Below are 71,082 nucleotides of genomic sequence, written 5' to 3'. Positions count from 1 at the left end.
CCGCACATCTTACTGAAGGCTGATACAGAGAAGGGTCAATTGATTCGAACAGAGCTGGTTTCGCTGAGGCAGTTGGTGCATGAAATTTATCAACCAAGTATCTGGCATAATCTTCACTTGGTTGCGTAATTACTTTGTGCGGTAATTTAGATCCGCTTTTTTTGCCATCCTGCACTACATCAGCGCTTTCTCCGAGGTGTCTATGGTCGTCTTGCATTAGTGGACCAGATCAGTAAATGAAATAACAAGATGCGAGAAAAATATTCCCTCACGAAGTTATTTTTTGGCCTCCATCTCGAAGAAAGTGTTAACCATGTACCCAAGTACATGCTGTATACCTTTTATGTGAAATAATGTCCTCACGGGTGAGGATAAGGCCACTTTCTTTTTTGACTGTTACGTAACCTGCTGTAATGAGACCATTGGAAACTGGAAGCAATAACCCAACCCATGTTTGGTTAGAGAAGGTTTCAGTTGGAGATTTATAGTCTTGCTGGCTAAAGCAAGCTGGCTTCTTGTGATACTTCTAATATCAGGGCTCTAAATAACTTTTTTGGATAACTAACCCTCGGGTTAGTGGGCATAAATTTTACTAACCAAATTATAAGGTTTATCCAAGAATCTGTTCTTGAAATAACAATATTTTAACTATTGAAGGTAGTGCTAATAAATGGGGCAAACTAATATATGGATGGATTGGTTCAAATTACATGATGATCTGCAAAACGAAATATATAGAAGATTGGTGGGAAATTCACCATAAACACTGCAAAACGTTGTTTGTTTAGGCTCATCGAACTGCTGCCAGGTGAATACCTTTTCCGATTCTTGGTGGAAAGTTTTTTCTTCTTGATATGCCCTTCGTGCGGGAGCCTTCTGTAGTGTTTGAAACTGTACTTCTTTTTTGTCATTATTCTCGATCTTCTATTTCCTCTTCACAAATTTGGGCGTCAAACGTTTTCTGAAAAATCTATCCAAGCATCTCTGTACATGATCTGTATAATAAATAGGTTGCAGGATCAAGCAAGACACTTGCGAAAGATATATTAAGGCTGTGTCGAGATCTCCCAACCCAACAAAAGGCTGGTTACCTTGAGTGTATTCAAAATGTTTTGTCGTATTCCTTGCTTATTGGATTCAGCAGGTTCATAAGTGCATGATGCAGCTAATTCTTCAACCAATTCCTCAAGCTTTTTAAAGCTGTTACATTTTTCCGGAAAATTGGAATGTTGTTCCCTAGCCATTTCTGCACAGGTTTTTCGTGAACAGGTCTTCTTCTGTGCATTATAAATATGCAATATTAAGGTTAAAACTATAGGAAATGGACACAAAGGTACAGAATACAAAAACTTAGCTTAAAAAATTATACATATTGGCTTAAAACTTAGCTTACATTCACCTTTTTATTACATGTATACCTAATGCTATAAATGAGAAAATGACCTTTCCACGACAAAGAAAAAGAACTTGGTTCATTCCAATATAAGCTTTTAATTACAAAGAAGGAATAAATTTGCATTTTTATTTAACTTAAGTGAGGCGATCTCTCACAGCCAGAAGAGTCGTCTTTTAAATGCAAGTACACTCTTTGAATAAACTCACAAAAGCTTGAGTGAAAACAACTTGACATCATTAAATTATGTATACAAGTTGCTTACTTTGCTTTGTAGATCTTCTGGCCAAGGACAGTTCTACATACTTTTCAACGCATTTCGAGCTGGTTTCACTGTCTCACTCTGGCACTGTCGATGCTCCCACCACTGCGTGAAGAGTTGGTTAAGATTTCCGTGGCTGTGTCATTTCCTTTGGTGTTTTGAAGTGTCATTTCTTTTGTTAAACGTTGAAATTCCAGTTGCAAACTAATGTCGCTTAAACCACAGGCCACTCGGTGTTCCACCGATACATTACGGTGGCTTGACCCACTGTTTTTGTAAGTACCCCTTCCATCTTTGAATCTCTTCGACAAATTTACATTTATTGTGAAACCATTCTAACACATGTGTTACACATAAACTAAACTTTATTATGATACTATTTTTTGGGCGATTGGAATAAATATCACGTGACAATGACGTCACAATAGGTTTAGCTCTAAGTCGAATTGCAGTCCTCATTGGCATTTTCTTTAGAAATGCTTGACACTACCTACACCTTGGGTGCTTGCCTTCTGTTGTGCGAAGTTTCACAAAAATCTATTAGGAATTTGGAGATATCTTGGAATTTCTACCAAAAAAGCATAAATTATGCATGAACTGAAGACTGGACTGAATGCAGACAAATTTGCTACTTTTTCGATGTTCCTAAAGATTTTCAAAAACACGAAAACATGTAAACCTAATAATTAATTAATTTCAAAGGCTACTTTTGGGAAAACAGTGATTAAACCAAAATTTGTCGATAGATTTTCTTTGAAAGATTTCATTGCTGCAATTGATCAGTGTACTATAAAATCCTCGTATTGTGGTGCTGTTTACAGCAGCCACAAATTTTCTAATATGGCCCTTGCCCATTGGGGCCTCCAGGCTTTGGTTTTATATCAGCCTGTGTTTGACCAGGTACTTTGGATGTAGACTTTAGGATTGAAGTGGCCTCCTTGGCAGTCTTTGCTTTAAACTGGTCTCCTTAAAATGGAGCATCGGGCACTGCAGGTCAGGGGAATTTGGCAAGTCCTATCTTGCCCAAACTTTATCCATTGGTGTGGCATATTCTTAAGGCTTCTGTTGGGCCTGCGTGTTTCTGTCTTTTGTAAAATATTCATGGGCTGTTTGGGTGTTAGTTCAAAGGCATAGAGTCTCTGGTAAAGCAGTGATGTAATCTGCTTTCTCATTGTTTCCCTTCTACACAAATATTTATGTCAATTTGATAGGTAACATCTGAGCGCTGTGCTCAGCGGCCATGTAGCCAAAAGAACCCTGCATACTAATAAAGAAAGAAAGAGGAGGTATACACATATAAATTATGTGCTATAAAATGAAATGTGATTACAAACCTGCTTTCTACATGTTGATGCATTAACAGCATGAAGTAAAACTATCCTGGCCCAGCATATTGCTTAGTGCTGTAATAAGTTTTCACAATACGGTACATATCTTGATACAATGATGCAATAATATGTAGAATACAAAGTATGACACTTTTTAACTGAAACATTTATTTTTTTGTTTTGGGAATTCGTTAAGGCTGACAAAGGAAAGTGGCATTGATGGTTTTGAAGTAGTTCAATTGGTGTCACAATTTTTTTCCTTTTACTGATGATGAAACATATATACTACATAAGTAAGTTAAAGATGCAATTAATTATTTTGTCCAATGTTGACCTCCAGAAGAACTTTTTTAGTTTGGTCCAGGTCAGGTTTGCTCGGCTTGTTTGATTGGCTTGTACAGGGTGTGTCTCACAAGTTCTACCAGACTTTTGCATTGACCACCCCACCGAGGGACCCTGCCAAGTCTTACCTACCATCAGATGCAGTGATGGAATAGGTTATGTGCATGCTCTCATCCTTGAAATTACTGCCTCAAAACCATCTTGCAACAGCAAAAAATTTCCTTCCATTCTCAGAGCATGCCTTTTGAGGCCTGCCCCTTCTGGCTGTGACTTATTTTGGAAAAGCTCTTGACAATTTCTTGAGTGGTTTGGTCATTCAGACATCATAAAACAGACCTGAGAAGACAGCCACTCTAACATACATAAAAACATTCCTGCACAACTTGATGTTACAAGTGAGGAATTCTTAGTATGGGCAATATAGAAAAGTGAAACCTAAAAAGAAACATTGGAAGATACATGTCAGAAAAAAATATGGAAAAAACGTAAATACTCCCTGATTAGGGCTTTCCAAATTTCCTGAAGTCTTTTTAGTCAAGAGCTGGCTGGTATTGCTACTTCACTTGCCCAGAGCATGAGAGGTGTAGCCCAGTATACATTTGTTATGAGCCACTCTCATGTTAAACTACACCTAAAAAATGTTAAAAGCTTACAAATATCAATGTATTTCAATAATCCATCACTGAATTTCGAGTACTGGTAGGTAATTCTGTCACCAATGAAAACTGAATTAATTGATTGTTAGCGACTGTTTTGAACCAGAGGTCTTCCAGGTTGAGGGATCTCTAATGACGGGCGGTTGTTTTGGTAGACATTGCATGAATTTTGGAGACCGAGTAGATTTTTCTTGTGTGAGCAAAATCCTATACTTGCCTCTTTGCAAAAAGAGGAACAAAGTGATTCTGGACATAAAGTGAATGTGGGCTGGTGTCTAATCCACCATCCTTTGACAACAAAAATGTAGAAACAATCTTAATCAGCAACCTTGTTTGACATGCCAGTAGGTGGTTTTACCTTACCTTGTAACAGGTATTTAGAATAAATGGTAAAAATGGCCCTCCTTGTCATCGTTGCAAAGGCCATGATGTACAACAAGGATGACCATTTGCCTAACTGGCATCCTCCTATCGCTTCACTCTTGATGGCTGACAAGCAGCTGCTATTGTGTCCCGACTCCTTCATACCATGTTCTTTGGGGGCAAGGGTAAGAACAGTAACGTTTCCAAAAGGGCAAGCAGATTGAATAGCTTCAAAAAACGAATATGGTGTGCGTAATAGGTGGCATTTTCGAACTCAATGGCTGTTAAAATACGAAGAATGGTTCAGTATTCCGTATTTCCAACGAGTGACACAGAAACGGAACTCCTTTAGTAGCAACCTTTCATCTACAATGTCTTGCAGCTTGTGTTTAGCGTGAATAATTGCATGGGATTTGTGACTGAAGCTTACACATCCCCTGAGCTGAGAGAGGGCAGGAAAAATGTGCTTAAGAATATACACACATCCAGTGGATTTGGTACAGTGCATTTTCTTCAGTAGTCTACAAGCTGTTGCATCACTTTCAACAAGTCATAATGTGCACATTAATAGGGACCTGAAGCTTTGACGATGAAAGAGACAACGACGACGAACTGCGCCTTGAAATGACTGGATCAGGAACGTCATTCACGGCAAATTTAAGAGTGAAGCGCACGCTACTGTTGACGACGAGTTTCCCATGTAAACAAAGGAAATACGAATGACGTGTTCAATCATCTTTGCCTCGGAACTTTTTTCGTCGACCAACCTCTTGTCAATTATCTCTTCTAGAGCCTGGTCTAGTTTGGTCTGTTCGCGAGTGATTCCAGAGGCTTTTTCCTCTTGTCGCATTTTCGCTTTATACGTGGTAATCAGCATGGTCAGTCTGTCTCTCGTGGACCTTTTATTGACTTTGAATTTCGTATAATCTAGGCCACTCAGGTTTACAGCTATCTGGTACCATACATCTCCCTTTCCTTGCTTCTATAGGTGTGTTGGTCGGGTTCTATAACTGACCCTTCTAGGCATAGCGTCAAATCAAGTTTGTCTGACCACTCCCCCACTGGGGGGTAAAAATACAATTAAACTCATTGACAAGATGAGCTTGGGAGCAGGTGCCTTAAAGGTGGAAGGGCCTATAGAGCAAAAGGGGAGTATTGCCTTGGAAGTAAACATGGCAACCAACACCGTGTGAAATAGCTTGTGCCATGGTCCCGATATTACTCGAAACGAACCCGTATTCTTTTGAAAAACGGAAATATGAAGGGATATCGGATTCGGGACACGCAGCGTGTACATTGAGTATCAGGACTCGTATTCTTTCTGAATCGAACTTTTTCCGCGGCATGGAATATCCGATGTCTGGACACGTCATTGAAACGCCGCGTGTCAAGACCTGTAAACGTCCTTATTTTTCTAGACATGCCGAGTATTATGGAGTATCATCGATGAAAACGTTTTACAGCAACCCCTTGTCAAAAAAAGTTTGCTTTCCACTTTCAATTAATTTCCACCATACGGATGGCGTTATTCTGAGTTATCTTCAAAACGTTAATGAAATGTGAAGATTCGATGCCGTAAAATGCCATGAAATTCCATGGTTCGTGAAGATTCCAGTGTTTTCACTTGACTGAAATTCCACGGTACATGAAATACCGGCGTTTTGACAGCACTGAAATTCCACGATTCACGAAATTTCCAATGCTTAGTTTTTCAATGAAACTCTATGGTACTCAAATATTCCAAGGCGTTTAAATTGTACTAAATTCAGCGTTACTTTAAATTTCGATGCACGATATAGAAAAAGGGATCCCGTGTTCTTCCTCCACTGATATCTCACTATATGTTTTTCAGACTTGCGTTGCTCGTTTAAGGGACTATATTTGCGGGATTAGTATTTTACTGGAGATGATTACTAAACTGTTCGAACCATTCACTCGTTCTTTAAACTACCCTGTCTTACCCAATGGATATTCAACATTATTTGCCCTATTCATCAGCAAAAAAAAAGGTTTTGAATCGCAAGAGATATTTATTTACATGTCTTTATAGAACAACTCTTAGGCAAACATTAACATTTGTGTAAACTAACAGTATAAAAGTAATGTTCTGAATTCATGACTGAAAGAAATCTTGCTGGCTCGCTTTTTTACAACATGTTTTCTAAACAGTATGATAATTCTTATACCTCTCTCAATAAAAGTTAAACGAAAACGATAATACAGTCCAAAGATAATTGTAAAAGAATATATAACACTGCAAAAACCTGAATCTTTTATCCAAAACACTCATTTTTTTCTCAAACAGATTCAGGAAACAAAAAATTGAAATCATTCCTTCTCCTTGGGGAAAAATATAGGGAGGGGGGCTGTGGTGAGGGAGGATCTTCGGGTGCTTCTGGTGATGCTTTTAGCTACCTAATAATTGAAATAGCCCATGTAGGCGAACTTGCGAGTGGTTGGCGGGCAGAAGGCTCTCCCTGGACCCTGGGGTTGCTTGGATGAGAAGATGTCGACTTTGCTTCGACTCTCTGTTCGAGAGAGTTGATTAAGGACGTCAGCCTTCTACTACGCCAAGCTGGAGAACATCATAGCCCTGACTGGTCATCCTCTCCATCTCCCTCATCGCTCATGAAGTTGGCGTCCAGCTTGTGGAGGACCTCTTTTTCTGCATTAATTGCCACCTTCAGCCTTTTAACAAAAAGCTGCAAAACACAATCATTGCAAAAAAGTGAGCAATAATTATAAGTGATATACCTAAAATAGTGGCTAACGTGGTGCACCTGTGTAAGAACTGTTTTAGTACCCTTGTTTTAAATAATAATGATGATAATAATAAGAGAAGCATAATAATGATACCTCAAATCATACATTATTCTTGTGAAAGGTTAATACAGGAGTTCGTCTGTTGTGTCAAACCATTTGCCTGAAGCTTACCAGCTTGGACACAGAACTTGTAACATTTTCTCTGAGCTGACGCATAGGATTTGTAGGTAGAGGTGGCTAGCCCATGAAGGAGGAAGCTGACACATCGTTCCTGTAAAGTGGAGAGGTTAACTGATCCTGGAGCAGCTGCGGGAGTGGCGTGGGCTGAGGGTTTGCTTGAGGTGCTAGGCGCCAGAACTCCTGCCAAAGAAAACAAGACAGAGCATCAGCAATTTCATTGTGAAGTCCAGGCACATGTTTGGCAGAGAAGGAGAAGGAGAAACGAGCTGCAGGCAATACCAAATCTCGAAGCAAATGCATCAAAGCAGGGACCTTGGAAGTCCTAGAATTTAGGATGTGCACCTCCGCCTCATTGTCGCAACGAAACAAGATGTGCTGTCGAGGCCATTGAGCTCCCCACACTTGAGCTGCAAGAACAACTAGGAATATTCCTTATAAGCGATTGACTTAGGTCGGCCCAGGAACTGCTGAACCATGCGCCATTGAAGTATGCTGAGAACCCTAAAGACCTAGATGCATCTGAAACGACTTCGATGTCAGGAGGAGGAGACATGCCAGGAAAAAGCCAAGAACTGACACCATTCCATGAAGACAAGAAGGTGTGCCACCACTCAAGGTCGAGGCAAAACTGTAAGTTCAAGCGGATGGGGTGGTCTTTCTTACGAAAGCAGCACAACAAATATATCATCCGACATAAGAAGGTTTGGCCAGATCAGACAACCTTAGCAGCATGCTGAAGGTGACTGGTCAATGATTCAGGTTGTCTAGGATTGCACCATTTCCTGGGACGCCACTGCTGAACTAGCAGACCAGCTGCTTCCAGTGTATCGGTGAGGAGCCTAGCAATTTGAGCCAACAAATCTAATTCAATGCTCAGGACCACCATCACTGAAGAGGGCCCCACAGAGTGTGACAGACTTGTTTAACGATGCCAAGGTACTGAGCACACAGGGGAGAATTATGGGGACCCACTGTGATAAAGTCATCAAAGTAGTGCAGTAAATCCTGGATCTGAGAGGTATGGTGCAGATCGAAGACCAAATAGGAGGACCCTACCACTGTCCCAAGAGAGACTTCGTTTGCCAAATAAGCATCAACGATATCTGGATGTGCATAAGCGAAGGGCTTGTTCCTAGAAGCAGATTTTAGGTTACGCAGATAGTTATAGCCCACTCAAAACTCCTTGCTTAGACCCTCAAGGATGAAGGACAACTGTGGTTGCCTAGGTTGGTTCTCAAGTTCCAATGCAAATTGGTTCACATGAATTGGAGTAAACACATAGACCGGAGGCAGAATGCCCGGAAACGAGGACAAGAGCTCGACCACGGTTGGGGAAAAACTGCCCACAAAGGAAAACCAGACATCGAACAGGAAAATAATAAAAATTAGTAATAGCAGTAGTAATAATAATCAGTAAAACAGACCATGTACAACAAATGACCGTCAATGATTCAATAAGAAGTGAGCATGATCGCAAAAAGGGAGAAACTCTCCAGCCAAGTGACAATGTCATCAATTTTCTTGCGAGATCGCTTGGGATTGCTGGTCAGGATCATAAGACCATCAAAGACCATTGGTTCTGATTCCGACTGAGCGATGTTGCCTTGTATCAAGTCGCTTAACTCGACGAACTTCCCAGGGACGATCTAGCCCACGCATTTTGCGGGAACCGTGGCAAAACCGGGGCCCATGACAAAAAGGTCGATGCAAAACTGGAAGAGGGTAAGGGATAAAGCTCGTACCCAGCTGTTCCAAAGGCATGATGACGGTGGAATTTGCGCCGAACGGTGATGTAGAAATCGAGGGGCCCACAGCAGTAGTAGCGCTAGAGGAGGGCAAAATCGCAGTAACAGGGGCAGAAAAAGTGTTCACAAACAAAGGAACCACAAAATAGTGCGTACCTGTACTTGGAGCACCTGATAGAATCGGAGATATTGGTGAAGGCGCCCCACCAGAAGCCAAAAGCTTCGCAGAGCGAGAACTTAGATCTTCGGAACACCCCCAACAGCCTACACAGTAGGGGATGCGGTTATAGGCTGTAATTCACCCGAAATGCTGGGCACAGGAGGTTGATCCGCCACTTTTTCTGCCGCTAATGACGCCTTCACCGCATCCACGATCTGCTGAACCAGCGACGGAGGAAAGGACATTGTTGTCGGGGCAGCAGTCGATGTAGAGGATCCAGCAGAAGAAGCCAAACTTGTCGAGGGCGACGGCAACATGGCATCCCGACAGTTACGCGTAGAACCAGACAAGCTTAATAAACCCAGCGAATACTGTCAACCAAAAACATCTCCCTCGCAGCACAAGGTGATTTTTGATTAAAGTATTTCATCTCTTCCGTCATCGTCAAACACGAAGTGTCCCAAGGGGAGTTGGCTAGAGTTTAACTTAATGCTGTGTTATCAATACCTTTTATGTTTGGGTACTTAATTGTACTGTACCCTTGCTTATTTTTCGTTGATAGTTTATAATATTTGCGCACCGCAAAAGGTTTGCAGGTGGTTTGAGAGAGCATAATTTTGCACTAGCACGTTCACAGTGTTCTTGCTCCTATTTGCATAAACATGATCCAAACAAGATCCACTAACCAGTCTTGTTACATCAGTTACCTGCTGGTCAAAATGCATGCACTTAAGGCCTTTCGTTAAGAGATGTTCCCTTGAACTTTCTTCAATCGGCATATTTATATTAAAATAACCAGTTAGGATTATTTCTTTGCCACTCACGTACAAAAACTCTCTTTGGGAAGAAAAACATGAAAGTGAGTGTATCTTTTTTGACACAAAAATAGCATGATGCATCTGGGTGTGATATTGATGGGAACACTTAAGTTGAAAAGGCTTAGTGCTAGATACCTCTTCTACTTTACCTGCAGATGTATGACCTAAACCCACAAACTGAAAAGCTCTATTTAATATATCTTTCAAAATGTTGGCAGAGAAACTTTTATCTGTTACAAGAAATGAGTCTGCCTTAGCAACATATTTTTTCATAGTTTTATTTTGGTGTTTCCAAGGACATTTGGCTTCATACAGACTATCTACATGACACTTGCAAGAAACCTTTCCATCTGGACTTGCTGCAATAGAAGGGTATAAGGAAGAAGCCCTGGCTCTTTGCAAGTAAAACTCTAATTTGTGATTTCCTTTGAATTCTTTTCTGTATTTATTCCCTTTGGTTCATTTTGTCTGCCCCGCTGCATAGGCTTGACATCCGCTTTCTTTTTATAGCCACATATGTGGCTATAAAACTGCATAGCATTCATCTGATGACAGCATCATTTTCTCTTTCAGTATTATGCACTTTTCTTTTAAATTAGCAAATGGGTAGTCGTCATTTATCTCGTCAACAAGCTTTGGTATAGTATCAGGCAGCTGGTCTTGTTTTCCAAATTTGCATTCATTCTGTTGGTGTAAAGCCAAGTTTCTTCTTTGAGCGGTGTTATCGATTAGCTCGTTTTAGTTCGGAAGAACTTCCAGACCCAGCAGTGATTCGTAAAAAAACTTTATCAACTAGCTGAACCTTTCTTCCTCCGTCTGCACCAACAACAACCCGTCGCCGGATCTCTGAGATATCTTCTAAGTTGTGGAACAGTCCAAGTTTTAAGTCGCTCACTTGTATGTCTGGTCTCTGCCATCTTTGTTTTTGTTTTGCTCCCTGGACGGCCCATAATGCTTTGTGCTTCAAGATGACCGCCGCATTGACGAAGTCCACAATCTCGTTCCCAGGGTCCTCTCTCTTGCTTCGAAGCAATGGTCAAGTTTCTTCCAACAATACGGTTGTGTGTGGGATGCCGATATTTTTTTCTCATCATCAAGACTTGGCTACTTTAGCAAGTATGTTTAATCAAGAGCTTTCTTATGTCTCCTCCCGCTTTAATGCAAACAAGCTTACTGTTCACCATGATAGGTCTAAACTCATCATCTCCCATACACGACGTAAAAAGATTAATCCTTTAGAATTAAACATCTTTATAAATCACACCCTTATAGCACAGGTACAGAAACATAAATTTCTTGGAATTATGATTCATGAAAACCTTTCATGGAAACCCCACATCGCTACCGTCTGTGATAAAGTCGTTGGGGATATAGGAATTTTCTCTAAATCGAGACGATACTTACCCCCTGTCACTTTAAAAACCTTATGTAACTATTGTAATCTCATCTGGGCATCTCTATATGCCTCCTACCTTAAACCTCTTATCTACTCCAAAAGATAGCCATTCGTATTATCACCTTTTCTCCTCCACGAACACGTTCTAAGCCTCTTTTCTCTAAGCTTAATATTCTTTCTCTTCATTCACTCTATAAATTCCATGTTTCGTGTTGTGTATTCTCACATTTCAATCGCTAGTTTTGTATCTTTTATAGGACTACATGCATGTAAGCTTACCTAATCTTAGATTTGTATCTTGTTTAGTATTTGTATTTTAGCGTACACTGTACAGTCTTTTCTGTCATTCTGACTACAGGCTGTATAAGCTCCTGGCTTTGGCTTTACTGATTTTTTTTGTTCCTACATGAACGATGGAATAAAGTTAATGCTAGGAAAATACAACCGCAAGTAAATCTGAACATTTAAATATACTGGGGTTTAATGTCTGTGACTATTTATTTTATACAGGGCTCTCAACGTTGGCCTCAATATTTAGCGGTCGAAGGCTACAAACATTGCGGTTTATAGGCGCCATTCATGGATGGGACGAGAGTGTCACACAGGCAACATAACGGTTACCTTCAAGCGGCAACAGTTTTAACTGTTGGATGTTAAAGCATCTGAGAGATTCTTTTTCTTTTAATCGTCTTAAGATATGACGTGCTCAAGCTGCTTCATAGCCAACGATATTAAACCGATGAAATATGCAATGTGGAATCATGAAAGCAAGCAGATTTAAAACGTTTGAGCATCCGCTTTCATTGCAGTCCCGAAGTCACAAAAGAAAAGAATGCTTCCTGAAGATGAGAGAAGAACCATGAGCAAAAATCATTATCTGTGGAGATAAATACAGTGAATCTCAAGAACTTTCACGTGAGAATATCTTTTGTCAAGTATATGCCTTACTGAATTCTCAAGTCGTCAAAAAACTCTCGTCTCTTTACTAATATCTCGTTGTAGTAAATGTATGATTTACTGCGGTTAGAGTATTCTTTGATCAATGAACTGGTGGTATATATTACAAACACAGAACTCTCATAACTAAGAATATCTCTGTTAAGTACACGTACATCCAGACTGCTTTGGCAACATTACGCGAGGGCTCAGGACGCGGTATTTTGACCGTGATTCAGGACCTGACTACTGGGGCTGATTAGGTGTAGCGGGAGTAGGTGATTTAGCAAGCGCGGGGAAATCAAGACTCCATCATGGCGAATGGAACCAACAGCATTTTGCAATCGAGCATTTGCTGCTACTGCTGCTTGTCACCTATATAACATTTCAAAACATCAACTGCTGCTGCTGTTGTTGCTGCTGCGTCATAGCCATCAGTTGATGCTGAATCATGTTCTTTTGTTGTTGTTGCTGATGCTCTTGACTTTCTATCTGCATTTGGAGCTGTTGTGGTAGAAGTCCCATTATAAATAGTTAGAGGTATTACAAAGCAACAGAGGTGGTCCTTTATTTATTGTTTGCAAAAATTTGCAGACTTTAAGATCGCAATCTAAACAAAATAAGAAGAGATAAATGGACAAATTTGGTCATGATCACAATCAGGTTAAAACAAATATATGTGAAAATAAATGAAAACATTATTTGCTTGTTAAATCCGCAATTCAGGGCTTTGGAATCCGGGAATTCAGCTCAAGGAATCCAGAATCCTGCTAACGATTGAAATCCGAAATCCAGTATTTGGAATCCGGAATCCACAGCGTGTAATCCAGATTTCAAGTCGACTGTCTTGGATTACCTAACACTGGGCGATTAATAAATTTTTATTGAGCAACCCCCCCCCCCCCCAAATGTCACATCATTTTGGTGCTGAGTTATATTTAAATTGACCTCCAAAGTGACAGATAAGTATGGAGCACGCGACAAGAAAACCAGTTTTCAAGAAACCATAATTGCAATGCGTTTCAATCTTCTTCAAGTTCAGTCACCAACCGCGCCTTCTGTTGTATTTTGTTGTGTGATTTATATTTTCTTTTAATGTCTTGAGCAGTTATTTTTATGTTTCCGTCAGTTTTGTGGCATTTCTCACTGTTTGAAGTTTCAAAATTTTGTGACACAGCGCCTCAGTTTTAGTGTTAACTTCTTAAGCCCTAACATCAAAATTCAAATTCCCATTTGTTATCCCCATGCGTTTTCAATAGAAGAAGTGGGGAGAATTTGTTGAAGTATCAATTAGATTCCTCTTGTGTGATCATGTGCTTAATTCTCATGACGACCCTGTTTTAAAAAGCAGTGATATTACAAGGAGAAATTTGACGCTGATCACTCTCAGGGCTTTGAGGGTTAAAGAAAGTGGGCCCCTTAGAAAACCTAATAATGCCGCGCCTTAATATTCGGACTATGGTGCCTGTTTTTCTCATTTTGACTCCTGTCTTGCGCCTGTTTTATCTGTTCTCTCGACAAAAATAGATTGGCCAAAACCCAAATATTTTACAAGACTGTGCTACGGACACGTCTTTCTGAGGAAGTCTGGGAAAGTGGTGTGCATAATTACGGTGTCAAAATCGTAAACTCGTAGATTGTTTTGTTAGAGGCTAAGCATTCGTTGTTGTCTAGGGCAGAAAAACAACTATGGCTGCAATTTCATAATTAGCTTTCTCGTCAGGGTGGACGTCATTAATTGGAGACCGAAATCTCTCTCTTTAGATTACTGACACACAGCCCGATCACTATTAGAAAAGATATATAAGAAGATAAGCCTTTTTACGTCAATGAATGTAAACAGCATGATATTACTTTATTTGAATTTAATTAAATAAGGCTATTTGTAAGTTTACAGCAAAATTTTTGCAAAATATATAACGCGATTGGAGAGATGCAAGCTGTCAGACGAAATATTATTTTATAAAGATGCCTATATAGTATTTCTTTCAGATTGCGTGTTTATTATTGATAAGCGCTCTCAAGGGCGTGTTAATCAAGTTGACGTCCTCAGTGGATCAGTCAACAGAGATTTAAAAGCTGGAGATCGAAATCAGGAATCTCATGCAACACATTGAAATACTTCGCAAAATACGCGCCTTTGGGTTAAAAGGGACAGATAACCGAATGGTTTTAATTAAAAAGTTAAACATTGAATTTGTATCACCCTCTGAGAGGCAAATTACACTTGATTGAAGTAGTTGTTGGTTTTACACGTTATCGTACAAACCTCGATAATTTAACATTTTAAACTTCTGTTAATATTATTTCACAGATGACTGATTGCTAGAATTTGCTGCAGTTATTTATGGTTTTTCATTCTATTTACAGATCGTCTTGCCAGTTATTTTCACCGTAAAACATACACGAAAAACGAAGGGCTGCCTGAAAAAACAGAGTTCCAGTGCAAGTGAAAATTACAAATCCGATTAACAAATAACACTTGTAGACGATTTAAATGGTCAACATTTCTCACTTTTGAACCATTCGTGTCGTTATCTTGATTATTCACGGACATTTCCGGCTCTTAAGTCAGCATTAACGCAATTGTACTGGAACATAACATGCTATTGTAATTCGCAAACTACTCAGAGGGCAATGTAATTCCATTTGAATCTTGTTAAGTTTGATTTATGAGATACGCAAACAATTCTTGACCAAAGACATGCACTGCTCAATAGATTTACTTGTTAACACCGATATTATCTAACAAATGTCCCCTCACACGAAGCAAGTCAATTCTCAGCGTTTCCCTGCCCTTGCAATGTTCACCAAAATTAAAAGTCTTCTTTTTCATCAGTGCTTTTGAAATTCTCGCGTGTATAGCTCAAAACGTTTATACCCTTCCAATTTTTTGTCACCATATACTTGTCATTCCTCTGTTCCTTCTTCCTACTCTAACCAGGTCCTTGTCTGTAAAACCATCACGAATATGATTTATATTTGCTCCTTTCTCTATAAGAAATCGCGCACAGTCAAATTCACCTTCACTCACCGCAGCATCTAGTGGTGACGAGCCATCTTTGTCGCGCACTTCAAGCTGAGCGCCTTTCGTTACAAGGTACTGAAGGCACTCCAAACTACCCGTACTCGCCGCTCGATGCAATGGGTAAAAGCCATCTACACCTGGCTCATTTACGTCCACATTCGTTGTTTCCAACAAATTTTTCAACGTTTCCACGTCATTGTGCGTCGCTGCCCACTGAAGTAAAATCTGCGGATCGAGTGAAAAACTTCGCTTTCTCCTCCTCTCCATCTTTTCGGCAGGCTTTAGTTTGCTTCCATCAGGGGCACTCTCTTCGCTTATTCTTCTTGTTACAACACTGCTGTTAGAAATCTTAATCGCTGTCTTTGTAGCTAGAGTGGAACACATATCGACTGGTTGGACATCAAATGTGTTAGGCTTTTTGTACCCGGTCGCCCACCAGTGTTGAACGCGTATCTCAGGTATCATTTTGTCAGTACCGTCTCTTGATGACGAAGGAGATTTTTCGGCTTCTAAAGTTTCATACTCTGCGGAAGGATTTGTTTTGATTGAAATTTCTTCCCTGTTATCATCTACTCCGGTTGCGTATCCAGACTTGTCCGCCATCTGGCGCGTTCCTGTATCCAGAGCATCCGGTGACTATTTTCTGTGGTGCTAAGTCATTTCGTAAATGTTAAGTGTTTATCTCATTAATTGCTTGTTTTGGTTATCATTGATGAAACTTAAACGGGTTTGGCCCAACCAATTTAAAAATTCCTTCAGGCTCTGAAGGTCAGATCAACATCTCGCCCACCAGTATCTGATGTTAAACTTCATCAATACTATTTTAATTTTCAAGGGAAGCGAAACAGTACATTAAATTCAGTGACAAAGACTTCGAAATAAAACAATTCATTGTTTTACTTTCTTTTGTGGATATGTTCAATCGGTTGTTGTCCAACATTAAATTTTCTTTGATTTATTCTTTCCAATGATTGCCTCAGGGAAGGGTCACTTACGTGCTGTGCGCTTTTTGTTATTCTCACTTTCTGAATATTTCTATTGTATATTAAATAAAATAAGGTTTGCCCCGCAAAACTTCTAATTATGAAAAAGTTACTGGTAAAATAATTTTTTTTCGATGAATCTACTCGAATATTGCCGTTTCTTAATCTCACATCAAGAAAATATTGGGTAAAACCAGGAGAGAAGGAAATGGAATTTAAAAGCTTTTTATAATTTTAGCCGATGTATTTCCAATTACCCTCTCGAAAAATCGCACATTTTTTTCTTTTTCTACAACTTTTAACTTCACCCATCATGTAAGACGTAGTAAGGCGTAATGAGAACTTCTGGCTGTTATTTCTGATTTTTAGATCAAATCTACCCAAGACAATGAAAGATAGTTCAAAACACTCTCTTGTTCAAAACAGTTTCCTTTTTCCTGGAGGTTCGTTAATCGGGTTTCCACTGAAGTATACTAGCTTATCATTAGCTTATGTTTAATACATTTAAATGGTCACATTTAGGGCATAATAAAAGCTCAGAACAATAGGAAAGTGTGGAGCTTGGCAGGCAGAAACCGGTAAAACAATAAACCGGAAAGTACTTACAATCGTCTTACGTTTTTTAGTAAAAATTCCCAATCTGGAATTTCATCAATTACACGACTAACAAAAAAATTTGGGAAGAAAAAGGTATGACACATAAACCCTCTGTAGTTTACAGCCCGCTAACAAGCTCATGGTCATCTTGTTGAGTTGGTGGACTATCTGTGGTATTTCATTGCCTGATAATTATTCTTTTCATATAATGTCATTTTCAACAACCCCCAAATCCAATTATTTCCAATTTTTCATAATTTTAACCGCCTAAATTTTTTAGCTTTTTCTTATTGATTAAAATCATTTGAAAAATCATCTTAACATTCCCAAATATTAATTGATCCAATGAATCCAAACTAATTGCGCCAGTTTTTTGCTTGGAGGAAATCTTGGCTAGATTGGGAAGACCGATGGCGGAAATAAACGAAAACCAAGGATTTTAACCTTCTTTTAAAAGCAACCGTGATGGCTATCTTTAACTTCTACCTTTACTAACACCCTCAATACGGACACCAATTAATGGGACAGACAATAGTGTTTGCGTCACATAGCGAATCAACTTCTGTTTTGTGGCGAATCGACTTAATGATGAAATTTGAAATGGCTGCATGTTTTATAGCGAATTGACATCTGTTTGTAGGGAAACGACCCGATGTACGGATTGTATGACTTGGTACCTTGTGACTACGTATATTCTCCTACGGCAGGTTATTCTGAAAAATCATCTACCTTTTTAAAATCTGTAATGAAATTCTATGGTGTTACCATTTAAACGAAACTCGTTTGGAAAGATTTTTCCGTAGTACTGTTCATTTCTTAGGATTTTATACATAGAAAATTGAATTGTTTTGTTAAGTTTTTCTTTGACCACTATTAGAATTAAAGGGGTAGGAACGTTATGTATGGGGAATTATAATGTACCGAATATTATATATCATCAGGTACCTTACACTATTACACAGCTATATCGCACTATACACAGCTATACTGACCTCTGACCGCATTAGGGAGGTGTCCGCGGTCTAGGTGTCTTTTAGTAAATGTTCGATTGTAAGTACGCTTTGGCCGACATTTGAGTTCATAAATGCGCATGGACACAACAATATCAGTTGCAATATCAAACACTATTTCTTAATTATCGTCTTGTTAGCTAAAAGAGACGTTTTCAGGCACTAAAGCTTATAATACCGTCTATTTATATACCCTATTAAGTTGCTGATGTATCATGAAGCGGTCTACTGAACTCCCCAAAGTCAGCCATACTTACATTCCTGAAACACGATCATTGGACACAGCCTCACGCTAACTTAATTTACCAACAATAAGGAAAAGGCGAGAATTTCCAGCTCTCCCCTGCGTCTGTCAAGATTTCAATGAATCTGTCACCGGATCTGAAAGAGAGTACTAGACTTTCAACATGTTACGGTCTCTGACAACTTTTATTGTAAACAAATTTCAGCTGAACACGACTAACAGTGCAGAATAATATGACAGATATGCTGAAAGAGTATTTGAAACATACGGCGAGTATAGTGATGGTGTTGTATCAAGTGCACTTTAATGGAAAACCTCCAGGCGTTTAAAAGTCCTAAAGGAAGGCTTACAGGAGTTGTACCCTTTGGCTGGCGTTAAGATTATTTTGGGTAGATTCATCTGCAACATAAGAGTATAACCTTCGTATTTGCTCACCGAAAATCATTTTATTGCCTTCAGTAAGCTAAAAACAATGAAATTCTAGCAGGCAAATTCCACGGCTATACCCTCATGTTGAAAACAAGTTTACCCTTAGTATAAACATTAATTGTGTTAAAGACCTTGGCATCACCTTTGATCAGGTGCGGGGCTATTTATCTGTTTTCCATAAACATTTAATAGCGAGGTTTTCTTAAACTCTATATAGAAGACCCTTTTTGCTTAAAAAAAAAAAAAAAAACGAAATAAGTTACCGAGTGAAGCTCTTAAATAGTCAAGGAAAACATGATTGCGAAATACACATGTACAATAAGTGGTATACAGATTTTAAATTTTCTTATAAAGAACCCTTGGAAGGCTAAAATGTTTCACACATGTTTTGGTCAGTGGTGGGCTAATTTGTTCAATAGCATTCGGCCGGGTGTGCAGGCTCTTTCATATCATGGCAGGAAAAAAAAAAGAATTGTTAAGAAAAGAATAGATTTGAGTTCTTAGACTTGCTAGAGGGATGGATATAGCCAGCAGACTGAATGGCAAGATTTTCCTCATTCCACTCAGAACTAAACTAGAACCAGCTAGTTACAGTAGATGATCATCAGATAAATAGCAGGTGATCAGGTAACTGTTAAATGTGTCTCTTGCAGACTAAATTTCTAGCGATTATCGTAAAAATATATTTAATGTTCCAGCAACCTCACTGAATATATGTATGCCCCTGCCTCCTAATACGTTTTATGTATAGAATAAACTGACATTCGCGCAATGGTTTTGGCAACTGAAATTCAATATAAGTACGATCCTTCAAGCTTAGATGGCGACTTCCTTTCATTTATCTTAACAAGATTTACACGGATATTTTGAGGGACGCCGACAGCTAACTTCCATGCTGGTACCACAAATACTAAAGCTATAGAGAGAGGAAACGGGAGTAGTCTGAGTGTTAGGCCAAAGTGGGGCAAGACAGTGATTTGCAAAAATAATTTTTCATGCATCGAATATCATGTCTTTACCAAAATTGGGTTTTAATTATGAATACTAAAAAAACTGACAGCATACCAGCTCAGAATAGATCAGTTCAGGGACTAGAAGATCTTAGGAGGTCTTGTAGGCAAGGAAGAAATTTAAATTGCGTTCGCGACAAATATATGAGACAGATTTGTTGAAACTGATTATCTTTAAAAACAAAAACATGGTTGCGATCCAGCTGGCCTGGGGCCTAAGTATTAGTATTAGGCTGCGTGCAAACGGACGCAACAACTCCCAACATTGTTGGGCCAACAATGTTGGGAGTTGTTGAGTGCGTGTTGGTAGTGGTGTGCAAACGGATGCAACAACTCCCAACAATTTTGGGACCTGCAGTGCATCGTGGGAAGGATACAACCCATCAGTCTTTGTAAACCATGCGCAATGAGCGTGCGTGGCCCCAACAATGTTGTAAGAGCTGTGCAAACGGATCCATGAACATTGTTGCGCTAAGCTTCGGCGATCACGGAACAAAAGAAATGTTGGGAGTTATTGGCTGAAAAGTTTGACCGGTTTCAAACTTTGCGCAACAACACGCAACAACATCCAACAACATGCAACAGGGCGTGCAAACGGACGCAACATGTAACATCCAACAATGTTGAGCGTGTTGGCCAACAACGTTGCGTCCGTTTGCACGGGGCTTTAGGCAGCGGTGATAAAATGCGAAAGTTCAGAATGTCTATCACCGCTGTTTGCGTTTTGTTCTTGTTTAAAAAAATGTAAATTTAGCCCCTTGAAAGTAACTCTTGATAATTTTATACTTCAAGGATCACCTAACGTGCAGATTTCGGTATCTTTCTTGCGCTGTATCTTACTGTACAGCGGATTAAGGACTGATCTGGGACTAATCCTTTTCTCCCAGTATCCGCCGTATTTGCTTAATGCACCGTGGTGATGAGAAATTTTGGGCAGAATACTGAAAATGGTACAGTAAAGCCCCATCCCCCCGAAATCAAACATAATGATTTGGGGTGAGGAGGTGTATAAATTTTCCATCAATTTGTCCAAGATTGAGGGTTAAGATAGGGTTTCACCTATAGCTGGGAATCAGCCAAAACATTTCAGTGTAAACTGAGAATGTGTTTGCAAAATGCGAGATCAGTTCTTAGACAAGAAAGTCACGTCTAACATTCCACAAAAAATAAATTGTAAGGGGCAGCATGCCGAAGAAAAAGGAAGGGAAAGCATTCATTTTTCAGTTCAACCTTTATGTTTTACTGTCCACCTTAAGTAGAATTGAAAATGGACCAAACGTTTTTAACTGTACACCTCAAGTAGAATTGAAAGTGGAAAATATTTGTTGAAATTATTTTCATGCCAAAAAACAACGTGTAACCGCTTTAAATAAATGAATAACTCGACGTGCTTATCAGTTGGCCCATTTATTGCTGATGAACAAAGAAAAGGGAAACCAGAGTTTATTCGAGGTATCATGTCGAAGTCACCAACTAATTAGATAGTAATGAAAGACTGGTTTCAGGTTCGGGGCGAGGGAAATTTCCCAAAAGCTTTGATTTTGCGTCGTTTCCCTGTGAGTGGCTAAAAAATCACACGCGTTACTTTCTCAGTCAACCAGGCGTGAAAACCCAAACCCGATCGCGTGACTTGCTCAGATGCGTTTTCCCGCGCATGATTACAGGTACTCGCTTTGAACTATGGTCGATTCGTTTTCCCTTCTACGACTGTTTTTATTGGCCAGTGTAATAACTTTGATTTAGGTTTCGCGGCAATCGTTCAAAACAGCTCAAATATAGCTACCCACATCCCTTTGCTTATCTGTTACTTTCCCTTATCGATGAAGAAAACTAAGGACTTCTCTCCAAAATCTGTCAAAAGTGATTCGAAAACACTCGCCCTGGATAAAATGAGCTGATAAGAAAAATTGTAATTTTAAGTAGTTTCGAGAATTTCGGTAACCTCTAATTTGAAACTGCGGTTTTCTTCATAGTAGTCTATTTTGATCAGAGATAAGGAAAAAAAAACATTTAAAGTCTAACCGCTGAAAGATCCTTTGTTGCTGTAAGATGAAGTGAATAATAAAACTGTTTGAATTTGAGTATTTTTTTGTGGGGATGCACAATGCAAGGGACTGAACCTGTCAGAAGGAACATTGACCTAAACTGAATAGTCCACACAAAAATAACAGAAGAAATTTTAATCATTACAACATTGTCCGCAGGAAATGTAACCTTAGAAGGCAGAGTCTAAAGCAATTATCTGCCGCAGCCAGAGGCGGTAACTAGATGATAGAAAAGAGAAGACTTTACGTGTATAACAACTAGTACACAACGATCGGTCAAGGCAAACTCGCACTTTGGATCATCATGTCTACAGGAATGAGGAAAACAGTTTTAAAACTCTCCGCTTTTCAGAAAATCAAAAGGAAAGTAAGTGAAGACAGAGGTAGCCGTAGAAAGGAGGAAGAAAAGCCGGCACCTGAAGAAAGACTAGCGCGGAGAAAGAAGCAAAGCCTATCGCTCGATCCGCAGATCCTGCTTCAGTGGGCTTCGACGCATAACGACGTGGAAACGCTAAAACGCGTGGTGGAGTCAACTGGCGTAGATCTTAACGAACCAGGCGTGGATGGCTTTTTTCCATTACATCGCGCTGCGAGTACAGGGAGCTATGAATGCCTTCAGTACCTCGTAACCAAAGGCGCGCAGCTTGATGTGTGTGACAAAGAAGGTACTACTCCGTTAGACGTTGCAGTAAACGAAGGAGAATTTGACTGCGCGCGCTTTCTGATCGAAAGGGGAGCGAATATAAATCACATTCGTGATGGTTTTGTAGACAAGGATTTGATCAGAAAAGAGCGGTCCATGTCGCTTCCACGGGATTTTTAGCGGTTTACTGATGGAAAACCAGGCAATCTACGTTGTTTTCAATTATGCCAGCTCGGTCACTCAACCCTAATTGAAGGATCCTAATTGAAGAAAACATCTTTATCTTCAGTTGAGGAGAAAGATCAAGATAACGACATTGCTTGTAATAATATTTTCAAAAACATATCTGTAACAAGAGTTGCTGGAAGCTAATGGACTCCTGTAAACATTGACGTCATTATGGAGCGTAAAACTCAGTAAACATCAATTTTGCTAAAATTGGCAAATTAACTATGTGTTTTCCTAGTTTAGTAACGTGTCTTGAAAGTTTAAACCAACCATTCGGTTTCAGTGATCAAGAGGTTTTGAGGTATTGTCATTTAAAAGAATCCAGTGTTTATACGGTCACGTTCGACTTTGATAACTGACTACATTTGTCAACTGATGAGGTCATCGTGTGTGTTTGTTTCAGAGTTGTGCACCTATGTTAAGTTATAGATTGCAGATGGCAGACTTGAAAATTAACCCGAGAGGGTGTCAAACATGTTAAAATGGGTAATGGGTGTGTTCCTTATTACTGTTTCCCTTGACGATTACGAAAAATACACTTTGAGTAATTTAATCGATATAAGAGAGGTCAGTATTGAGGAAAACCCAGGTGCTTTTGCCAAGGGCGTCCAAATCTCCACTCTCAGACGCCGCACGCATGTTTTCTTGTAAACTTCATTGAAGGCAAATTTGAATACCCGTAGCAACATGCGTTATGGAAAAGAGGCGATGCTTTTCATGTTTCTGTTACTAAGATAAATGTTGCACTCAGTGATGCGACCATTCTGCGGCAACAATTTCCGAACTTTATAGCGCTTAGGCCTACTCTGGGACCTTAAGTCGCCATATTTTTGGGCGACTTAAAGCGATTTAAGGCGACTTAAGGCGACTTTAGGCGACTTAAGGCGACTTTAGGCGACTTAAGGCGACTTTAGGTCCCAGAGTAGGCCTGCGCTTGGTCTAATAGTGAAAAATAAAAATCTATGACCTGATGGCTTAAGGGCTTCCAGACCCCCCTGAGCCCTTACTCAGCCTCTGCCCCTGTGTTTCTGTTAAGGAAGCTTTGTCAATATATTTTAGGTCATCATGTTTACACAGCGCACAACATATTTTGTTAGTAACACCAAACTTTGTAGGGCATCTCATGATACTACCTCAAGTTTCACCGAGTGCCCACTGCTCTTCGCATGAAAATGATCTGCAAGAAATTTCAGTATATGATCTTAAAGCTTTGAAAATTACGTCAGTTCTGATGACTGGGCAGTGATTAAAATTGTAAGTAAATGGCTCCAGTCTGCAGCTGAGGGAGGGTGTGCTGCCCTCGGCGAAAAAGCCAGACGGTTGCTTGGGTTGATAACTGATCAAGAACTTACCTTCAAAGAACATTCAGATCAACTCTATGGGAAATAGGCTTCAAAAATAGTTGCGCAACTACCTATCAATTCGTAAAAGACAATTGTTCTTTAACGCTCTTGTTAAACGGCCGCCATGATTTATGGAAATTTTATTTGGGCCTGTTATACTTGTTATTGTAACAATGATCCTAAGAGACTGTACCGAAGCGGGAAGGTTTACATGGTGAACTTAAGTAGAAAAACAGTATCTAATCTTTCAAGAACACTGTGAATAATTGTTTCTTTAATTCTTATAGTGACATTGATTTGTTTAGGGAAGACTTACTGTATTGTAATTGTGTAGTCTTATTCTTAGGTAGCCTAAATTATAGCTGACTTGCACTGTTTAAGATTGCATTAGATTTCCTTGTGTGAAGGGCCGCTGGTTTGTTGACTTTGCCGTTATTTCATTACCCTTTAATCTGAATAAAGTTGCTTACTGTTTTGGGAGGATCAAGAATGGATTAGGTTGTAGTAGATTAACATCGATTACAAACAACAAGCTTAAAAAAATTGAGGGTAGATTTTATTTTAAAGATACAGAAACAGTGGTTTACTGTTCCCTCATGCAGCCTTGACGGGTGGTAATACATTGACCATGGTGAAAACCAAAACTGAGTTACAGGAGCTAAGAAAAATAACCTTATATGATATTTGACAGCTTAATGCAAGTGAGTATCTTTTCATTTTTTTGTGCACATTCGTAACTCTTTTAGAACGTTAACTGAGCTGTAACTATGTTTTATTCGAGTTTACGCCCCGAGGGAGGTTGTGACACGTTCCTTGAAATCCTTTCTCCAGTTCAGATCTGAACCGCTCTATCTGAAACGACAAATAACTAAAAACGATGGCAGCAACAAGAACTCCACACTCCCAAACCTTACCATATTTCAGACCCTAACATAAAATCTATACCCACACCCAGTCTACAAAGGGGCTAAAATTCTACACCATTTGGTTTCGCACATACCTACAGTCCACTCCCTATAACACGAACCCTAACAACTCGAACCTCTCGCTAACTCGAAACAATTTTCATTTCCCTTCAGATCGTTTTTATATCATTTTACCCTCGATAAATCGCACTCCCAAGAACTCGAACTTATTTCTACCTCCCTTGAAAGTTCGAATTAGCGGGAGTCGACCGTACATAGCTTATTTCAAGAGAAAATAATCCGATCTCTCCTGCTCTTCTCACAGATCCTATTCTATTCATTCCCAAAAGATTAAGGCTCTATCCCTTATCTTATTAGATCGGGTAAGACAGTGTTCACGGATTAGCAATGTGTATTTCCTTTCATTGCTTCAAAGACAGACTATCACGATAAGAGAGTCCCAATATTTTGAGATATCCTCACAAGCTAGGCACGGAGCAACCCGAAGTACTCAAACCTTTCACTTTCTTTCCTAGTTACATTGACCTAAGAGGAAAAATATCCGCTTTTACTCGGTTTATTTTCGAAGATGGTTGGCTGCATCCTAGGAATCTAGTGTTCCTTCGATGTAGGTGCCTTTCGGTTATAACCTGTGGGTCGTCCTCTTTTAGTACTTACCAGATAATCCCAAGAGTGTTCAATATCAAGATTTAAGATAGATCCCAAAATCTATGAACGCATCTACTTGTAAAATACCAAAGAACCAAAACAAACATGCGAGAGTACTGTCGAGGAGTTTTCATCCAGTTGAATGGACAAATCACAAGATTTTGTCCAGAGACCCAAGCTGTACGACTTCATCATGCGTGTCTGAGGGAGTGACGGGTTTAAAAGGGTGAAATTTTGGACGTCGCGGTATGTCAAATGACCCCAGACGAGGAAAAAAAATCAAACTTGAACGGTCGAAACTGGAGAGCATTAAAAATCACTCAATACTTCACAACCCGGATTATTTGTGGCGTTAAAATTGAGTTGACAGCTTAGCTGGCATGAGATTTGACCCATGCTTCGCCCTGCGAGTCACGTTTTTTTCCCCCATGAACGTGCCAAGTGTACGTAGTAAACATAGGGACAGAATCAGATCATCTTTCAATTCCATTCCATGATATTTACTGCTAGCCTTTTCCACTTCATTCCGGCTTCATTCGTTTTTAAAAATTTGTTTTTAGATAATTTACGGAACCGGTACAATTGTCATTATGCTTCATCTAATACTACTTAAGAAGAATCAAGGAGTTACCCAAAAAAGGAAAGATACAGAAAATGTATGCCCTCAGGCCAGGTGTTGCTTGTACAAATTTTTGGTTCGGGCTCAGCTCTATGTTTACTGAACGAATGATTCAATCTGCAAACAACTCGTTGACCAGGCTATTTTTAGTATTTTTGGAACGCTCGCATTAAGAAAACATCCTTATAAATGAACAACCTATATGTCTGTATTAATTGACCCTGATCATAGTTATTAGCGTGGAATTGTTATGAAACCCGTTAGAATCCTTTGTTATATATTTTTTTTACCTTTTTTGGGCCTGACGGACGTTTAAAAGCATTCCTATCATTTTGAACTTACAGACCAACAGAAACATCGCATTCAGTTATTCAGTCACAATTTGTGACCAAAAAACAAAGGATTGTGTACGGTCAGGGAGCTTCCAACATAAGCTACAATGCCGTTGTTTTCAACTTTGATGTTTGCCGGCTTTCATAACCAGTCTCCTCTTCTAACTATGCCCTGATTTAAAAAAGCTACAAAATTTTAAAAAAATGAAACTTCCCAAGCGATGAAACATGAAGCCATTAAATTTGATACCTGACGATTATAGCCGGTGGTGGAAAGCAGGTCAGCATAGTAAGGGGACAAACCACACAAGAAAGACGAGAATTTTATTAGTTTACAACACAAATTCTATACTTCAGCCATACCAACAACCCCATACCTACCCTGACAAGAACACACACCGACAAACAAAGACAAAAGACACTTGACATGGAAATTTTGGAATAAAACTGGGGAGAAATATGCAGCCAACCTTCTTTAAAATGGGCTCTCCAAACTGAAAAGCTGGGGCGGATCCAGAAAGGGACAGAACCTCATCACAGAAGTGTCTGTAATGTAGAGGTCGGCACCCTGTAAGATTGACTATGACTTTAGGACCAAGTGAATTGTGTACAATCAAGAGGTTTCTGTATTATAGCGGAGGAGTGGGAAAGGAAAGGTTTAACGGTACGGCTAATTCTTCGTAACCAACTTGCGTTGCCCAAATTTGAGTGGCGTTTGTGTAAATCGTACAGGAAAAGGGACGGCAATCAAGAAAACCTTGTGACAAAGTTGCGTTAGCACACCTGTTTTTATTAGCTAAAGAACATGACGGAAAATTCTACGCGTTATGTGAAGAAGAAATAGCCGAGCTATTGCCTTAAGGCATAGCAAGAACAGCAGAAATACAACTCGACGAATGAACTGCTATTTGAAGAATAAGTTTATCTGCTAGACTAAACGTCATTCCCTTTATATCCTGAATTTGTCGAGGATTAGGCAAATAAAAACGGAAATTCAAGAGGTAAGCATACTTTGAAAGTATGATATATAGGTCCCGAGTACAAAAAATTTAGTTTTGTTTTCCTGAAAGTTCTGATGTTAGTCAAATGAAACATCATGATCATTATTATGTTCCCATAGACTTTCACTAGAACACGTTTTTTTTTGTTTCGTGTCCACGCTTAGATGCAACCGACGGTAGTATCACGAACGGGATACATTTAAATCTAGGCAAGGCCACATGACCAAGAATTAACCAATGACTGTCCCTGTTTAGTTGTTCAGGAATATATCATTTAGACTCGTTTATTTCGTAAGCATCGTAAAGTATTCCGTCAAATCTCTATGGGATTTGAATTGCTATATTTGAATAAATGCATGAACGAATGATGAATCAGCTTTATCTAGAGAGGGCGAGGAGTTCTCAGTTAAAAATCTCAAAACGATTCGGACCTTTAAATTATAAAAAGCAAAATTGACAAAACGGTAAAAAAGATAATGCTAACACTAGATACTTCAAAATCAAATAAACTATTTGCACATAACCTCTCATGAAAACTAGATGTTTAAAAATCATTGAGGCGCTTTTTAGAGCTATTTACACTTGCTACATTCAATACAGTTTTTGGGCGCCTCCGAAGAAAATGCATCAACCAGAGTTTTCTTTCTTCCACTTCCTGTACCACAGAGTGCGAGCAGTCTCTCTTTTTCTTCAGGGTTTATAGTGAGGGGAGTCCACGCGCGCGAGCGTCGAGCCACGAGACTTCTCGTAGTCTATTCCTGCACCAAAGCGTTTTTGCGCTTCAAAGGTGTCACGACGTATTTTTTACTTAATTGTAACTGTTCTGATTGGTCAATTGGAGCCATATTTTTAGCACCTCGTCTTTGGGCGTATTCCAAAAGGCTTCAAAATTCTTCCACCCGTGTGTAGAGGTTTCCATGAGATAACTATTGCCAGGGTCGAGATATGTGCTGGTGAAAGCGCCATAAACTAAAGTCTGACAAAACCTCGAGGCTATTAATACAGGCAGCAATTCTATCTCTTCGTTCGACAAGGGGTTGACAGAGTAATATCCCGCGAAAAAATGTCCCGCCGCCATTCGAGATTCCTCGCAGTTCAATGCATTAGGGTGATTCAAGCAGTATGTAAGCGAAATTGCTAGATCAAAGACACGGCAACTATAATTAATATCTGAAAAGTCGATGAAGCCAAAGTCTGCTGCATGATTATCATTATTACCGCTACGTTGAACCAATAACATATTTGTGTAATTCGCGTCTCCATGGATGACCTGTTTCGGCAACAGATGAATTTTCGGTGTTACATTTTTCCTAAAGGATTCACAAACCTCTTGGATCATTTCAATGAAATGATGGTCATTCAAAGCGTCAAGAAATGGTTCTATTTTTTCACCTGTAGTAGCCAAGTTCCATGCTAAGTCATCGCGTCCAAGCTTTGGACATCCAAAATCCTGTAAAACAAAGGAGATTATGGTAGGGCGATGGTTTGCAAGCGATTTTCATCGCCTCGTTGCCTGGGCGCTTTCTGTGATTTTCGGCAGTAGTCGTGGCGCAAAGGTTTATGAAATTTTTTGGACAGAGGAGGGAAGGATCATGAAAAACGTTAAAAGTGCTAAGATGTTTGGAAATGCTTCGCCCATCCCTCGTCCTCTTGCACCGCAACTATTGCTGGAAATCCCAAGAAAAACCTTGGTACGAGGCAGGGCTTCTATTTCACCTTCCGGTTCGTCCCTAAAAAAACGGAAGATATCTAGACGTCCTGGGCGATTATATTAGTCTGGAGACCAGGCTTAACAGCCCGTGTGTGCGGGCACTTTCAAGTTCTCGCACACAATTCGCGGATCTGTTTTTAGCCCTCCTGCTCGATCGCCTGCCTCGCTGACCAGGAGCATATAAACGTGAGCGCGCAACTCCCATACTTAGCCGATACAACGGCGTTTTCACAGATCAAGGTATTTTTAGCATCATTTTTTGAGAACGTTTTCCTGCAAAAATAGAGGCACCGTCCAGTATGCGTGCGCATCCATAATACGATACTTACAAAAAGAGGAAGTAAATGCTATCAAAACACCAGAAATACCTTTTTAAGTCTTCGGTTTTTGATGACTGTTTTGTAAGACTTATTTGAAACCCTGAAGTTTGAAGACTTGATTTCAAAGTTCGCAGGAAAAATGATCTAAAAATAAACTGGTCTGAGAAATTGCCGTTACATGGGCACAAGAGCTGCTCGCTCCGTGTTGTGGGCGCCTGCGCTGACTTGATAAGTAACTGTCGAAAGCGGGAACAATAATGGCCAGCTTAGTACTGCTCAACTTGTAAACAATAAATTGGGTGTTTTTTTTATCAGATAATGACCAGAAAACAGCCTGAGTAGCTTCTAACTTCGTTTGAAGGAAAATATTTACACAAGGTATCTACCGTCCTCGGCGCTTATTAAATTTTTGGACCTTGAGAGTGGGCGCTTATTCGAGGTGGGCGCTTATTTGAGGCTGGGCGCTTATTAAATTTTCACCATTTTCAGCCAGTGAAGTATGTTTATTTTGCAACAAAACAATAAATGCTAATAACAAAACGCGAAGAAGTAACAAAGCAAGGTTTCTGTAAAGTACTCTGAAGAAAACTCCGTCCTCGGGGAAGTCTCTTATTAGACTTTATTCACTCAAGTGGGTGGGGTGGGGGTGAGCGCTTATTTGAGTTTGATTAGGAGGAGGAGGGGGTGGGCGCTTATTCGAGGCTAGGCGCTTATTAACTTTTTCTTCCTTCAGGATGGGCGCTTATTCGAGGTGGGCGCTAATTCGAGGTTGGGCGCTTATTCGAATAAATACGGTAACTCTGTATGATAGGCTCCGCCCTGTAAGGTCATACCTTTAAATCTTGATGCAGTCTTCCCAAGGCGAACCCAGCATCGAAGCAAAGTTGGGTGTTAAGCGGTATTTCGTGCAGCATTTGTCCGGGTACAAAAGTCAGTAATCGCACAGCACACACATAGTATGCTTCTTTAGAATACTCCTCACCGTTGTAAATTTCTATCTCTTCTTTATTGGCCAACTCATTGGTTTCCATGGTAACACTATCAGCCGGGGCAACCTTGGGTATTTTGCACATGACAAATGTAGTGTCGTAAATGGAAGGGACTGGAACAGGGCAAGCATGGTCACGTGACTGGAGAAATGACATGACGTCAGATTGAGTCTTCATTAAACCTTCGTGATTCGAGTCCATGTGGTTCACAACTTTCAGAACGTATTCATGACTTGGAAGTGTTTCCTTCTCTTTTCCCTCTGTATTCAACAAACCACGGACAAAAAAATTCCTGTCGTCATAACCGTCCAATTCTTTCACAGAAGAATCATCTAAAATGTGCAGGTTGAACAGGTTTGTTGCTAAGGTAACAGCTTGCTGCTTACTCACCCATGGCCTTCCGGGAAGCAAGCTCGAGGGGTTGTTTTCCCGTGGAGTATTCTAGAAAGAATTAATCATTTGAGTTAGGAAAAAAATTAAAACGAAAAACTGATGAATGCAATGATCGATGCAAAGGTTTTTTACTATTGATCCTAGCAGTGCGCAGGACGTATGTTATACATGAACACTGTATATCGCCCAGCTGGCCACGAGTCATTCGTAGCTCAGTGGTTAGAGCATCCGACCGGGATATGGAAGGTCACAGGTTCAATTCCTGTCGGGAACTCAGATTTCTTCTTTGTTCTGTACTTGTGACATGTTGATCACATCATTTCTCATTTACAAAACGTTTCCCGAAAATCGAGTTGGAAAGTAAATGAAGACAACTTTTCGGGTCGTTCCAGTGGAAGATGTACTGAAGCAATCAAAAACGGAATTTCGGAAAAGGTAGTCCTGTTTCTCCGGACGGAATGCTTACTACGGAATTACAAACTGCTTCGTGCTCCATTTCCTTAAATGCGTCTTTGATACTAGTTTCAGGCTTTCTCGGACGTTTTTGGCAATCGGATTTGAATTGTGCAGATGGTAAACGCGATTCTGGGAAGAATTAAATTTTCATGTAAATGGAAAATAACCAATACTTCCCTTCTCTTCCCTTCCCTTAAGTTTTACACCTTGTAGCAGATAAACAACGTAAATTGCCGCTTATACCCCCCAAGTTATAGGCCCATCTTCTTGTAAGCAAAGCATACTATAGAGTGTTTTCACTCACGTGGCCAGCATCTATGCAAATTTATTGGAACAAAAGGAAGCGTTTGCATAAGAAAAGAGTTCAACTCCCAGAGGATTGGTTTGGGACACCAATATGGCCGCCATGACGTCATGTCAAAACACTCTATACAAAGTGCAAGAAAAGGTGACTGGATCAAGGAGACCGAAAAACGGACTTGTTTTCCATTGGATCCTTCCCGGCGCCAGAACGACTAGCCGAGCAATCGCCACAAACTTTGAAGAAGAGATCATTCGTTTGAAGAATTTATGCACTCGCTCATTCGAAAGGGGACGCTAAATCGAATCATTACGGTTTTGGAGGCCATCTTGACGTGTAGGAAACCTTGTGAAAATATACAGTGCTGTATGTAAAAAAGTTTTCTTCCGGCCGACTAAAATTTCCCATGAAAAATTGCAGGCAAATGTCTGGAAAATCTAAACCAAGCGGCTGGACAAATTTAGGCAAAGGTGCGGCCCCCATTAATTGTTAGTACAATCCTTTGGTGTGAAGCTTAAGTTTACAATTCTTTTTTTTTTTTTCAGAACAGCCGGTTTATGAAAACTATCCGGCATTAGATTCCCATACAAGACCCTTCACCAGTCAAGATGGCTTTCAGAACCGTCGTATAGAGTACAGCAGTACGAAAATTGAATTTTTAATATTTCAAAACAACCGGATATTCTTAGCCTCTGCTTTTTTTGTCAGTCCCGTTCAAATCAAATACAGAATATTCTGTAAATTCCGTATTTTAGAATATTCCGTGTATTCCGCCATTCCGTTCCATCATTCCGTGAGTCCGCCATTCCACCCAATAGGGTCACCCCTTCATGGTCGTTGTCAATAGGTAACATTTTTGAGGTCGTCGTTTTTGTGTGGGTCAGAGGTCTTCGTTTTCTAAACAGCTTGAGTCGAAAACTCCCCAAAATGATATTTCATCACGGTCTTTCTGCACAGGCTTATGCGTTAAAACGAATACAAATCGATTTTTCTTTGAAAATTTACTCGAGATTGATCACACAATTGTGGTATGGAAATAACCTTCGACACGGCTGACTGCCATGCAAGCCTTGCACTCATCGCAACCGAAATTTTTTACCGTGTTAATATTTTATTTTCGTTTAAATATATTGCTAAAAATTAGAAAATGAAAAGTAGGGTCCTTTTTTTTAGATTGAACATACTACGGGGGCAATTACGTGAGACCGGGACGAACTCAGACCGGTACAAATTTGTAATTTATGCACATGAGACCAGGACGAAATGCTTGGTCGATAACATGACGGGCGGTACAAAATAAAAAACAGGAGATTCTTGCAGCTAAATAACTAACTTTCCTAACTGGTACACAATTTACACCAGTAGACAGTGAGTGGACAAACGTAGAGTTGTACTGCTCCCAGAAAATTATAAGCTTTCTGGTGGCCTGTTAATATTTGCTGCACAGCAACTCAAAATGGTGCAATCCCTCACATTAATCTAAGCACATATTCGGTTCAAGCTATTTCTAAGTCTAGTTTACTGATGTTATCCATAGCAGTGTTCCCTTTTTTTGCTAAGAAAAAGCAAGGAGTCTGAGATTCGTTTCCGTTTTATATGAGAGAGTTACGGTCTCAGACCAGTACGAAAGTAACTCAGTCGTGTTGGGTCAGCGACGGAGACGAAGTCAAACCGGTCTGGCAGTTCATTTTTCTGCCGGTCCCATGTGAGCGCATGAAAAGAAATGTATGGAGACCGATACGAACTCATACCGGTCTGAGTTCGTCCAGGTCTGATGTAATAAACTACCCCCTAACTCGTTCAGCTTAGTTCAGACGTCGAATTTTTCATGGGCCGAACCTAATACATTGAATTAAGTACATAAAAGAATCACTCCATACCCCGCACAGGCGGCAAAATCTAGGAGGTTAACACACGGAACTTCGTAGAAAAATGCAAAACACGTCCCAGAATCTAAAAACTGCCCGAAGTTTTCATTAGTCAAACTTTTAGCCGCGTGCAAGCGAACGCAACCTTGTTGGCCATTGTTGGCCGTAATTTTCACGTAGCTTTACGCGAAATAAAGCTTTCGTCTCATCTGTCATTTTTCCGCCGAAGTCGTCAAAAATCTGAACTGAATCAAATGTACATTACCATTGTTGTATCCAGACTCTTCAAGAAACGAAGTCCAGTTTTTGTGGCCTCACTAAACTCTAACGAGCATGTAACGTGCAAGGTCCTCGCAGCAGTAGCCTGCCGTGCTGGCGGTTTGTTTGGTGATGGGAGAACAAAGAAGTCACATGGCTATGGGTAGAAATGCAACAACAATAACAATAATTTATTAAGGTATTTCCATATCTATACATGGCATTACCTATCTAATACTTATGAATAAAGTACAAATATATCATTTATAAATATATGGCAAAATAAAAAGATTATATTCTTTTCTGAAATAACATATCATGTCTGTAACGCATACATTCAAAAACAAAAGCAGCAATTGATCTACAAACAGAGGGATCTATACTATTAAAGAGAAATAAAAGTTTTGAAGTCACATCTAAGTCCTTGAAAAGTGTATATCTATCAGATATTTCACTGAAGAATTTTAAACGTAAATTGTCATAAAGTTTGCAGAAGAATAGAAAATGAAGTTCATTTTCAACTTCATTCGTCTGACATAGATAACATATTCTTAAATTTTCGGGAGTTTTAGGTACTGTGTGTCTGCCTGTTTCAATATGTAATCGATGATTTCCTAGTCGAAATTTATTGAGTGAGGTTTTGTGAAGTGGATTTTTAATCATATTTAAGAATTCTGCTTTTTTATTATCGTTCTTAAAGGTAGTATAAAAATTCAATTTTCTATTTGTTTTAAGGAGGGTAAGTTGATGCTCAGTTAGAGCATTATTGATGTTTTGCTTGATGTAAGAGGTGAAGACTTTTTCGTTGTTTTCATTCAATGTTATGGCGGTTGCGTTGTACTTGCTACATATAAGAAATGCATATGACATACGAAGTACCCGCCAGAAAACGAGTGCCGTCTCTGACCAAACTGATACTTTGCTATTGTGTTCGGCACGAGACGAAACCAACAACTTAAAGAACTGCGCGACGTGGAAGACCGCTACGACTCTTTAGAGCGTGAAGCGAAATCTATTCAAGATGAAAATGAAAGCTTAATGATTGCTCTAAAACTTTTAAACAACGAAATTAACATGAACATATCAATGAGCAAAATTTGCATGATGAGGAAACCCCTTGGGTGACAGGAAGTGATAACAAGACAATGCCCAGAAACAAAAAGAGAGAGCGTCAATTACCAGTTGGAAGAAAGATTCTACTGACATCGCGCGTCTCAAACAATAAACAACGAGCGGACCACAGTCATCGTTGGTGACTGCATAATAAAGAATGTTCAGGCAATAAAACTAGCTAAGACTGTGGGACAACGGGTTGTTATCAAGCCGTTCCCCGGAGCCACAATTCGCGACATGCGTTTGCATGTTGTTCCTACAATTAATAAGTCTCCTCATCAAATTTGTCTACATGTGGGTACCAACGATCTAAGATCATCTACACCGAGCGATGTGGCAGATGCTATCATAGACTTGGCCAGTGAGAGAGGTTGAGAATGCTTCCGAGTCTGAAATAGTTATATCTGAACTAACTGCAAGGAATGATGATTACCGCGACGCCGTCAAAGCGGTAAACAAACGTCTAAAACAATTTTGCAACCAAAATAACTGGAAACTCATCAGCCATGCTAACATCAGTTCAAAAGGACTTAACAAAGGTGTACTGCACCTAAACAGAGAAGGTAACGAACTATTGCAAAAGAACTTTGTAAATTTTATGAGATCTAACTGATTTCCTAATTCTAACTCTAGTTTCTCAAACGTTGCCAGAATTAGTAGACAACGAAGTTCATTCAGGTAGTTCGGGTCCTTCCAATATGTCTAATTCTTTACCAGCTAAACGTGGTTTCAAAATGGCCTGTTTGAACATTAACAGTGTCGTCAAGACGGGGGCAATTACAGAAATCTCCGAAATCGAATCAACAATAAAGTGAAAACCACCAAGGCATCCTACTATCATAATAGTTCTATTCAATCCGAAGGAAATGCCCGAAGGACTTGGAAACCTGCTTGGAAAACTATAGTAACAACCTCATGTCTCGTCGTCAGAGCAACCAGATAGTAAAGGATGTGAAAGTAAATGACATCTCTATCTGTAACTGTAACGAGATTTCCAACGCCTTTAACGAACACTTTTCAACTATTGGGCCCAGACTAGCCCGCGAAATACCTTTAACTTCCGACGAGGAGTCTCAGGGGCATCCAACCAGAATATGGTTCAAAACCACTCAAACATAGCATTGTTAAACGTATTTTAGTAGTTAAACGGTATAGGCATATTTTCACCCCCTAAAAATTTTTCATCTGTTCAGATTCCCTAGCTGAGAGTCTAGTGATTCGAAAATTATAGGGATCAAAACTTACCTTCTCGAAAATTTCAGCCAAATAAAAGGCTCCCGAAAGTCTAGATGATCTTTTTAGGGTAAAAATCCGGCTATAAAAATGGGCAATTATACTAGTTTTTAGATGTTCGAAAATCCTAGGAGAGGCAGGCAAGCAATAAATTTTACAACAAATGTTCCGGGAGTCTATTCATTTAAAAAATGTTACTGAAAATTACAACAAATTCTGTTTTCGTCCAACTACTACCAGTTATGTCTTTACCCATCTAAATAAATTGCCAAAGACTAAAGTACAGGGTTAGATAATATCTCTGCTAGGTTGATTCGTGAGTGTGCTGATATAATTTCAGGCCCGTTATACGATCTGTTTAAGAAATCTCTGATGTTTGGCATATTTCCTGACGACTAGAAATGTGCAAGTTCAAACAACTACCGACCTATCTCAGTCATTTCCGTAGTCGCCAAAGTGTTCGAGAGGATTGTGTAAGATCAGTTATACAACTTCTTAAATAGTGAAGAAATCATCTCTAAACAACAATCTGGTTTCCGGTCTCTACACTTAACTGTTACTGCACTCATTTAAAAGCCACTGACAGTTGGGCGTTTAATATCGATCGTGGCTACGTCAATGCTGTAGTGTTTCTCGACTTAAAAAAAGGCATTCGACACTGTTGATCATAAGATATTACTAACTAAAATGAATCGGTGTGGAATTCAAGGTAAAACTCTTGGTTGGTTTAAATCGTATTTGACGAATCGCACACAGCGGTGCTCAGTTAACGGTTGTCTCTCTGACCTCACCACTCTTAAATGTGGTGTGCCACAGGGAACGATCCTTGGCCCTCTTTTCTTTCTAATTTATATTAACGATTTGCCTAACTGTCTTTCGTTCAGCATACCTACAATGTATGCTGATGACACCCACATTACTTATGCTGGTTCTGATTTGCATTTGATTCAGTCTAGTCTATCTCACGACCTTGAAAAGCTAAGCAAATGGCTTGTGTCTAACAGACTCACCTTGAACGCTATAAAAACTGAATTTATGTTGATCGGCTCCAGGCAAAGATTAAGTACTCTATCTGATACACTCGAACTTTCGATTGATAATGTTCCGATTGATCAAGTTCCCTCTGTGAAATCACTTGGACTGATATATCGACGAAAATTTAATGTGGCATTTCCCAATTGATAAACTGTGTAAAAAGATCGCTTCTACAACTGGAGCCATAAAGCGAGTTAAGCCATTTGTGCCTCAATCCACCCTACTCAATATATTTAATATTCTCTCAGGTTCATTTATAATTTACAGTTTGAAGAGAGCAATTTCTGGTTTGATACTTATTCTTTTATTAGTCTTTTATTATTCAACAAAAAATGACACTTGGCGTCCTATTATTAATATTAATAATAATAATAATAATAATAATAATTTAACAACTTCTAGAGCGCTATTTACATTCACTGATCAACAGCGCTTAACAACTTAAAAAAACTACAATAAAATTCAAATTTGTAAAACTAATTACATGTACATGAATATTACTTGTTACTTGCTTTATTGTACAAACGACCGGTTTCAATAGACCGGCGAAATTTCTCATTTTATTAAAGCACTGAGGTTACGATAACTTCGAGTTAAACTGATTTCACGGGTTGTTAAAGAGTCGAGCGATTCCCTTTTCCCAGGTGAGCGCCGACTCATTTCGCTTCAATATTCAGAAATGCTCTCGATCTCTTTACGCTTTCATTGCCTTTCGCCCGACATGTTTTGCACCTCGTTTAGTCATGCGAAACCTCCACGAAACATCCACGCAGCGCGCGAGGTAACTTTATCCCGATTCTAAATATAGAATTACCTATGGAATAGGGTGTGTATGGGGGGATGCCTTATCTGTCCCCTTTATCCTCTCTTGATGATAGTCATTGCATTAGAATTTATTGTACCTGATGAATATTTTAACAGTGTATAAATAACGATTAAAGATTAAAGAAATGTAAAAAAAATAGCGAACAGTATTTTTTCATGACCGGAAAAAGTAAATTCTCGTATTAGTATAGCCTGCGGGCAAGCTCTGCTATTTGGGCGTGCCCCTCGCGGCTCCGCCGCTCGCTCGCGCGTTCTAGCGAGACTCGCTTCGCTCGCCCAAATAGGAGAGCTTGCTCGCAGGCTAGTATTAGTAAAATATTAAACTCAGAATTAGTTATCTCTATTTTTTATAAGCCAGCAAATAACTTCTTTTAGAAAAAATAAATAGAGAAAGTGCGTTGCTTTTCTATCCACAGGAAGCACAAGCTCAATGGTTGCGTAATTTTCAAAATGGCCGTCATTATAAAGGATTTGTATGGGTATAGATTCGAGGAGAAAAATACTCGCATGAATTTTCAATAAAATACGCTTTACCTTGTTTACTTGGTGTCTTCTTCCTTCCTGTGTGGTTATTTTCCCGATCCGTTGCAATTTAAGCAATTTCCTTTATCCAGAGTTCCACATTTTTAGAATTATTTTTAAAATTGCGCAACCGCACGTACTCTCATATTGAGCTTGGGCGACCTGTAGAGACACTGGAGTACAATCCTGACTGGAAGGATTAGTGTTATAGACCCTAAATACGATCTGAAGCAGCTTCAGTACACTTCAAGGAAATCTCTTTAAAATTTTTATTTTGTCCTTTTGGAAAGAAATTATCGAGGAAAAACTTTTAAACAGGACACAATATAAGAACTTTGCGCGTTCTAACAGGCTAAATATGTTGATGTCCGTTAAAGCGTTTTGCCCTTTCTTTTTACCAGACATTACTGTGTTTATATTGTATAAAATTTTACAATACAGTTTGAAATAGACAATGATGAGATTAGAAAAAGATTACGGATGTTAATTTAAGCCCAGCAGAAGTAAGAAGAGAATGAATTCATGTGGCCGCTGCTTGGGTAATGATTGCGAACAGTAAAAAGGACGCTAAACTGGATTGATGCTAGCCTGCAAAGCAGGCGTATTTTGTAGTGTGAACGATCGAATGTTCTCCTGCCATCTTGGACGTTCAAACTGATAGAGAATTGGGGCGAGTTAAAAAATGATTCCAAGAGGAGAGTATTCCTTTTTTCTCCCAGCCCCTCCTCCCTTAGTTTTTCAATTTCTTTTAAGGAACCTCTGAGAATCGTTAAAAAAAAAAACGTCTGCTTTGTAACCTGCATTTGGTAACCGTTCTCGAACGTTTTGGCCATAAGCCAAATAGGAAAACCTGTTCCTTTCCCCGCAGACCACCGAGCAAACAAAACAAAAGGTCGAATTCGCAAGTCTCGGTTTTTTAGCGAGAAAAAATTGTTGACGCGACGGTATTAACTTTGTCTTAGCTGCTACAATGCTTGCTCCGTCCTCAATTCGAGCGAAACCGTTAGGTTGAAAGGAAGGTCGTGGGTAGACCAGGGTAGTCACCTTTTATGCTCTGGACCATGTTGTACCATTGGGGTCGGTTCTCGGACCTCTTGGTTATTTTCTAATAAAATACGAAACAATAAGGGGAACATTGGAGAAAACATAATATACTTCTATCATGAAACATGTTATTTATCGTGGCATGTGTGTAAGGGGTTAATAGTTTCGTTTGTCGCTTGTCTCACGGTAGTCGCCAAGGTCACGCGTATACGTAAAAGTTGAACCACCCTCAACTTTTATGTTACGCGTGGCCTTTCATACATTGCCTCTATTTCATTTAAGCACGTAACTTCCACGTGCGTTCGCACGGAACAATTACGCAACAGTGGAAATCAACCCTTAGATACATTGTATTTATCGTGACGTTTCGACCGCGCAAAGCAGACTCACTGCAGCAGCTCTGATGCCCCAGTTGTTCAAACCCTGATAGAGCTATCCACCGGATAAATCCTTATCTAGAAGATAAGTATTAGGGGGAAAAATAATCGCTTCGTTAGTGTAGTATTAGTCGGCATTAGGTTTGTCAGATATCGGCAACGTAAACTCAGTTGCATCAAAAACATAATTTATTTACTTTCAACTATTAACAGAGCACGAGTTTTGAGATTATTTACAGCTAGAGTGAAAATACAATGAACTACAAATTGATCGAAAGTCACAACTATTATAAATAAAAGAAACCATAAAACAGGAAAGAGTGAGTTCATTAAGCAGAATGGAACTATAACTGAGGGAAAAAGACTAAACTAAATCTTTTTAAAATTAACAAAGGATGACAAGGGTAGGGTGAGGTGCTATTGAGCAGGCTGTCCGCTCCCCCCGGGCTGAGTCTCTTCAGATCCACCGGGTATCTCCTCTTTAGGAGGGGCTCCTTCAGCTTCAGCGGCTTGTTGCCTTGTTAGTAGATCCTTGAATTCCTGTTCCCGCTCCAGCTCGTGCTCTGTGGCCGCGTCTTTGACCTCTCGTGTCACAAAAACCCAATGATTGCTTGGCGTCTCTGCTTTATGCGAGTCCACTTCTGTTTTGGCTACTACCTCACACTCTCGTCCAAACGGCGTTCTAACATAAATCAAGGTCAGGTCAGAGCTTGTGCGGCCTAAGCAACCCCAAGAACAGGCACAAAAACCAGCCTGGTCCCAAGGCGTTCTCTCTTGCCCCGTCGTACACGGGCGCAACTGAGAAAGGGAACGTTCCGGCGGCTTTTCGGTAACGGCTCACGGTAGAGTCCACGTTTGACTGAGCCGAAAACGCGTAGAGGCCAGGCTGGCACAAACAACGAAACAGAGACAATTTTGGACATCTCTTAACCATTATCTGGAAACTGAAAGGCGTGATTAAATTGACGGTTTGGTAGAGAAGGTGAAAGTAAGAAGTTTAATTTTTCTTTCAGTATGTGAACTTGACACAATTCCCTACAAACATGGCCAATTCATAGACAATTCAGCTGGGGTAGCTCAGTGTTTTCTGAAAAATGTTTTTGTCTGGTTCTTGACTATGCAGGAAAAGCAGGTGTCAGCATGAGCCACTGAAACCTGGAAAGAAAAAAAACTAAAGCAAACAAAACTAAAAAAAACATGAAGATGTGTAACAATAAGTGTTAATTTGCACAAAACATTTTAAAGCTTGCTGGAAAGAACTTGCGACTTAGCAATCAGTTATTTTTTTTTCAGTATGTCCTTTTTTCTGTTACAAAGAAGTGATCGATCTGCAATGCCAAAGTTCTCTTACCACAGGCTACCCAAGCTCAGTATGAGAGTTTAAACATTACCGTCGGTTGCATCTAAGCGTGGACACGAGACCAAAAAAAACATGTTCCGTAATAGGGTGCCACAAATGACGTGTTTAACCGCCAAACATTTGAAGTTTGACAGCTGTTAAAGCAAACCATCGTGCCAAAGGTAAGTTGTTTATATGTTTTTGATCAGCGCGTTTCGGTCATATTTCATTTTTCTCAACTTTCGGGTGTATTTTTCGCTCAGAAACAGCACACTTGACTCCAGAAATGTTTCTTAACGTCTAAAAATTCTTGCAAAGAATATTTTGTTGAGCGGAAACAAATTAAGTCGACAACAGCCACCTACTCCAAACTTCGAATGTTTAGCGAAAAACATGTCATGTTTGCACCCAATTAGAACATGTTTTTTCCTCATGTGTACACGCTTAGATGTAACCGACGGTAATACGTGTGGTACCATATTGCGCTGCGTATTCCTCAAATGGCCGTATCAATGATTTAACAACTCTCATGCTGAACTTGGGCTGCCTGTGCTGTTACATACCTAAATGAATACTCCGGCAAGGCTGCAAGATTCTGATTGGTTTTGACGTGGTTCAGTATGATTTTCGTGTTTGCCTACCGGGAGAAAAAAAAAACAGAAGAAAAATAAATTCCAGCCATCAGCAGGGGTCATGGGCTCGTGACTATAATAACCTGTTATTCTCTCGTATAAACGGCCCTAATGTATATCCTTGTGTACGGCCCCATAGCTTGCGAGCAAGGGGATATCGTGAGAGTTCACGCGCGAGCTTCGCCCCTCGCGCTTCGTCCTCGCGCGGTTCGCTTCACTCGTCACTCGCCCTCGTAGTAACCAACCCATGGATAGCCGAACATCACATAGTTTGGTGTTCTATAACTTAATATAGGCATGCTACTCAGTCATCTACATTTCCGCAACCCTTAGAAACGAATAAAGTGAATCGCTTTCTTGTTATACACTTAATTTACAATGACCACTATGGCCATAGGTAGTGGGCTTCACTGTCCAGGTTTTCAGATGGTAAAGTGAATGAGTGTATTTTGCGCCTTCAACAAAAGAAATGTAATCGTGTTACGAGTTGAACTTAACAGTTGGTTAAATTTGGCGAGATTCCTTTCTACCTGAGACTCTTACCTGAGGTCCGAACCTTGGCGACTTATCGTTTCGCCTTTGCTTAGTTTCTTTATCGTTCCGTTCACCAACGTTGTTCGCCAAGGTTTAAGTGGTTTAGCTTAAGAAACGAAAAAAGCTCTACAGATGTATTTATTTTTTTTGTTCTTTCAGCTATAATACGTAAAAGTCCGATAAAAATATGTATACCTCGTTCGTTAAATCATTGATCTGGTTAAAAAAGTTGACGAACTGACCTAGCACGTTGACGTCTGGCGAACAGGACGTTAGCGAGACGACTCATTGGTGAAACGACAGTAAATCGAAATCTTACCGGGACTGGCATTCCTTCTGTCTCTAGGCGATCTTGTGGATTAAAACAAAGAATTTTCCTGAAAAGACAATGCATAGTGAGTGGTATTTATTTTTTCTCTTTTTCTCTTATTTCTGCAGTTACCAGTTTAAAGTCATTTCGAAGATCGTTGTCCTGCATCAGGGTGAAATTTTGCATGCTTGATTATTGATCTCGAGCAAACTGATAATTTTAGCAGCTTTTGAATTGCAGTGGAACATAATTTCGTGTTAAATTGTTTTGGGTTCTCATTGCTACATGCTGAGTGCTGCGATTGGCTGAAAAAATCTCTCGCCGCTATTAATTCAGCCAAGTGGACACGTATTAGAGATGACACTAAAACTCTTTCAGTAGTTCGCATGTGTTTTCCAAGTTTGACATCGGCTACATACATTTTTTATAATTTCTTTGGCTTTTTTAGTTCTCCTCAGTAGTATACCGTCTTCATTCATTTGCTCCAATTGCTGTAATTGTTTTTTGCTCATCTGCCTACGACTTTATGAAAAAACGCCGTTTAATACACTCTGACGAGAGCACAGTCGCCTTTCAAGGATGGGGTAGACTATGAGATAGCCTGTTCACAGACCCTTTTATTTTCTATTTAGAGATCGTCTAGCCCGCAAAATAGGCGTTATTTTTTTCTCGTATTTTAGGAGAACGAAGGTAAGCGGCGCGTGCCTGGCGCCCCTCGCTCGCTTTGCGTTTGCCTTCGCTCTCCTGAAAAACGCGAAAAAATAGCGCCTGTCATGCAGGCTAGGGATCGTTGAGCGCGCGTGTGAAAATAAAAACCGCGGGGGATTTATTGACTTCAAAAGACAAAAAAAGAAAACAACGTCTGTGTAGTGGCTAACTTTGCAGGGGCACCCAACAACGCCTCCTAAATACATTGATACTGAACTCTTTTTAGGCTCTTTAGATCTCTAGAGATGCATTTTAAGCGGCGGTATAGAATTTGTATCTGTTCGGTCATCCTAGGGGAACTTCAGTCTTTTTGAAATTCATGGGTTGAGTATTATTTTCCCGAAATTTTAGTCGATTTTAACATAGTACGAAAGTGAGAATTTTTCTGATTCCTCTCTCCATCACATTTCTAAATCCGGAAATTTTAGGCTAGGTTTCCTTTTTTCTACGAAAAATAGCCTTATCTGGGGAGTGAAATTTGAAAAAAATTGGCTTTCAAAACATTTTTTTTTTGAAAAAATTGAAAATCTCAGGAAAATTGTACATGAATGGAGCGGTCATCTAGAAACTTTTAGCTGTCCTCAAGTAACAGAAAATTCTAGGCAATATTTGCCTCTCCAAACAGATATTTTACAGAAAACAGTCTTTGGTTGCCCTTGACTTTGAAAGGTCTCTTATTGAGTAAAGTGAGCAAATAACGCATGCGCGTGCAAAATCATCGCGAGAAGATGCGCTGCGCTGCAAACAATTTTCGCCCTTTCTTAAACTTTATCTGTGAAAACTATATTAAAAAGAGACCACTCCCAAGTGTTCTCACCAATGACACATGAAAGTCGCATTATCAACAAGAGTCACTAATTGCTGTCTTGACTTCTTTGCACATTCGTTAAAAGATGTTCTGTCACTCTTTAACTTGAGCTGCAAAGTGAAAAGAATGCGATAAGGACAGTGGCAGATCCAGGGGAGGCGCCCGCTCCCCCCTTATTTTTAGACCAAACTAAGGCCCAAAGGGCCAAAAACATTTTTTTTGAGACCCCCCCACCTCTTATCTAAGGGTATGGATGACCGGGCCCCCCTTATCTCAAAGTCTGGATCCGGCACTGAAGGATGTAGGGTAGTGCCATGTTGAAGTGAGAGAAAAAAAAGAGAAACCATTGAAATTGGTCCAACGGTTTTAAATAGGTGTTATTAGAGTGCGTTAAAACTAAGAAATTCTTACATCTCCTCCAACTGCAGGCAGCGTGCTCAGGATGAATGGTTCATTATATCTTAACACCTCGCCTTTATCCCTAGGCCTGGTCAAAAAAAGGAACAAACAAAAACAAAACGAAACAAAATAAATTAAAGCAAAAAGATGATACCATCAGTGCAGACTAATTATGTTCATTGTTAGCTATTGTTATCCGGTGAGAACCTGTAAGTTCTCTAAAAGCTTTAGTCAGGGGTACCCAACGACGGTTTCCTCCTTAATACATAGAAAACACTTTTTAGGCTACCCAGAATAATATAGATCTATAGAATGCATTCTAAGTGGCGCTATTAAATTTGTACCTGTTCAGTCATCCTAGGGGAACTTGAGGCTAGCAAGTCTTTTCAAAATTACAAGGGCTTCAGTATCATTTTCCCGAAAATTCCTCTCTCCATCACATCTTTGAATTATCCGAAAATTTAGGTTTCCATTTTGTACCAAAAATAAGCCTAACCTGGGCAGTGAAATTTGAAAATTTAAAATTCAGAAAATCGTAGGGAATTTATTAGATAATTAGCCTCGAATATTGTACATGAATGGAACAGTCACCTGGAAATTTTTAGCCGTCCTCAAGTAATAGAAAATTCCAGACAATATTTGCTTCTCTGAACAGATATTTTACAGGAAATAGTCATTGGGTGCCCCTGTCAAGCGCAAGAGGCTCCATTTGAGATTAAGCAAAGTGAGTCACAAGACTGATGAGAGAAAATTCCTCACAGCTGGCTTTATTACTTGTAGCTTGGGTATAGTAGTCTCCTTGCTACTTACACTTGAAAGATCTCTTACAAACAGCTTGCTTACAAATTTGACTTAGTGTAAAGATACAGAAGTAATGATACATTAGCCTGCATAACAGTCATCTCCATTTTCTATTCCTAGCCAAGTGGGAGAAATGCCCGAGATTCACATGTACAAGAGTAGAAAAAGAGTAAATGTAAAAAATGAAAAAGGTAACTAATGAGCTTGAAGAAAGTACACACTAAATCTGAAGTGCATAGCAGTCCTTTGTTGCTTTTTAGAAAACCTGAGTTCTTCCATACATTTTGGCTCATCATCACCACCACAAGCAAACAACGTCCCAAAACTACAGGGTGTAAATAATATGTTGCGAAAAACTGTTCACTAGTCATGATGTTAAAAGCTTTGCCATTGGCTCAGTTCTTGAGTGCTTTGTTGTTAAAATAGCAAATGATTGTCTCTGTTTAAAAACATTGAACATGCTCATCAAATCAGTGCAAAATTGATCGATATCTAGAGAGATTTGCCCAGAAAATTCCCACAAAATCAGCCGTTTTTTGACTGATTGTTTTTCGGCGAAGTTAGCCCTGAAAATTTCCACGAAATTTCCGCGAAATCGGCCGATTTTTCTGTGAATCTGTCTCTGAAAATCCCGTGAAATTTGACTTATTTTCCGCTACCTAGCCCTGACTAGTAGACATGATAACGGTATACTGACTGGTTACTTACATACATCCAAGTATCACAAATGTATTTCGAATGCAAGGATCAGTTGATTTGGATGCAGAGACATCACAGGGTCCAACCAATTTCTTCTCATCATGCATTTTGCTCTCAGCCATATTTGCAGAAAGGGTGGATTCTGTTGATGGATTGTATAAGCAAACTATGTCTCCAAAATGGAGGTAGCCATCATGAGACACTGATAGACTGACCTGTGGAAACATGACAAATCCTCATATTGAGTAAAAATTTTGCTTCCCACAAAGCCCTGAGTTAAATCTCAAACTGAATGTCCAATGGAACAGGTCTGAATGCTGAATGAGGCATGATTAGGCATAAACAGGGTGGTATGTGATTTACTATATTCACAACATGTGATTTCCGTAACTGGTGAATATAATTTGAAACTAAAAGCACAGACATTAAAAACAGACAGACATGACAACATTTTCTGTTCAGTCAACTTCATTTGAATAATGTTATTTCAGATGCTCTTTTTCATGGCAGCCACCTTGTTATGCACAGTAAGAGATGTGAAGTGCAGAACCAGCGAATCACCTTAAGAAGATTCTAGGTCCAGCATATCCGCGCAACCTCCATTGCCCCCCTTACTATTTGCAAGGATCTAATCTCTGGAAACACAATGTACTCATGCCTTTGCAAACAAAACTGGCTGAAAAAATTCCCGCCCTTGGCCTTGATGGAACCACAGTAAGCTTAACCATACTAGTAAACGAAGACAGATATAGGAAAACTGGAAAAATAAGAAATCAAATTATGGTGTTTGAGTAGTTTTAAATATATAATTAGTATTGAATCGAGAGTTGGAATGGAAGACATGAATGTATTGAACTGCTTGCAACATCTGTCAGACTGTGATCTCCGTTTATCTGTTTATCTTATTTTCCTCTCCAGGGTGTTAAAAAAGACAAAAAGAATCTTTGAATAACATGCTTTAGCCTGATTACTCATTGTAAGCCTGAGTTATAGCTAAATATAAACTCTAGCTACCGTATTGATAACAGCAACAGCGAACTACTTGTAGCTTGTGTCTACATTGTGGAATCAAACTCCGACCTTTTTCAATATACTTTGTAGCAGGTTGCTAGCTTTTTGAATCAGTAGCTCTCCTCTTTCTTTCTTGTCAAGAAAATCTTTGAGTTTGTCCTAAAAAGGAATAAAGAAAAACAATAGAAAAAAACATTTTATCGCACATTAATCTCACCTATTAAACTTTGTTCTCAACAAAATCTTCAAAGCGGCCTTACCTCTTCCAAGCATATATCTTCATTCCAATTACCAATCAGTACTGAAGGATTGTATGTTCTTACGCTCATTGTGTAATCCCTCAAAAGAGAAAAACAGGAAACCTAAACTGAAACAAAACAATATTTTTTCTCTGCAAGTGTTCGCTCGAGAATGATCTGCTCCTGTGTTACATCGCTCCTGATCGCCTTGGAGACGAGACTGAGAATGAAGAAGGCCGCTGACACTGTAAACTTTCGAAGGGCACGCAAAACGTCACGCAATTATGGTGACTGTGGTTATCTAAAAATCACCAAACTAAAATGAGTCAAAATTTTACTAAAGTGCCAGTGCCACGAAATTAACTTGAGTCTATGGTGTTAGCCTGTGAACAGGCCTTTGGCTGCTATTTTTCCTCCAAACAGAGAGCCTGTTCACAGGCTACTATTAGAAAAAATCGTCTTCATGGGCGTAGCCAGGATTTTTCAAAGGGGGGGTCACAGCAGGGACACCATCCGGGGATCGCCGACTATATATGGTTTATACCGCTGCTCTCCCTCTTGTATTAGCGGACTCAGTCGTATTATCGCGGCATGAAGGCCCATATTAACCAAAGACAAGAGCGCTAGCCGTTGACGAAAATACTTTACAAAAAGACAAATTTTAAAAAAGTGAGCTTTTCAACAATGGCTTCTACGGCCAAGATATTGTCATGGCGTTTTCGCCACCTGAATATTGTAGGCTGTTTGCTCAAAAGAAGGCCTACCAAGGGGCGGGGGGGTCACGGGCACCCCAGGACCCCCCCTAGCTACGCCCTTGGTCTTCCACCCAGTTACCCATAACTGACAGCATTTTAATTTTTAAATACTGTTGTAGCTTACAACTTCGTTTATTTTCCTCCAGATTAAGCTGTAGAGAGTTGAATAATTTTGTCGTTATCACTTAACAAGTGATTTTATTGGGTCTTAAATGATTGACACTCATGGTCACCTCCAATTTCGTCACAGCCCCTGGGGCGAGCAGGTTGCGATGGGGGTAACAAGTTGGTAGCAGTTTTGGTTGAACGCCAATAATTTTCCTATATAAGTATTGCTCAGCGGGTGAAGAAATAAAGAAAGGAGTAGAAGGAAGAAAAGGGAAGAAATAGAGAAGGAAAGGTAATCCTCCAATCCAGGTTTCATTAATCTAGGTTTTGTTTTATCCAAGTGTTACCAATCCAGTCCAGTAGTGGCCGATCCTTTGGACAATTTTCCCAAGTAACCCGACTGCGCTTCGTGCAGTATTTAAGGCTGTTTGAATTTCTCGTTCACTCTGCAATCAGCAAGACTTTTTGTGCCGTAAAACTAATTAAACCAAGCGCCATTATGGCTCCCTTCAAAATATCACAACAAACAGAACAGAGCACAAAATATCGTCCAAATATGGTCAGGCTGCTTTTGATATTTGTCATCCGGGATACCCGCGGACAACAGATATCGAGCGATGTAAGATACTTTTGTGTTTTCGAGGAGCGATGCAAAAATGGCATCTGCGGATCGCTTTAAACTCGTTACGACCTCAGAAGTGAACGAAATCATTAACAATGCGGTACCAGAGAACACCAAGAAAGCAACCAAGTTTGCTGTAAAGATTTTTAACGGTTAGTGTTAGGTTTGTAAGCGATTTTAATAGACCCCAAGCAAACACGATTTTTCATGGTCTTTTTTACAATACCGTTCGCGTGTTAATTCAAGTTTACGGTAACCTGCGCCCGACTTAGATTAGTTTGGGAGCACGAAACAATCATGAAACACAGCCCAACAGATCGTGGAAGGGTATTCCCGAGATCCAAGATTTTGAAAATACAGTGCGGGATAATTCGGAACAAGTTACGGGATACGGGATTTGATTGCTACCCGGAAAGCGGGATTCGCCAAAATGTGGGCAGAGGATACAGGATTGGAACAGAGGCTTAGGATGCAGGATTCTCGTGAAAAAGGCGAGTGAGTGCAGGGTGAGGACCCTCCATTCCAGACCCTAGCCAAAAGTTAGATTGATATTAAGGACGTCACTGGAAGATATGCTAGGTAAAGGTCAAGGTCACTGTCCAAAAAAAGTGTCTTCCCAGGGGAAATGGTATGGAATGACTGTTTTTGTTTCTCATTTACTCCAAAGAGCACTGCGACCATTTTAAGATTTTCAAATTGTTGGTGTGGCACTTATTTAGAACTTTTTATTTGCTAATAACCATATTGCATGTCCAAGGCGGGGTACTCCCAATTCTTAAGTGACAGGGATGATCGAATGGGGGCAAAACCCAAAAAATCCCTAGGGCTTCCAAAAAAACCCAAAAAATCCTGTTTTGACTGCTTGCAGTTTAGTTTTAGCATTCTAGCATATAAACCATGCAAGTCAAAAGTGAATAAGCATCACTCACTACCAAAATGCTGTTAGGATATAGCCCCAGGCTCTCAGTTAAAAGTGACAGGAGGTGCAAAGGATTTTTGGGGAAAAATTCACAATTTCAGGATTTTTTTAATAAGAAAATTTTGCCTAGTATTTTTTTTACAGCTGTAGCACTTTAAATTTTCAATTTAAAGGGATGGCCTGTTTAGTTGTAAGAGAACTTCATGCAGAAAGAGACATGTGTTTTTATGTATACCCAGGTTTCCTAGAAATTCCATAGCAGAACCTAATGCTGGTTGCAAAGGCTAAAAATGATGCCCTGTTGTGTTTTAGAGTGGTTCTCACAGCAAACAGAGTTCTCAACCCAGTTGGAAGAAATGGAGAAAGCTGAGCTGTCTAAGTGTCTTGAGAAGTTCTACCTTGGCGCTAGACAAAAAGACGGATTTTTTTACAAAGCTAACACCTTAAGGAGCATCAGGGCAGGTCTTGACAGATATTTGCAAAGTCCAGACTTAAAGAAGCCATTCAGTATCATAACAGATCCTGAGTTCTTCCAGGCAAATAAAGCACTCGATGCCTTCGTAAAAACACTGAGAAAGAGTGGTGAAATTGCTGAAGTAGTCCACAAAGGATCACTCACTCCAGAAATTGTGGAGAAGCTATTTCAGTCTGGTCAGCTTGGTCCAGCCGACTCGAAAGATCCCTCTCAGCTCCAGAATACTGTCTGGTTCTACATTTCTATTTACTTTGGCAAGAGAGGCAGGTTTAGTTTGGGCGAAAACCAACGAAAAATGACCAAGGACATGTTGGCTCTTAGAACAACTCTCAGTGGTCGACGGTTCTTTGAAATCAACCGAGGTGTAACTGGTACCCTCATGGCCAACTCCATCACACACCAAGGTGTCGTCAAATGTGTAGAAGAAGAGTGGTCCAGTGCAAAAATGTTTGAATGTCCAGGATCACCAAGATGCCCAGTTGAGACCGTGAAAAACTATCTTCTCCATTTACATCCTGGGGCGGAGTTCTTCTTCCAAAAGCCTCGAGCCGTCAGTGGAGCAAAGTTCAATCCTGCCCTTGATCAGATATGGTATTGCAATGCTCCATTAGGTGACAGGTCTCTGGGAGAAATGATGAAGAAATTGACATCCAGGGCTGGCATTTTTCCCTATTTGACAAACTACTGCATTAGAGCCACAAATGTGGATGTGCTTGGCTATGAAAATGTTGAAGCCTGCCATTCAAGACCATTGGTTAGTTTGATGGCATGATAGACAGCTGAAATTATACAATATTTTTAGGCCACTCATTGTTATAGAATCATTTTACTGCTTGGTATTTGTTCAATTGACGTAATTTAAATTCAACTAATGATGCAGCTTAAGACACTAGACAATTTGGATGCATGATAAGTGTTACAATAAATAATAAAGCAACTGTGCCATGCAGTTTACTGACTGAATGTCAAAGTTTTTCAAAATACATGTTGAAAAAGGAAAATACCCAGACATTTCGACAGTGCTCCATCGTCTTTAGTGGACCACTGGGGAAGAGGAAGCACCCTTGAAATGTCTGGTTTTTCTCCTTTTTCAACATGTATTTTGAAAAACTTTGAATGGGGGACTGTGAACATTCTATCAGACGTATTTAATTTGCATATTTTAGCTGAATGTTTTACATACAATAATAATTATAATCCACTGTTATTTGCAGCTTTGTTCAGATTAGTCTTTGGTCTGCCTGTGTCCCTTAATAATATTTTCCTTCTTTGTCTTGTCTCTGTCAGACTCTAAGTATTGCTGAAGCAGCAGAGAGTGTTTCAATGGATGAAAGTGAATCAGATAAATGCACTTCTTCATTGTCTAATACGTGGATGCCAGAATCTTTAGACCTGTTCAAGAAACTTACTAGTGATTTGATAGACCATGGAAAAGGGGACTGGATAAAGCACACAGATGATCTATCCTCTTCATCATTCAGTGGTGAAAAGAAATTGTTCACAAAAGCGGTAAACTCTGAATTTCCAGGGAAATTCTTTGAATATCAGTATTTTGTCAATAAAGACAAGCAGAAACTAAAAGGTGTTGTTCAGTTTGGACCATACACCCAAGGCACACCAGGGTAAGTCAGCTTCTGGACTTTATTACTGTTTTACTTATTGCTGTTGCTATTTGATGCCTTGAGCGTGACCCATCGTATGTTGTCAAGAGCTTTTAATAGAGAGCTAAAGCAAAGACGTTTTTGAATGACACATCAACTGGAAGTGAGGCCTTGTCCTTTTTTTAAAATATTAAAATATGCCTTGACGTTACCAAATTTGTTTTGCTAGGTTCCTTAACTCTTACAGAGACAATTTGCTCGAAAATGCAGGCAAAACCACTGCCAAAAAATGAAAAAAATACACTTCCGGTAGACGTGCGTCAATCAAGAATCCCTATTACAGCTGGCCCGGGTAGTGGATTTTCCTGTGCTCAGGCTACTCTGGGCCATGGATGAGCAAAATATGGAGAATTTTAAAGATTTTCCATTTTATTTGGCTCATACTTGTCCCAGTGTAGCCTGAGCACAATCTAATACATATATTATAACGAAACCCCTTGCCCTGGGAAGAGATAAACCAGCATTTTTCAAGTTTTCCTAAATGCAGTCTAATTTTGAATTTTGCATCTGGAAAATTACTTAGATTTCAAGTTGCCGGGTAAAGAGAACAAGTAGGCAGGGAATAAAACAGCCAGGGATTTCTTTTGGTTCTTAATTTTTCTTCTGTTTTTCTATGAAAGCATTCGGGGGCCAGGTTCATAGCAACTGGGGGAAATCCCGGCGCCGTCCCTGTCTCTTCATATATCATTTTTTTTCTTGTTTTGTCTTAAGGCATGATTTCTAATGGCTGGGAATTATTTCCTGTTACAGTGTACAGTCAAATCCTGTTAATACCTGACACTATGAGGACCATAGAAAGTGGGCTAATTAGAGAAAATGTAAGGGCTTTTTTTCCCCCAGGGACAAAGCAAACTGTCTGTAATAATGAGGTGTGCATATTATCAAGCAGGTGTCCATAGACTGGGGTTTAACTGTATGTTGGTACATATAGCACCAATTGGGTCAATAAGAAGACTTATCATCCCCAGTTTGAGGTCTACAGTTTGTATAAGTACCCAGCCTTTTGAATAACTGTACAGTAATAAGTATTACTCTCTTACATTATGTTGATAGCTGTGTTCATCGGGGTGCAAGTACATGCATATTGGATGATGCCATCAATGCCTGTGTAAACAGATGTTTCTCTCATTGCATTACAGCTTCATTGTCCATGGAATACAAAAGGTAAGGAACAATGGCTCTAAGAACTACCAAAAAAACCTGAAAATGTTCAGATGGTTGTACCAAGATAGGCAGGGTCATGAGTCTTCTGATGTGTTAAAAGTATATAACACCCATGCCATTGCATGGATAGCAGTTTTTATCATCATGAAATTGATGCTTCTTGGGTGGATCTACATGTAGGGTTTTGATGGGGAGTGGGTTATCTCAGTCACAAACTTCTATCTCAGTTACAAACTTATAACCATTTTCAATAAATATCCATCCATCCATCCGTCCATCCATCCATCCATCCATCCATTCCGACGAGAGTTCTCCTGTTGTTTTCACCTCTTTAACCCTTTAAGTCGCAATAGTGACCAACAACAATTTTCTCCTAACAATATACATATGTTGCCAAGAGAAATGGTTATGAGAGTTAATAAAATGATCACTAAGAGAAAGTGCTTTGATCTGTTATCAAACTCTTAACTAATTCTTTAAAGAAAAGTATAGAGATCGGTATGGAGAATTTATATGTGGATATTGGGGCTTAAAGCTTTAAATGGGCCATATAGCCTGCACCACAGACAAAACTAAACAGGCTTGAAGCTTTGTTTGGCTTTACGGTATTTTAAAAAATGAAGAAAAACACTGTCAGGTGACGACCAATTGTGGAAAAGTAAAGCACTGATCTATCTCATCACAAATGTTTCTTTCAAAATATAGTAATGTTTCTGCTAAAGATTATGTTAATTTTTTATGAACGGCGGTTGGATGGCCAAGCAGGTGTTTGTGGGTGTTGTAGAAACCATTGTTGGTTCGCTTTTGTGTTTGGTTGTGGGTATTGTTTGGTGTCTTTTCAATCTTTTGTGTTATGTCATTTTGGTGATTGCACCGCCCATCTGCAAACTACCTGCCAACCTCCATTAAGCAGCCACTTGCTGGTACCCCAAGGGTGCCGGGCGCTAGTACCTTAAGGGTGGCCAACACTGGTACCCCAAGGGTGGCTGGCACTGGTACCCGAAGAGTGGCCGGTGCTGGTTCCCCAAGGGTGGCCGGCGCTAGTACCCCAAGGGTGTCTGGCTCTGCTACCCCAAGGGTGGCCGGCACTAATACCCCAAAGGTGTCTGGCACTGCTAACTCAAGGGTGGCCAGCGCTGGTAACCCAAGGGTGGCTGGCGTTGGTACCCCAAGGGTGGCCAGCACTGGTACCCCAAAGGTTGCCAACGCTGATACCCCAAGTGTGGCTGGCACTGGTACCCCAAGGGTGGCTGGCACTGACACCCTAAGGGTGGCCGGCACTGGTACCCCAAGGGTGGCCAGTGCTTGATGGAATTGCGACTGTATTATTTTTACTTTACAGACTGGAAGAAATTCCAAGATGTTAGTTTCTTGTGGAAATTTTATTAATTTTTTTGAAAGAGCATCGTCTATTTTGCAATGGAACTAGCCATCTGCAAAGGTTACAAAAAATTCTAAAAACAATTGAAAATTAAGAAAAAAAAGTAAAGGGATGCATGAAGTACGAATTTTGTGAGAAAGTCCTCCCTCACATTAACATTGTGGCGAAAAGTAAATCAGTTTTTAGTCAAAGGTGAAGAATCCAATCATATTAACTCCATCGCTCTCTATTCATGTGGAAATTCGAACATTTTTAGTTTTTGTTTTTAGTTTTCTTCCTCTAGGATCTACTACACTGGTCGAATCCAGGGTTGACAAGGTGGAAGGGAAAATAATATTTTGCTCAGCTGAACTGAAGTCACCGGACGGCAAAGTGACATTTGTAACTGCTAGTGCGTTGTTTATTCAACTGGATACACAAGGAAAAGGTAAAATTGATGTAGCTAAAATGATACTTCATTTTAGAGACCTTAGTTGTTAATTTTATCACGGTTATTGAGCCGTGAAAAGCTTTTAGCAGGGGCATAAGAAATACAGTGCATGAGATAAGTGATATGCGCGAGAGGACACGCCCGAAGTGATAGCCTGCGTAGCTGGCGGAATTTTTTTGCGCGTGTGTGTAAGGCAAAGCCGCGAGAAAATTTCAAAACGCCTCCTCCTATTTTCAGCATGGCCTCGCAGCTCCTCTGCCAAGATTTTGATCGCGCTGACGATCCCGCCGGCTACACAGACTAACGAGGTGCGAGGTAGCCTCATTGCTTTGCCACTCAGTTGGTGTTATACACAGTTTCTCTTTGCAGTTTATCGCGAAAAGTGTGCATTATGTTTATTTATTGTAGCTTTTTTTGAAATTGATAACGTTTCGTGGAACCGGTTCCCGAACAATAAAATTCAGAGTTGTTGTTATATTAGTTCACAACCTTGGAATTGGAAGCCAAGCAACTGCGCGCAAAGCGATGGAAGAAGAGATTATAGATGGTACAGGGACTATGTCAAAACATGGCTCTGGAAATTGTAAGATGTAATTTGTATAGGTAATAGCATGATTTGTAGTGATATTTGGCATAAATACCACGAGTGATGTTTCGAAATATCACGTACAAATCATGCTATTATTTGTTTATACTACTACCTGCACATGGTTTGTAATTTTCACATGTAGGTATTTCAAATTAAGCTGAAATGCCACTGCTCTAAGCCAATCAAATTACAGAAATTTCTCATGTAGTAGTATAAAGAAGAAAATGAACTTGTTTCTTTGATTGTAATGACGTATATAACAGGAATGCCATTGATCGCCAAAAAAAGCCGCACGGGTGATAAACAATTTACTGTCTAAGAAAAAGGAGATAGGGATGGGAGAAGTGTCGCTTATTTTAAATGTTGGCCCGATGCGATGGGCTGTTATTTGAAAGGATCGCGTCTTTGTGCTCAACCTTTGTTGTCCATAAAGAAGAAGGGGAAGGTAGGGGTGACGCTTACTCAACGTAAGGCGCTTATTTTAAATGTTGAGGTGATATTTGGGGCTCTTATCTAAAGGGATTACTTATTTGAGGGGAGGCACTAATTCGAAGTTTAACTGAAAAATATCAGTTTCTTTAAATTAATCTTAGGGAGGTAGGAAGGAAGGTGTTGATTTCACCGAAAAACTTCTTTTGTGGCTTCTTGATTTCACGATATTTTTTCTGAAATCGGGAAAATTAGTAATGATGAGACATTATTATCATGGACTGTAGCTCTTACAGGCAATAAGTGAGGTTCCGAAAGGCCGCAATCGCTATCAGCGAGAGCTGACTTTTTTTTTTTTCATTTTAGCTTCCAGCAGCGTTCGTGTTGAACAGAATGCACAAACAAGAGTTTTAAACTCGTCTAATCATCAGATATCAAGTGAGGATGGATTCAGTGGGAACTCCCGCGCAGACACTACCGAGAGAAAGGCAAGAACCCTAAATAGAATTATGCACAAAAAATGTGATATATTGTTGTTCTCCCCATGGACAGTGTATACTGCCAGTGAACTATTGCTGAAATTTAATGACTGTTTTACGAGTTCCTGCAAGGTGCTTTTCTCGGCGTTCTGAGCTCAGTGCGTCACTGTGACGTATCCGACTCGAAGGACCGCTTCTTCGTTAGGACGACGTGACCCAAAGCAATCTGATCGCGTGTCTTTCTGTGACATGACAATTAGATTTCAAGTTCTCTAATATTTGCAGATAACATTAGCCGGTAGATAAAATAGTTCATCGAAAATACATAAAAATTATTCATGTATAATCTGCTGGAATCCTATAAGTTTGTAATTTTTGTTCTTTTCCCGAAATTCTTTTCCTAGATGCGTGTGCGTTCAACCCTTCTACAACAGCTTAAGGACCTAAAGGCTTTAAAAGATGATGGCGTTCTGTTGGAAAGTGAATTTGTATCGCAAAAGGAAAAGCTGCTGAGAGAGCTAAATTCTCTCTAATTTAGCCTGTTCACAGATCCTAAAAAGAAATATGCACATAGAATGTGATACATTTTTATTAACCTCATGCACAGTTTAAACTGCCTTGGCATTCGCGCTCGTTCTCGGGCTCGGCGCTCGATCGCGCGCTGTCGAATTGTCGAAAGACAAAGGAAAACCATCTGTGGATAGGCTATATCTAATTAAAATGTATAATTGACTTACGAATCTTTACAAAATGATCTGTCGCGACTGATTGCTTCCACATGATTTTTTTAAAAATCGCCCAACCAGTTCATTGAAAATTAAAAGACCCATCCCTTGTGTAAATATTGTTTTACGTACTTTTAGTAAAGACCCTTTTCTAGGGCTGAGTAATAAAGATGGTTATCATGATTACGAAGTTGTTTAGAATCTGTTGAATATTCTTCTTCTTTTACGCCAAAAATCTCTCAGGATCCGTAGACGAACGCTGATGCTGTCTCATCCCTAGCTTTCTATCCTCAGCAAGCCTGTCGACAACCTGTTAAGGTGTGCTCGGACTCCATTCGCATATGTCCGTTTCTACGCTGCCTGCCACGCCCTCTTCCGCCAGGAACGCGTCCAGGCTTGTTGATTTTAGCCAGTTTTAGCTCACTTGGATGTCACGTATCGTAGCCGAAGAATTTCAGTTTCTGCTCGTGTGTAATTTGGAGTAGGGGTTTCTGTACTCTATCTCCTCTTTCACTGATTCATTAGTGCTTTACCCTGGGTACCAGTGGTTTTTCTCGCGTGCGGCAGGAATTTTCGATGCTGGCCGAAGGCCGACACATCTTGAGCCGTAGGCCGAAGCCACGAGCGGCGAGGCCGCGAGAAAAAACCCACTTTTTTGCTTATCGCTTAACTTGTCTACACCATCAAAAACCCTTCTAGTACACTGCTTTCTATGCTTTTCTTCAATGCCCTTTCAAAACTTTCTGAAGCCGCCATCACAACACAACACTTCTTGCAGGTACACTTACGTCATGTCAACAGCACAGTTGGAAATATTCTTTCACGTGCTGGTCTATTCTTGTCAACCAATTGTAGCGTCTGTTAGATTCAAAGTCCGTTTGTCCGTTTCAAAGTCCGTTTTCAAAGTTCGTTTGGAGCCAATCAGCCGTCGTGTCCAAAATCTGGACCAACTGATTTAACCGTGCTAACGATTGGATCGGCGCCATCAAAGCAATAGCGCTCTGCTCCAGAGGCTTTTCGCGCGGGTCACTATAAAGACTTGACAGAAACCGGAAACCGCGCTAGAAAAGTCTCTGGCACCCAGGGTATTAGTGCGTCTGTCTTTTTATGACATGTCAAGTAATCTACTATTAGATATATTAATTTTTGAAGAATTGATTTTGCTTACCGTAATTCCCAAGTCACTCAGTTGGTGTTACGTCCAGTTTGTCTTTGTAACTTGAATTTTGAGTCTGGGACAAGACATCTTCCAACATAAAGCAGGACTAGCTGTCTTTATTTTTTTTAAGTCCCGTTCTAGCAGACTTTTGTTTTGCGTCCCGCTTCTGTACAGATCTTATCGCTTTTGATCGTGTTGATGATTTTTGAAAGTAATGAAGGCAGTCGATAGTAATAAGCTGGTCAACTTAAGTTTCTAGCGAAGCTCTCTATTGACTTGCGGAATGGCAGGTGGGAAGAAAAAAAAAAGCTCTGTTTTTCTTTCCCTCCCCCACCCGCGGCGTCCATTTTTTGCGGAATAATTTTCGATATTTGAGACCAAGATAAGAAGGAACATTAGAAAAGTGATTGGGGGTGGGATTGAGGGTTTTGGGAGACGCATTTTAATGAAATTTTTAATATCCCTTGGGAAGATGTTTTTTGTGATAATTTGTGGGCGTATAATTTTTCTTGAACTGAGTCCCTCCGTTTTTTATGTTCTCGTATTTAGCCCCTGTTCCCCCATCACTTTTGTAATGGTCCATGCCTCAAAGAATCATTTGCAGAGCTTGATTCGGGGTTAGCCCGACTTATGGACCTTTTTACGACTTTTGCCGATGTCAAGGAAATTGCAATTTTAATGCTTATTTTTTGAAATAATGATATATCTTCACAAATAGATTCATATTCAGCTGAGTTTAAAAAATGAGGGCCTAAATTTATGTAACGAAACGTATGCCATCCTTGGCAATCATTCAATCCAAGCATTACCCCCCTGACATACACTGCTTTTATCATCGGCTCCTGTTTTATATAGATTCTGGGCTCCCATATTTTCGAAAGTTTGAAAAAGATTTTGTGAAACTTCACAGTTTCACAGCATTTCAGTATGATAATTCGATCCATGAACGCGATGAAAAAGATGATGACCGTGATAATAATGATGATAATGATAATGATAACGATAGCAATAGTAAAAGAACAAAAATAGAAATCGAAATTTTAAACCCGTTTTCACCCATCCCAGTACTTATAGTTTCTGTGAGACTGTCTTGTAGGCCTGCGCAGCTGGTGGCTTCCGCTGGCGAGCGTGCAAGTAAGCGGCAGGGAGTCGGGGAGCCCGCAGTGGCCTGGGAGGGTGGAGGGGTGAGGACAGGGTGATAGGCTCCCGGGGAAGAGTACTCTCTCCTTGCCCCCTCCGGCCCCCTCCCCTTTTACGCCAGCCACGAAGGAAAGGCCAAACAGGGCTTCTATTAAACTTTCGTAAAATTCCTAAAATAAACCCCTAGGCTGATATTTTTGAAAGGCCTTTTTTGAAGGGCTTTAAATTAAAGAGAGATGTTTGCATTACATGACATATCATGTGACTGTTACACCACAGACCTAGGCAATACAAAGCAAGTCCGCTGACACATTGAATGACTCTTTTACCACTTCTTTTACCGGTCATCGTGACGAGGCGTGACGAGCCATCGTGACTAGGGCAATTATTCATAATTGTGATGAAATAACCTCATAATACTACGCCAGGTAGGACGGCTATTAATGTAAATGAGCTATGCGGCATTTCCACTGCGTTTCGGTGTAGCTGCTACGCGACATCAACCTGCATCAACAATGGCAACCTGTGCTGTTCGCCGCTTGTCACTGTGTTTGTCTTTCTTCCTCTCATCACGTTCATGTTATCCTACTAATTTTTTCACCATACTGAGAACACCTAAAATGAATCTTTGTTTAAAAAGAAAGTTATCGTACTTGAATTTTAAGTCGTTTGTGCCATCACAAATGTCTGATTTCCCGGCGACGACGTCATGGGGTTCGTGCAAGGTCGTTCAAGGTCGTGCACAATGGTCTTACGTAAGTCCCATGAAGTTGCATCCATTTTGTTCTGTCAGTTCTACTGACCACAGCTTTTCAGAGGTGAGGGTAAAGTAGTCTTACATCACTGAATGTTGTAAAACTAGTTTTAAGTTTGACTAGCAGTAGCTTTTCATGCCAAAAAAATTACTCAGTAGTTCCATATATTGTGCTATCCACTGGATAGTGATTTATCTGGTAGATAGCATTATCCAGCGTTTGAACTACTGGGGCAGCTCTTTTACTGATGGAGATTTGGAGGATGGGATTTTTATAGCCATGGGGAAGGAGAGAGAGAGAGAGAGAGACTGTTGTCACTGATTAAAATTTAGCATACACACTATACATTATTTCTGGAAAGTGATGTATGGATTAAGAAGGGAATGTTCCCAGTCTCTTTTGAGTTTTGCTTATTTAGGTGGGTACTTCCCACAGTCTGAACTTGGATAAATTTCCTGTCACAACTTCTTTAAGCCATATTTGAAATTAACATAAGGTACAGTGGTGAATGCAGGTTCCAAGCAATTTGGTGTTCTTGGAAAAATTTGATAAGCATACACTGTATGCCTTGCAATAATGTTTTAATCATCTTTTGTGATGAATTTAATGTTCCTCTATGGCTCATCTATTTATCTTTTCTTAATAAAAAATACAGTTTTAATTTTTAATTTTTCTTGTTTCCTCCAGACCCTCAGAATTAACAGAGTAGCAAAACGTGATCATATGGAGGAAGAAAAGACTGATTCCTTATTACCAGCTGATGGCTGGAGCTCTGAATTGGTTGATTTATACAAGCAACTAACAAACGATTTAATAGAAAATGGAAATGGAGACTGGATAGAACACAGAACAGCTTTGTATGATGGTGAAAAAAGACTATTCACAAAAGCAGTCATTTCAGAATTTCCTGGAAAATTTTTTGAATATCAATTTTTCTTCAGCAAGAAAGAACAGAGAATAAAAGGGGTTGTTCAGTTTGGAACATATACCCAAGGCCCACCTGGGTAAGTGAAAACCTTAGTATTATTGTATTACCGGTATGTTGAATGACAGTTTTAAGCCTGCAAGACTGAACTGGGATCCCATATGTCCCTCTGCCAAATTGTATGTGAAATTTGGTAATTAAAAAGCCTATTTCACACATTACTGTATTAAATTTTGTTTGTCTCTTTATGTTCAAGGAAAAGAATCTGGATCATTAAAAAATCATGAAATCACAAATAAAAGCCACAATCATGCTTCACAGAAAAGGGAATATCTGCATAAGACTGAGAAAGCTGTCTTTTAATTTTTATATAAATTCTTACCTTTTTACCTTATTTTTTTGGGAAGTCTGGAGAACATTGTCACTGGTACATCATTGATGATGATGATGATGATGCAGGGTTCTCCAGAAGCTCCGGTGACTGGCTAACATCATTAACTAGTTGTTGGCTCAGAGGCATGCCTACTGCTCACAGAAAATGGTTCATTAAGTGGGACAGAAAATCTTTCAGTATTTCATTTTATTTTGGTTCTTAGCACTTTTGTTTGATTGATGCAAATGTTGATTAAGGTGATCATCGTCAAGATCCTGAAATGCACTTTTCAGGAACCCCAAAGTAAGATTTCTCAGGGGATGCTGCCAGATTCCCCCAATGAAAGCGTGGTAGCCCTCTTTGCATACGTACCCCTACACGCAGTTCTGCCATGTGAAAGACATGCCTTTCAATCTAAGCAGTTGCCGCCTACTTCATTTTTCCCTCCTTCTAGTTCAAATATGTTGGAGAACCCACTTACAGTATACACTCATGCCATGGCTTTCACTTTCAAACCTGAAACTCAAATTGAAATCTTTTTGCCCATATAAATGTCAGATCAAATAGGAAAAGAATGACAAAATTATTATTTTATGATGACTTTTATGCACTATCCTCAGCTGTGTACATGGGGGAGCCAGTGCAACTATGATGGATGCAGCTATTGGTGTGTGTGTAAACAAGCGTTTTTCCTCTAGTTGCGTCACAGTATCATTGTCCATGAACTATAAAAGGTGAGATCACTGTAAGAAATTGACCTTCAGGCAACATGCTACTATGGCATTCTGCATAAGCTCAGCGTGCTTTGAAGCAAGAATGTTACAGCTCAGTAGGGTGCACACTTAGCTCGACAGTCTACATAGGAAGTGCATGGGGGAAGTACTGGTGTATATATGGGGCTCTAAGAGAGGAGATACCTGCTTAGGAAGACAGAGAGGCCAATAATAAAAGGAGAAAGAGTGGGAGAGAGGTCTCTCTTCGCATTCCTTAAATTCCTCCCTCATTCTTACTATTCATTGGGGTGTTATTTAAAACTCATTGCAGGTATAAAGCTCAAATTTGGCACAGACGAAATATATTTATAAGACATTGCATTTATTAGGTTAAATGTAAGGTTTCGATTGTTTCCATGGCAACATGGATGCTTCCTCATGAATTAGCTCACAGGTTACAATTAAAATGAGGATTACTAATTGTTAGTAATCCTCATTTTTCAAAAACAACATGACCGAATTGTACTTGAGATATCGTCATTTCTTTACATTGTCTATGAAAGTGAACAAAACAATGTTTTCCCTAAGTGCGCATGCTCAACTCTTGTGCATGCGCTGGGGTCACACGATATAACAAAAGGGACAAAAACAGAATAAATAATTGCTACAGACAAATTACTTCTGGGCATTTTTCTCAGCTTGTCCTCACATTTTCTCTTGAAAATCCCTTTGGCTGCATATCTTCTCGTGATAACTACCGGTAAAATGTTAACAGGTGAGGGATGAAGCATTTCTAGAGGCGAAAATTTTGAGGTTCTAATTTTTTTTTTAGATCACATCAGTCTTTTGCGTGAGCAGAAACAATTGCATCAGTGAAATTTCTTAGCATGCTACAGAGAAACTGTGAAAACTGAACTGTATCAGAAACTGTAAAGAAACTGTATCAGAGAAACTGTGTTCAGCCACCTTAAGCATTTCAGAAAAAAAGTAAAATTTGGCTCAAACCAGCCGTCATTGTCCACATCTGGATTCTTGTTTGCCTGATTTGACTCTGACCATTCTTGATCCTTTTTTTGGTACTCCACCCTTTTAAATTTGCTGACGATTTATTATTACTATTTTTTTTCATTACAGTTTTCTTCCACTGGGCACAATTGCGCTTGTTGAATCCAAGGTTGATAAGATAGAAGGAAGAAAGGTTTTTGGTTCTGCTGAGCTCAAGTCTCCAGATGGCAAAGTGACATATGTTACTGCCAATGCTATATTCATTCAAGTGAATCCTGAGTCTTACAACAAGGAGACGGGCACCAAGAAAGAATAATGGTGCAGAGAGTATCTTAAGGCACTGGCTTGGATTAATTTATTTTTAGAGGTTGTAATTAAACAGAAGTCTAATTCCTGAGATGGCCGCACATTTAACCCTTTAAGCCCTAAGAGTGATCAGTGAAACAAGTTGAGAACATACAAGAGTCCGCTACAAACTGATTTATTTTTCAGCTTGCATAATACAAGACAAACAAGATGGCGGACTGACTTCGATGCATGAAAACGTGCCCGGATAGGACTTTGTGTGAGGTAGCCTAAGGCATACTCATTACAATCAGCATCAAATTTCTCCTTGTTATATCAAAGCTTTGTAAAACAGTGGCCATGAAAATTACGCACATGATCACACAAGATGATTCTGCTTGACTGTTTATCAACTTCTCCCAACTACTTCTGTAAGAAATAAATAGGGGCAACAAATGAGAATTCAAATTTTTATCTTAGGGTTTAAAGGGTTAAATAGATTGTTTGAAATGACACGGAGTCCACACACTAATGCCTCAAAGCAAACAATGCAGAATATTATGATGGCACCTGTTGAATTCTCTCTTGAAAACACTGGATAAAAGTTTGCGGACACTTCGAATGAATTTCAAGCATTTAATTGGTCTCAACATAACTTTGGTGTAATTCACATATCCCAAGGGCTAGACTGGGCTTTCCACTCTCTGCCCCATCATTCCCTCTTGTTGGCACTAAATGGAAGGAGCAATTTAGCAAGTGTTAATGAGCCAAGCTGTTGGAGTTTGCTGGCCAAATTTCATCATTTTATGTGTACCGGTATTTTATTTGTATGTACATAAAGGGAGAACCTGCAAGTTTTTCCCCGGCTTTTCAGAAGCCGTTTACACATAATTTTTTGTATTATACTGGATAATGACCTAAAGCAAGCTGTCATCTTGTATTTTGATACTCGAATGAACTTAATTCAAGTTATGTTATTCTCAAATGTTAAAAATGATATGATTTATTTAAGCATTAGAGAGATTTCTTCCTAACAACTGGCTTAATAATTGAGCTGAATAGAGAGTGTCTATTTCTTTTAATAATAAGAGAACTTAAAATAAAATGGACATAATTTGAAAATTTTCTGTGGGTCTATCGGTTTTGGTACAAATCTCTTCTACCGTAATTTTTGGACCACTTATATAAGTTACATACGTCGGTATATCTTATTTCGAACAGATATATATATATGCTATTCACCGGCTGGGAGGGTTAAACCGCCCTCTCCCGGAACCAATCAGATTACAGGATTTGGAGAATTCCGCCCACTTACAAACTAAGAAAAAAATAATTTTAGATATTGCAACACAATGAAAGCTAAAACAAGTGATTTCTAGAGTATACTCCGTTCATTCTTCCGGAGATAAGGTCAAGCGAACACGCCCTGATTTTCATCTGTTTGACTGACTTGACCAGAAAGAGCTGAATTTTTGCTGTCCAACAGGTCTTAAATCTCACACTTACTAAAAGAAGGGAAGTCAAAAACTAGGCAGGAAGAAAAGAGGGAAAGGGCGAGAAAAGAGTACTGGCTACAGTGTAACAGTTTATATAATGCCACTTGGGAGACATCTTTTGAACGAAAGGGAAAGAAAACAACAAGAACAAGGACAAAGTGGGGTACCGTTGTCAACACTTTGGGTCAATTTATAGGTTTCCGGGAAACTGCCCACCTACCCCTCCCTTAAGTCATCATTAACACTTACTTCTCACTTAGGACAAAATGTTGGGTTAGGGGATGGGTAGGTGGGCAGTTTCCGAGAACCCTAAATTGATCCAAAACTTACTACTTATTTTAAAGTTTTATTGACAACTACCGTTTTTAGAGTTTCTCTTCGCTTCGCTTTTTAAACTTATATTGCTCGTGCATGAGATGGCCGTGGCGTTCTGGAAGGCGTGAACACGCGCGAGGAGAGCGGGTGTCTTCCTCTATTACAAAGTAAAAAAACATTCAATTTACTGCTCTGTTGCGCGACAGTAGTTTTGGTTAGCCTGGTTGTTTTCTTAACGGTGAAACGTGGGTAGAAAATTGGACATCATTTTCGTCCAGTTTGATTTTATATTTTTTAAGTCACCTGATATTTTGATTCTGCTAGTTTCACTTGGTTATCAGCTTACAAACAACGTTGATTCTTTAATAAGTTAGTTATAAGTTAGCAGAACTATAACACGCCAGAAAATTCTGTATACAATTAAAAATCGATTTGTTATATAAGCTGCCGCGCAATGATTGCGCGGCACTGACATATAAACATTTTTTTCAATTTCTTTTTTGAACATAATCCTTCTGTATATTACCGACCGACCCACCCTCTAACTCGCCCATTTCAGCGGTTACAGTACGGACGAAGGTGAAGAATGGTTAAAAAGGTACTAGTTTGTGAACAGGACTTAAGGAATGATTTCTTCCGGCCGTTTAATGGGATTAGAATGATTCAACTGAAATGATTGCCGCTAAAAGAGGTCATTTCCTCCTTTTTCAGCATCCTTTTGTCTCGCCAGCCCAGATTTTTTCCGTTTTCAAAACAAACAAACGGAAACGAAGGAAGGAAGTGAGAAAAGAAACAAAGATTCGAAAAGATGTAGAAAAGTGAAGATTGTAATCGGGTCGGTCTGCATGGAGAGAGGATTCTTATACCAAAGAGGACTACTTCACTAGATTTCATTCTGGTCAGTGTTTAACTCCATTGATCATGAGACTATGTAACAAAGAACTGTATTGCCGATATCATAAAAGAAACTTAAAACGTTAAAGTCAGTGCCGGTTTTCAAAACGGGGCATAGCGGGCGTTTTTCGAGGTTGGCCAAACGCTAAAGCCGAAACATCGATAACTGTAAACAGTTTCTGAAAGTTTGCGGCGTAGACCAAAGAAACGTACACGTCCAATATCTTTTTTCCCACTGACTGTTTTTAATCTGGCAACCGCGGGTCTGGAAGGGTGTTCAGGTTATTAGAAGATTACTAACCCAAAAGCCGTAACCTAAATGTCCTACAAAACTGTCAACGGAGGTAGCTATACTACGATTGATTAAGGAAAACAAGTTACATCAGTTCACACACATATGCAGTGTCAATTTACTTTAAACTCTTTATTCTTCTCTTTGCCTTTTTTCACTCTGACCGACTCCTTTAAGTTCAGAAAACCGGCCTTCAACGGTACATGAAAAAAAAGAAGGAATGTCTAAATGGATCAATTAATGAAATGTATACATAACTTAGAAACGGCAAGCTGTGCGCCTTTTAGTTATTGCGGTTTGTTTCTTAATTGAATTATCCTTTTGATCGTTCATTTTTTACGCGGGGTTTTCGGACACCTGCACCTCCACAAAAAATTGCTTTTATGACGCAGAGGAAGTACATCTATCATTTTAGTTGTCAACACCAGTTTTAAATCCGGACAACTAGTTTCCTCTGCAATTAAGTTCGTCTCTTTACTTAATCAATAGGTTCAAAGATGTACTTCATTATTATGATCTGTTGAGTTCTTTCTGTGTCTTGTTAACCTCTTGCAAAGATAATTTTACTATCTAGTATCAGCCGTTGCTGCTGTGTTTGTTTTGAAAGTGACTTCCTGAGACGGATGCTGGTCTATAGCCTTGAAACTTGTTGAAATATATTTTTTGTTTTATTCTTTTGTTGCCGTTTTATATTTTGCACACAAGCTGTTAATGTACTGATCCAGGATTACAACACGAACTCAGAGATCCACCACCACTCCGGTGGTAATGGTACGTTTGTCGCTTTTGATTTGCTGCTATTTGATATTTTGAAAAGAATTCCCCGCCGAAAAGGGAGTGGCCACTACAATTCCCCCTTCATACGGGAATTTCAAATTTTTTTGCCGGCAAATACGTCAATAGCCCGGCAATAAGCAAAAATTACACACCAAATCATAACAGGATTGTTGATCATGACCTTGGAAGAAAAACAAGCCTTGTACAAGATTTTCAAAGTGAAATGGTTACAAATTCCATTCGCGCGATCAGAAAACAGGGTTACTGAAGACAGCTTTGGTTTGCAGTTAACTCCTTTTCAAGAAATTTTTTTCTCTTGAGAAAACTTGTCAGTTGAGCTGGTCAAATTAATTTCTTTTTTCAATCAGTTATTATCGGATATATATTTTATCGGACCATATTACCAGATATTACCACCGGAAACATTGCTAACACTTCACTTGCGTTTGAAATGATCAGTCAGTCACTTACATGACTCAGTATTGCCTTAGTAGTGGGAACATTTGAGAGGCTGATTAATTTACTCGATTCAGAAGAAAGCGGAGTAAACAATAAAACAAGTTTAACAGAAATATCAATTTTAACAATGAGCAATTCAGTTCACCCCCAAATAATGGGATTAGAATTACATGAAAGAAGATCATCGCAGTTATAGACGCAACTTTTGCAGTTGCGAAAAGAAAGCCTGAAAAAAAATTCAGGTTTGTACGGGATTCGAACCCTTGACCTCAGCGATACCGGTGCAGCGCTCTACCAATTGAACTAATAAGCCAACTGGGAGAAGGTCGTTGAATTGGTTCGTTATAAACCCGTGAAAGGATGGGTCAACTCGCTTTATGGTAGAATTGTAACGCTGAGCGTATCAACGTATTTCTTCCCGGCTGGTAAAAATTAAAAAAAATTGTCAGTACAGTAGTTGAATCCAGCGTTATATAAAATGACATCGACCTTCTATGATCAATTCAAACAAGGTATTTTAACTTTTTAAAAGATGAATACCGAAGCGGGGTCCTCCAAAACTCTATATATCTTAGGCTCTTTCAGCAAACACTTTGCTTAACATTTTCATATTTAATAGGGACTCAGAGCAACACTTTCGTCAGAAACAAGCCTTCTTTTAAGTTTAGAATTGTTTGCAGGAATTGTGCAGGACTTTATGGGAACGTTGTATTCGCGGGCTAGCGTCCGTTTAGGACCTTAGGATTAGACGGAAAAGTAAGGATTTCATCGTAAGTTTTGGACCAACGTTACATGGTTTTTAGTCTTATTCTCTTGCCTCCTTGACAGAATCTTGCTCACTCTGGCATGGTTTGAAAGATCTCTTTCCCCATGCACAAGTAAGGTGACAAAATTGTCCTTGACCGTTAATAACTGATGGTGTCACAAGCGGTAGAAGGGACGTAAATCCAAATGGGCGGTGAAGGGCGTTTTAGGGGCAAACGGGTAAAAAGAACGCAATTAAGAAAAATTCTTTAAGACCTAAATAGTTTATACGTAATATAATACAAGTTTTCAACAATATCATTTAACAAATTTTGATGGAACACTCGTAGAACCGTCTAGAAGGCAAATATACAAATAAAAGTAACAAGGAGAAACTGAGGTGAGAGCTAAAAGAAATCCCTTGGGTTAATTTTTCCGCTAATGCGCAAAAAACGAAACTAAACTAATGTGAACCAAACTTGAGCATCCTCTTCCCTATCATCGACAATTGTTCCAATTTGAATCTATTTACAATATTCTTGTTTGATCTCAACCAAATGTTCTCTTGAAATGTTTACAGAGGAATTCTAGCCAAACGCAATAAAACGTTTCATTTATTGAAGTTCTGTGGTTGGGTCAAGTCCTCGACAACCAAATGTCTGCAAAGCCTTGCTGAAAATTCGTTCCGCCTTTTCAAGTGGCTTCCTGTCGCGCATGCGCGTCTCATGCATAGCGGTGCCATGACGTCAACGGTCGGTCCCTCTATCTTAGAACAGCAAATTTAAACTCAGCCGGCTGTTGTTCAGTTCATCTCCAATACTTCTCAACATAGAGCCGATCTCCCTGGACGCACGGCTGTCATTATTGGCTTGGCGAGTGTCTGCTGACCTGTTTTGATTGCCGGCGTTGTTTGCCTGGGCGGCTCTGTCACGTGGCTCAATCCGCTTGAAGCTTTTTCTACGGCTGCTGTTGCGGCGAAGGACACCTGAAAATCCCATGATGCGCTTTGATATGTTAAACCTGGATGGATGGCTATAAAATGTCTGTCTGAAAGAAAGAAGAAAAAATGCTTCGTGAGATTATTATACGTTTACGATTGCAAACCTGTTAAAAAAATTATTTCTTTTTCAAGATTAAAATGTCAGCGGCTCGTTACTCAAAAAAGTTTGCTTTTATACCGAATTGTTATCAGCACATTTATAGAGAACTTTCTGCCAAGTTAAAGTAAATAAATTAAAATTAAAATTAAAAAGAAGTGGAAGCCAAGGGAATTTAGGGCCACCAACCTTTTTCAAAATTTATAATAGCTACGTACCCTCCCTCGATAAGGAAAACGTGGTTCGCACGAATCCATTTTACAGTACAAACAAAGACTGCAAAGCAAGAATTAGGTGCCCCTGGAAAATGGGCTTGTAAGTTTCAGGGCACATAATAAGGTTAGAGAAAGAAAAGTATAATCAAAATTAAATGTATCATACCGAGCGACAAATAGAGATTATTTGTGCCAATTTATTTGTGGTTGGGTTTAGCGAGATAACTCTCTCGACTCTCATCATACTTATGCGTATATTTGGGTGTTGACCATTTCTTCTTTGCACTTATAATTAGATTTCCAACCGATCAATGCAAAATATTTTAATTTTCATGGTTGAATCCTGTTGAATATTTGAGTTAGTTATAATTGGCCCTTGGTCTTTCAAAACCATTCACCATTATTAAAAAAAAAAAAAAAAAAAAAAAGAGAAACTTGAAAGTGATATGTATTAATAGTTCCCCGATTACTCATGTCACACCATCACATGACGCAGCCGGCCCCATAAAAACAGTTATCATCACATTTCCACCAACCGGACGGCTGAATGTTCGATTAGTGTTTATTCTTTCCGACGCGTGTTTAGCGCTGTTTCGTTCTTGTTAGTTTATCCCCAGTTCCCGCTTTTTAAATTACATCAGCCTTCTTTAAAAATTTATACAATTTACGTCAAAACCATCACGTTCAATTGTGTTTACCAGCGTTTTAAATGTGACTGTCAAGGTCAGCATGGAAAAAATGCTGTTTCATTATTAGTAAGGCCTTGGCTGAGTTTTGAAACCTGTCTTTATTTGTCTTCAATATTTCATAACGTCATTTAAATGTGAAAAGCTAATAAAACACACCAATTGATCACTCTTTAGTTAAAAAATGAGCATTTTATCTGGGGAAAAAAATACATGTTCCTTTGCAGTCTTGAGAGATCTGTCAGGAGCTATTATACTTAGAATAAGATGCAAAAATTGCCTTTAGCGTCGTTAAATAAAAACTGGCAAGATTTTTTCTATAAGGTACTTCGGGCGAAAGTGGTTTAAATATGTGATCCGTGGTTAATCCAAGGTTTCATACCTTCGTAAATTGACATCTAAATGTATGATTAAAGTGAGAATATTTTACACAAGAATGCCGGTCCAGTTTGATTAGCTTGACTCTACATGCTTCGCGGCAAGGCGTTGAAGCGTTCTTTGTCCCTTGAAATTTTTCATTTTTTCATTGCTGTCGATCACCGGAAAGCAAGTTAACAAGTTACAAGAGAAGATTTGATTCCTTCCTGCTCAATCATTTTTAAGACGATTTAAGGATAAGAAAATGAATCAATGAGAGCAATTTATCGGCTTAAAAAGTGAGA

General features: G+C 39.6%; 6 protein-coding genes across 6 annotated transcripts; 3 read left to right on the top strand and 3 right to left on the bottom strand.

Annotated features, from left to right (window-relative positions):
* Positions 1-14,163: 14,163 nt before the first annotated feature.
* Positions 14,164-16,125, bottom strand: LOC140937107 (uncharacterized). Its single transcript, XM_073386637.1, has one exon. It carries the CDS (start codon positions 15,971-15,973, stop codon positions 15,239-15,241), a length of 735 nt encoding a protein of 244 aa, XP_073242738.1. The 5' UTR covers positions 15,974-16,125; the 3' UTR covers positions 14,164-15,238.
* A 5,749-nt stretch (positions 16,126-21,874) lies between these two features.
* On the top strand, positions 21,875-23,352 carry LOC140937532 (ankyrin repeat domain-containing protein 49-like). Its single transcript, XM_073387093.1, has one exon. The coding sequence runs from the start codon at positions 21,993-21,995 to the stop codon at positions 22,509-22,511; it is 519 nt and encodes a 172-aa protein (XP_073243194.1). The 5' UTR covers positions 21,875-21,992; the 3' UTR covers positions 22,512-23,352.
* A 4,884-nt stretch (positions 23,353-28,236) lies between these two features.
* On the bottom strand, positions 28,237-31,147 carry LOC140938144 (hydroxylysine kinase-like). Its single transcript, XM_073387669.1, has 3 exons — positions 31,139-31,147; positions 30,293-30,889; positions 28,237-28,878 (listed from the first exon to the last, which is right to left on the bottom strand). The coding sequence occupies exons 1-3, from the start codon at positions 31,145-31,147 to the stop codon at positions 28,237-28,239; spliced, it is 1,248 nt and encodes a 415-aa protein (XP_073243770.1).
* Positions 31,148-40,040: 8,893 nt separating this feature from the next.
* On the bottom strand, positions 40,041-47,565 carry LOC140937024 (cilia- and flagella-associated protein 161-like). Its single transcript, XM_073386547.1, has 8 exons — positions 47,375-47,565; positions 47,184-47,273; positions 46,113-46,318; positions 44,616-44,691; positions 44,214-44,314; positions 42,698-42,755; positions 41,776-41,849; positions 40,041-40,555 (listed from the first exon to the last, which is right to left on the bottom strand). The coding sequence occupies exons 1-8, from the start codon at positions 47,441-47,443 to the stop codon at positions 40,291-40,293; spliced, it is 939 nt and encodes a 312-aa protein (XP_073242648.1). The 5' UTR covers positions 47,444-47,565; the 3' UTR covers positions 40,041-40,290.
* Positions 47,566-48,834: 1,269 nt separating this feature from the next.
* LOC140936898 (uncharacterized) lies at positions 48,835-57,276 on the top strand. Its single transcript, XM_073386401.1, has 7 exons — positions 48,835-48,990; positions 50,070-50,986; positions 51,520-51,854; positions 52,947-53,057; positions 54,708-54,865; positions 56,253-56,374; positions 56,770-57,276. The coding sequence occupies exons 1-7, from the start codon at positions 48,873-48,875 to the stop codon at positions 56,896-56,898; spliced, it is 1,890 nt and encodes a 629-aa protein (XP_073242502.1). The 5' UTR covers positions 48,835-48,872; the 3' UTR covers positions 56,899-57,276.
* Positions 57,277-59,770: 2,494 nt separating this feature from the next.
* Positions 59,771-63,671, top strand: LOC140937360 (acyl-coenzyme A thioesterase THEM4-like). The gene is made up of 4 exons (XM_073386913.1): positions 59,771-59,817; positions 60,832-61,148; positions 62,063-62,176; positions 63,290-63,671. Exons 2-4 carry the CDS (start codon positions 60,868-60,870, stop codon positions 63,474-63,476), a joined length of 582 nt encoding a protein of 193 aa, XP_073243014.1. The 5' UTR covers positions 59,771-59,817; positions 60,832-60,867; the 3' UTR covers positions 63,477-63,671.
* The last annotated feature ends 7,411 nt before the right edge of the window (positions 63,672-71,082 follow it).

The sequence above is a fragment of the Porites lutea genome, chromosome 5 (genome assembly GCF_958299795.1).
Source record: "Porites lutea chromosome 5, jaPorLute2.1, whole genome shotgun sequence".
NCBI classification, from domain to species: Eukaryota; Metazoa; Cnidaria; class Anthozoa; order Scleractinia; family Poritidae; genus Porites; species Porites lutea.
This window is presented reverse-complemented; position numbering and strand designations above follow the sequence as displayed.

Coding starts and splice junctions, on each gene's coding strand:
- LOC140937107 (XM_073386637.1), bottom strand. CDS start 15,973: ATGGCGGACAAGTCTGGATACGCAACCGGAGTAGATGATAACAGGGAA.
- LOC140937532 (XM_073387093.1), top strand. CDS start 21,993: ATGTCTACAGGAATGAGGAAAACAGTTTTAAAACTCTCCGCTTTTCAG.
- LOC140938144 (XM_073387669.1), bottom strand. Junction 28,879..30,292: donor GACTGCATCAAGATTTAAAG/GTATGACCTTAC, acceptor TTTGTTTTACAG/GATTTTGGATGTCCAAAGCT.
- LOC140937024 (XM_073386547.1), bottom strand. CDS start 47,443: ATGAGCGTAAGAACATACAATCCTTCAGTACTGATTGGTAATTGGAAT. Junction 47,274..47,374: donor AAGATATATGCTTGGAAGAG/GTAAGGCCGCTT, acceptor ATTCCTTTTTAG/GACAAACTCAAAGATTTTCT. Junction 46,319..47,183: donor TACAAAGTATATTGAAAAAG/GTCGGAGTTTGA, acceptor ATGTTTCCACAG/GTCAGTCTATCAGTGTCTCA.
- LOC140936898 (XM_073386401.1), top strand. CDS start 48,873: ATGGCATCTGCGGATCGCTTTAAACTCGTTACGACCTCAGAAGTGAAC. Junction 53,058..54,707: donor TTGTCCATGGAATACAAAAG/GTAAGGAACAAT, acceptor TTTTGTTTTTAG/TTTTCTTCCTCTAGGATCTA. Junction 56,375..56,769: donor CAGACACTACCGAGAGAAAG/GCAAGAACCCTA, acceptor TTCTTTTCCTAG/ATGCGTGTGCGTTCAACCCT.
- LOC140937360 (XM_073386913.1), top strand. CDS start 60,868: ATGGAGGAAGAAAAGACTGATTCCTTATTACCAGCTGATGGCTGGAGC. Junction 61,149..62,062: donor TATACCCAAGGCCCACCTGG/GTAAGTGAAAAC, acceptor CACTATCCTCAG/CTGTGTACATGGGGGAGCCA. Junction 62,177..63,289: donor TTGTCCATGAACTATAAAAG/GTGAGATCACTG, acceptor TTTTCATTACAG/TTTTCTTCCACTGGGCACAA.